We start from the raw sequence: 72,089 nt of genomic DNA on the forward strand, positions 1-72,089 counted from the left end.
ACTTACGATGATTAGTAAGCCTAAATTTATGTTTAGAGTTTAGAACCTAATAAATATTCATCCAAGAACAAGATCAGAGAAGTATATGTCTATAACAACTCGAATCCCAACAATAAAAGTAAAAACAAGGATAAACACCGATAAGTATTTATAAAAGAAATTTTATATAATGTCATGATCAATACATATACATACAAGACAAATAAATTACATACAATATCTCCAACAAAAGTGTTGATCCCACTCCCAATCATCAAGATGCATCATCCATTGTTGATTTCCTAAGCCTAATCTAACCTAAGAATGTTGGTAATGGAATTGGGAAGAAAAATCCCCAAAACCATACCCTAAAATGCGTTGAAATGAGAAATATAAAGGCAAAAAAAGGACTGGCTAAGCCTGCTGAGCGGGCTAAGCGGGACCGTGTTAAGCAAGCTCACCGGGCTAAGCCCGCTTGCGAACCCAACTCTTATTTTTCCAATAAAAAGTGGTAGCATGCTGCAACTTGGGCTTAGAGGTCTCAAACATTATTTTATTTCAAAATTACAATTTTGAAGCCGTGTCTTCGACGCTTTATTGCTCAAGGCTCCAATATGCACCAACACATATAAAATGAATGAAAAATGATCGAACGGTACATAAATGAATCAAAAACTCAAGTTATACAGAATATGTACAGATATAACGAAAATATATGCATTCACGCACAAGATGAGGAAAAAGAGTCGATAAGTTCCGCAAAACTATATATAAAAATAACTACAATTCTACACTTAGCAGTCATCCGCTTTCTCTTTTGAATCTGGTTGCATTCGTATTCCTTTTCGTTTATGTTTTCACTATCGTTTTTACATTTCTATTTTAACTATAAATCTGTATATTTTCTTCCAGCTCAGGATATCTGAATCCTATGTAGGGTATGGGAAAAATGTTGTTTTGTGAGAGTTTCTGATTTGAAAAGAATGAAATCTGCAAGGACAAAGTAGCAATCATCATAAATTTAGATCCTGGTCTTGACGGTGAATGATTTTGTCGATGATTCTAGCGCGGCCGGAACTAAAATGATATTTGGTTCAAGGTTTTCAGTAAGTATATTTTTTATTTTTTTTCTATGTTTTCCTTTCTAATATTTTACTCTTCTCCTTATGATTATTTGTTTTTTATTAGATTTAAGTGCATTTCATATGTGGTTTATTCCATCTCTAGAAATTAGAGAGGAGAAGCATCTCAATGTTAATGCAAGAAAAACAAATGTGAATGGAGACGCTTTAGGAAAATGAGACTTGCTCCTCTTTATCTCCGGTAATTGAAATTGCTATTATAATGAAACGTAAAATTGCAATTTGATACTCTTTGTATGAATTAGGGTTTTTCTGTTTATTTGTGACTGTAGTTTGGATATTTCATTGTTGTGTTTGTTGACATTAGATATTAAAGGGATTCAATTTCTGAAGGCTTATTATATTTTTTAACTTTCTGTAGTTTTTAACAACGAGAGAATTTGTGGAGCCACTGTCGTGTTTAATTGCAAAATATTATATTTATGTTTTTTATAAATTGATGAAGATGAAAAGTACAATCACAAACTTTCATCTGGGCTTTATATTCTTCAGGTAGGTTTATTTTACTAACTAACCGCTTCAAAAAATAGTATTGTCTTTTTGCATATTTGATCATCACGATGATACCTTTTGTTTTTATGAATGTTCAGACAAAGAGCTGCAAACAAAACTCATGGTGATGGTTCAAAGAAGCACTGGGTTCATGTCCGTGCTGTGAAAGCTTTTCCTGTTTCTAAGGCCAAAGAAAGTCTAATAACAGAGGTAGGAGATTAAGGATATCTCTTGACCAAACCATTACATACATGGGAAATACAAGGTCAACATTTAGAAACTACTTACCATGTATTTAATTTGTGATTCAGGTTTGTTGTAATTGTTAATCATAAAATTTAGTGATAAATAACTGTTACCCCTTGCCATTAGGGCGAGTTTTGGTTTTGCCCATCCCCCCCCCCCCCCCCCCCCCTTATAAAACACAGATTCTGTTTTGGGCGGCTGACTAGGCGTGGGAATCTCTTGTTTGGCTGGATTTCTTTATAGAATATTAATTCTAAAAAATGGTCTCAATAGGGATTGAACCCAAGACCCTTAGTACAGCCAACAATACCAAACCACTACACCAACACATTTCATTTGTTTTAATTGTACTCCTTTAATTATTTATTATATATTAACGTTTTTTTTATATTAACACATTGCAAGAAATTTTATTAACGTTTTATAATTAACCATTAGTTTTTTTTATTAACACCTTGCAAGAAATCATGCAGTTTTTTTTTATATTAACACCAACACAGTTCATAAATTTTATTAACGTTTTAATAAATTATATAATATATTTTATAATTTTAAACTAACTAACATTTTATTTATAAACTAATATTTTTGATATTGCATTTTTTAAACATATTATATTTTTATAACGTTATATACTAATTTTATTTAATATACTGGACATATAAATTTTTTATTAACGTTTTAACATTTTATAAATATTAATGTTTTAACATTTTACAAATACTAATATTTATAAATATTAACGTTTATTGTATAAATTATAACGTTTTACAAATTAATATATTATATTAACAAATATTTTTTATAAATTAATGTTTTTTATAATGTAACTTTAATATTAACCTTTTTTATAATGTAAATTTAGAGCTACAATATAATATAATAGTTGGAAAACAAACATATAATATATACTAAAAATATATAATGTACATTAACTATAAGAATAATTATAGTTAATTTTATTTAATATACATTAATGTTATTTATAATACTGTATATTAAAGTTTTCTTATATTTTTTTATAATATTAATTTTACTTAATATACAGTATTCAAAATAATTTGGAAAAATATTATTACAGAACTTAAAATAATTTTGGAATAAACGTTAAATAATGTTGGAGTTTAGAAACAATTAAAACGTTAAAAATATAATATTATTTCAGTTCGGGTAATAAAATATAAAAGAGAAAATGGTGTAGTGGTAGTACCTATTGCTTGTAATATGGAGGATGTGGGTTCGATACCCACCTTTGACAAATTTTGAAAAATCCAACTTCTAATTTTAATAAAATGGCAATGTGGCATTTTAAATCACAATTAAATAAATAAAAAATATTAAAAATGCCACATGGATGTCATGTCACCAGATTCTCTATGCACAGTCATCCAAACAAAGGATAAGGGGTTCCAAGAATGGAATCTGTGTTTTATAAGGAGGGAATCTAACAAAAAAAACTAATATGGGGAAAATGGGGGGAACAATTATTTATCCCTAAAATTTATATTCAAATATTACAAAGAGAAAGAATATATGAACATGCTTAAATTATAAAATGAAAGTGATAATATTTATGAATAATTATTATTTTCATGTAAAGCACATTATAGTGATTTTAGATGTTTTATTATAGGGAAATTGAACTTTTGAATACATGAAGCTAACTATAAAGTTCAAGTCTTGGAGAGAAACTGAAGGTACTTTTTTAGATTTTGAGAATGTTCTAAAATCACTTCATGTCATGGACACATGCGCGGCGCACCGGCTATGTAGAGTACTCGAACTCTTTTATGTGCAGTTGAATCCTATATTGCACAATGCAACATAATGTAGGACCGCTGAATCTAAATGCAGTTGCTCTTGAATTTAAATTTAATTGTCTTGATATCTATTGCACGGTGCAATTTCTATAAAGGTTCAAAATCAATAACACTGTGGAAAAATAATATATAGTATTGATATACCATATACCATATTTAATATAGGAACTTTGATGGACATGGTCTGGATCCTTCGCATCGCTAAAGCGCATGCGAACAAGAAAGGTGAAGAATTCTTATTCTTTAACCACAACTAGTTAGAATGTAAAACTAACAATAGAGTTTGTGATGATTTCAATTAACTAATTTTTGCATAACCAAGTTATGAATCAATCCATATCAGAGCTGCATAAAAGGACAAAGGAATTGAAGGAACAAAATAGCAAGTTATCTAAGGTAGAAGCTAAATTCCTACATTCCTATGTCTGAGGTAGAAGCTACATTTTTACATCTATTATTTTTGTGGTTATAAAAAAGAGAAAGAGAAAATCGCGAATGAACAACAACGTAGATGCATTTAAACCGTCATAGAGCAATGTTCATCATCCCTCAACTTAGGTAGTCAATTTGTGAAAAACCTAGACTCATGTAGTCAATTTGTGTTAAAACCTATATAAAGACCTTATCTAGTGATCCATGACTGATTATGTATCTTGTAATATTGCTTAGATGAAATGAAAAACCTAGATTCATGTAGTCAATTTATGTTAAAACCAAAATAAAGACCTTAGTGATTCGTGATTGATTATGTATCTTGTAATATTGCTTAGTTTAAATGAAAAATATTTCTATACTCGACACATTGTGTAATGATTGAGGGAAACACTAACCATTTGAGTGATACATAGTGAAATCATGATTCTAATGAATAATTGACCGTTGGTCATAACATGTTTTAAAATTATAATTTAGTAAAACAGGTTTTTCATATTCATGTTATAATTTATGCATGTTTATAATGTTGATTATGAACTTGCATTTGAAGAAAATCATGTCATACTTCAAACCTCTTTCAAAAACTTCTTGATTAAGTCTTAAGACCTCACAGGAACTATGTATATTGAAACTTTCTTAATTATCAGTATTAATTTTGTTTAAGGGTAAACAAAAAGATGAGATAGGGAGAGTCAATATGTTCTAAAAATACGTAAAATACATAAGCACTTATTAACTTATTTTGCAAGCAATTAATGAAAAATCCAAAACTTTTAAGTAGAACCCGAGAAAACGCAAGTATGAACTTTTTAATTGTGTATTCATTAAGTACATCTAAAAAGAACCAAGTAAACACAAAAACCAGTTAAAAAGCACCAAAGATCGCTAGTCCAAGAAAAATGTCTCATTAATCAAGAAAATGCAGCAAAAGAATACTTCATAGCCAAAAAACTTCAAAGCTAAGCAATAAAACTAGCTTAGTGCAATGTCAAAATTGCTAAGCAAGGTATGGTGATTCACGAATTCAAGGCTAAGCTACTTCATGGGCAAGGAAGTGTTTGCTTGTTAAGCGAGTTTGGGCAGCGCACTAAGCATGATAGGCAGAAAAGAAAACTTGCAATGAGCTTGTATTTCTTAGTTGAGAAGAAATTAGGTGAGCTAAGTGAGCTATAAGCCTCGCTTAGCAAGAATGGAATATCAGGACCTATAAATAGGAGTGCTAGTTAGTGAATTAAAGAGAACTTGGTGGAAAATTTGGTAGATAATAAGAAAAATTCATTGTATACTAAAAACACAACAAAATAGGAAAAGCGAGAAAGTTTGAGGGTGGAAGCACTTTTCGAGGAATCATCACGAATATTATTCAACTTATTTCTTCTAGGTCTTAATTGGAAAGCTACGACGAGTAAGCGTAACTACTATCTCTTATGTTTAGGTTAGATGTAGTCTTCCTAATACTCATGTATCGATCATGATCAATGCACTTTATGTCATTTTTTATGCTTTAATATTGATGAATTCTTTGTTTGTAATGCTTATTTTTTATTGACTATCTAAAACATGTTTTCATGGTTTAACTCAATATTCTTAACGTACTTGTCATTAATAGATCCATCTATTAGATTTGTTAAACTCTGGACATAGGTTTAGGTCTAGTATATATTTGAGTTACCAGAGCTTAATGCTATCATATTGGTTAATAGGCCGAGAGATTGTCTACTAAGCAATATAACTAATGTCACATTGTTGACTAAGACATGATCTATGATGAATAGGGATGGATGGTAATATTAATAGTTGGTTAGAATTGCATATTACTGATTAATGATAATACATAAGGATAGGTCAATGAAATATAACCCTAACAAGTTTTCTCAACTGTTAACACCAACATTTAATTTACTTTCTGTCATTTTACTTTTTGTTATTTTAGAAATTTCAAATAAACAACATTTGATACAACATCCTTAAAATTATTGGAACTACTGAACGGTCTTTAAATCACAATTAATCTTATGGAGACGATAAAACACTTGCGCTTCTGTGCTGGCCATACTGGGTATATGAAAATCTTATTTGGCATTTGTGATGGAGGAGACCCTTTTCCGTTCATGAAGGACCAATAGTCGTCAATATTCTTTTTGTCTGAAGGTTTCACTCTTTTCAAGGATAGAGATAATTGGAGCTGGAATCATGGAAAAGATGATTTTCTTATGGCATCTCCTTATAAAGCTCAAATAAATCTTGATAATTCTTTCACCTTGTCTCATGCCAAAAAATATGACCCTTTCCCTCATCTAAGTTTGTTTGATTCCACCTAAGGTGATAGTTTTTTGGCAACTCTTACAAGATAGATTCCTTTCTAGAGAGAATTTGTTTATACGGAGGGTGTGATCAAGTCGTTTTCTCATCTATTTGTCACTTGTGAGATAGCTTTGATTATGTAGTAAAAGATCTTTAACTGATTAGCGTGGCAGGTGGTTCTCTTTGAGTTCTTAGGCTATTTTTTATTTTCTCATTACTAGAAAAATTGGTTTTAGTGGTCGAATTATAGACCGAAATAGCTTAAAATTGGTCACTAAAACATTTTGCGGCCGATTTAGCGACCATTAATTTTCGGTTGAAAAAGTATTTGTCACTAAGCTTTTGCGACGAATTTTGTGACCAAAATTTAGAGACTGGATTGGTGATTGAATTTAGTGACCGATTTTAGTGTTCTTTTTCGTAAAATAAAATTAAAAGATGTGATACCTAGGAATCAAACTCGTGACGTCCGCATAATTTAATAAAACTTTGTCACTATACCACTTAACATCTATTATTATATTTTAGATTTAAACATATATACATATATTTTTATATAAATATATTATTTTTTAAAACAATAAAAAAAATGAAATTTTTAGTAAAAATTAAAAATTAAAAAAGAATTAAAATCTTTATAAAAAATAGGAGAAAATAGTAATTTAATAAAGAGGATTAAAAATAGAAAAAGAAAATAAAAAAATATTAGTGACCGAAATTTCGGTCTCTAATATTTATATATAAATTAAATTGTATATAAATATATTTTTTGTGACTGAATAGACGGTCACATAATTTTGGTCTCTAAATCGGTGGCTGATTTATTTTAGTGACTGATTTAGGGACCTCTTAAAATTGGCTTATGAATATCAAATTTCGGTAGTTAATTCGGTCACTACAGTGAACAAAATTTTCCGATCACTAAAAGCGATTTTTCTAGTAGTGTCTATTTAAGTGGTAAGCCGAAGGCTATAGGGTTTTACTATGATTTGACCGATGTTGTTTGGACTATTTAGAGTGTTCATAATGACATTATTTTTTTTTCTAGCTTGGAAATAATTTTTCTATAGATAGTGGGTCCGCTAGCTTGAGTTTTAGCCCACACATTTTAAGGGATGATGTCTTTAGCCTAACACAAAAATTGTTAGCACTTAACTAGATTTGAACTCATGATCTTGAGAGGAGCACATTCTCAAGACCCAAGTCTCCACCACTAGACCAACCTTTAGGGGTTATTTTTGGATTGTTGTATTTACTCTTATTCATTAGTTTCTATTTCATTTTTTTGAGTTTTAGTTTGGTACATTTTGTGCCATTCGAATATCTTTTTATACTTTGTTGGATTACTTATCTCACTCCTATTATTAATAACTAATTTACCATTAAAAATAATAATCTACAATATAAGAAAATTCTATGCTATGAAAAATATCAATATGCCTTGTGCTTTAATAGAATGTCACATGGATTACTTAAGCTATCTTCATTTCTTTTTTGGTTTTGAATTATTATTATAACTAGTAACAAACCCGTGCGTTCGCACGGGTTCTGGTATGGTACGCGCATTCATTTTACATATATAATTTTGTATTTAAAAGATATATTTTAAAAAAAAATAGTTAGGGTTTATATTTCATAAAAAATTATATAAAATTTAGTAATAGTAAGAAAAATGTACTATTAGAAATATATATTATATAAAAGTACATACTTTAAAAGCAGATATTATAAAAGTTTACATATTTTTTAAGAGTAAATATGGAGTCAAATAACGCATTATTGATTATGATGAAAAGGTTAGAACTGTGCATACCAGATATTATGGCACAGTTGTATAAGTGATTAGTATTAGATGAATTTTAAGCCAAATAGTAACATTAAAGAGTAAAAATTGATAAAAAGCGGAAGCATATTAAAAATGACCGAACATTACTATTACCATAAAAATAAATGTTAAAAAGAAAAAAATGTTAAAAAGTGGATGTATATTATAAATATAAATATGTTATTATGATAAGATAAATATAAAGATGGAGATGAAGATGAAGGAAAAAAAGTAAAAATTATTAAAAAGTGGAAGTATATTATAAATGAATACAATTTTATAATAAGAATAGTGCTCATTGTGAACAACTATTAGCATAACCATAAAATTATTCAATTAATATATTAGTAAAGGTGTTAAGAAACTAAAAAAGAAAATTTGTAAATAGACATTAACTACTATTAGCATAACCATAAAATATATTCAATTAATATATTAATAAAGGTGTTAAGTAACTGAAAAATAAAATTTGTAAATATACATTTAACGTAAAATGGAATCTACAATATAAATAAATAAAAATTTGAAATTAAATTTGAGTAATGGAAAGACGTTATATATCTACAAAATTAAATCAATTTGGGAAACCTAAACTTTACTAATTGGAAAACGGGAATATTTAGTGGGAAGAGAAATACTAATCGCGTTGCGTCTCTCTCTCTTGAATTGTAAACATGCAACATTATTATAATATTTTATACTGCATAGATATGACTACACCTGCAAAACCTTTTAAATTACTCTTCATAAATTTCAAATTCAAATAATATTCCTTTACTTCTAATTAATTAATATATCTTTCTATCTTTTATTTTTAGTTTCAAATATTATTTTCGTTTTTATATTCATAAGATTTCTCTTTAATTTTTCGGATACTCTTTTCGGATGCATTTTTAGTCCCTGTAAATATGCGACCTTGCATTTTTAGTCCCTATAAAATTTTCCTTCAATGAATGGTCCTTCTAAAATTTTTATGCATGCGATTTCAGTCCCTGCTATTTTTTTAAATTTTAAAAACTGTTTAATTACCCTTTAATTTTTAAATTTTTGAATAATTTTTTTTATATATGTTTAGAATACTGTAAAATATTTATTTACCAAGTTTTAGAATTTTTTAAAACGAGAAGAGTTAAATATAAATTTTTCAAATTTCAAAAAATAATGATAAAAGTAATGAAAATCTCAACTTAGAAATTAAATTTTGAGTTTTTTTTTCCTGGAACTTTTTAAAACATTATGAACATGTCTGCAAAATAATCATTCTAAAATACATATTGGTTTGACAGTAGGTACTAAAACTAGGTACATAATAATTTTATAAGGACCATTCACTGAAGAAAATTTTTATAAGGACTAAAAATGCAGGGTCGCATATTTATAGGAACTAAAAACGTATTTAACCCTACATTTTTTTGAGCTTCTATTATTCACATATTTTATAACAAAATTATATTTTGTATTAAAAAATCTTATTGATCTAAATGTTTTTATGGGTACCAGACATTTTTCTATACATTTAATTATTATTTTTTCACGGATACCAGACATTTTCCTATACATTCAATTATTATTTTTTCACGAGTACCATATGGTTTTCTAAACATTCAATTATTATTTTTTCACAGATACGAGATTTTTTTATATATTCAATTATTATCTTTTTACAGGTACAAGATATTTTTCTATACATTCAATTATTATTTTTTTACGGGTACCAAACATTTTTCTATTAGAAAATATATATCTGAAACAAATGCGCGTCTCATACCAGAACCCGTGTACGCACGGGTTTGTTACTAGTTGTGGATAAAACTACTAAAGATTTGTCCTCTCCTATTTTATCTCTCATTTAAAAAGAAAAAATTAACCTCTTAATTAGTTGTTCATTAATGATTGTTACACTAATTTATCATTTCATCAATTGAACTAGATTAAGTCGAAAATTTATTAAATAAAATATGTGGGCAAGTATCACTAGTACAAATAATACAATATAATTTTAAAATTTACACCCGATTTACTAAAAACGGGTGTAATTGACAATTTTTGGTGGCAATTTTGTAAATAGTATGTCACTTTTGTATTATCTGGTTATAATATACACCCTTTTTCTTAAAAACGGGTTTAAATTAAAAAATTTATTATAATAAAATTTCAATTACTCCTTTTAAACTAAAAAACGGGTGTAATTTTATATAAACAAAAAAAATTGTTTAATTTTATAACTTAAAATATATAATCTATGTGGCAATATTAATGGGTCTAAACATAATCTATGTGGCAATATTAATGGGTCTAAATATAATCTATGTGGCAATACCTAACCCATTTATTAAAATATACAAAACCAAAATAGTTTTTCATCGCATGCATACCTAACCCATTTTCAATCACTTCTGAACTTCATCGTGCATGCCGAACCCATTTTTCAATCAATTCGAACTTCATCGCTTTCATCGCATCGCGTTGCTTCTGTGATTTCGCGTTGCTTCTGTGTATCGCGTTGCTTCTGTGAATCCTTTCTCACTCGCTCAACTTCGCGTTGCTTCTGTGATTTCGCGTTGCTTCTGTGACGACTGAAAAGGGCTTCGCTCTCTTCTTCGCCTCTATTCGCTCTCTTCTTCTCACTGAAACTGAGAGGAAACCATTTCACAGTGACGACATTGGTAAGGAAGAATTAGGGTTTATACTATTGCTTGATTTTGTTTGAAATGAATTTTGTTTGTGTGAACTTGTTTTTCTTTTTCTGTGACATTGCTTGATTAGATAGTTCTTCAGACTTTAGATAGTTTTTCTGTGACATTGCTTTGTTCATTCAATATTGAGCATGTCAAATAGGTTCTATTGGCTTTTATGACTAGGAAAACTATAATGTTTTGACATTGCTTTGTTTTCTGTGAAATAACTTGTGTCTATGAAGCTCTAGGGACTTACAATCTTAACTTTTCTGATTTTCCCAGTTGACGACGTGCCTTGAGGCAAGCCTTACATACATTTGGTGTTCGAAGAGCTATTCCATCTACCAAAATGAAGTAACACTACCGATCTACTTTTATATTTGTTTGCTTTTCTTATTTGGGTTTACTAGTTGCTTGGTGTTCGATTCGATACTAAACTGAACTCGGTCGATATGAATTCATAATGTGTATGTATTTTGGACATGAATCTCAAATTGAGTTATGATACACTATATTTTGGTTCATGGTATGGATTGTGAACTATTTTGAGGTTTGCATGTGATTTATCTTTGCTTAAAATTGTGATTTCATTCAAACTAAGCAGCTTTGGGTGAATTTTGTGCCTAAAACACTTTTTCCAGCTTATGAGGAGGACTCATTTGAATAATCATGTTTTAACTTTTACAACTTCTTGTTCATGACTCATGAGTTGTATTGTATGTGCATATTTTGATTAGAGAGACATGACTTATAAGTTAGTTGTAAATAACATTGATGTGACTTTGTATATCATAGTGATCCTCATGACAATTTTGATTTTGGACATGTTTTAGCAAGGTTTGCATAGCAGTGGCATCTCTTTTATAAATTTTGATATGGTTAATGTATCTTTTGAAATAGATATTTTGATTCATGATTTGAATCTTTGGTTTGATAACTATGTTTTGTTCATCTATGCATTGGTGGTGTATTATTAGGTTCTAAAAGTCTATCCATTTCCAGCAACAGTTACAGCATTTCAATTGGGCTTTGCTTCACTGGTGATTAATTTGATCTGGATTTTGAATCTTCATCCAAGACCAAACATTAGAAGATCACAGGTAATTTTGATTTTCCTAACACCTTGTTCCTCCAATATCTGCTACATTACAATCTAAACCGAATATGGATTGTGGTTTCACAATTTCAATCTAAACCGAATATGCAGTTATGATGGCACAACTTCAATCTAAACCAAATATGTAGTAATTTTTTTTACCAAATGCTTGAGGCTCTCAAACAAGATGTGCAAACTGATTGAAGATGCTCTTGAATAGTGGCAAATGCAGAAACAACTGAATGTCACAGCTGCACAGTATACTGATACTACACAATTCTCTATCAGTCCTCCACAAACTCGCAGTGAGAGTTCTAGGAGCTGCTGTGCTGTGCACAGTTTGTTTAGCTCTAAGATCTGAAAAATGAGTTTGGGCAGTGGTTTAATTAGTTTATCAGCAACTTGCTCTTGGAAAGGCACTCAAGTGACAACCAGTGACTTGTTCAGCACTTTTAACTTACAAAAAGATGTCCAATTACATGTTCGGTTCTTGGGATATTAAGTATTGAAACCTGCAAGTCTCGTAAAAGAGACTGAACCCAAAAAATTTCAGAGGCAGCAAGTATGTACTGTCCTTAGGGGGATTAGGTATTGAAACCTGCAACTCTCATAAAAGAGACTGAACCAAAAAAGACATGAAAATATAGATTCAATAGTCATATCTGTTATGCACCCATAGGAGGGATCACATTTACTCTGCGGAAAAAGTTGATTAAGATTTCTGTTATGACATGTATGCTCCAGCTCGAGGAGTGTTAGGCAATGTTACTATTCCTTAGCTGTAAAGCATCCCTAATTCATGCTAACTAGGATTAGAATCAAATAATATGAGCAACTAAATTTGTCTTTAGAGGTATCTCTCATGTTCTCTCCGATTCCCGAATAATAATATGAACAACTAAAATGATTCTAATTGTAGAGCTGCCAGTAGTTGTGCATTCTGACAATGAAATTTTGCAGGGTACTTTGAGGGATCTATCTACTTCTAGGAGAAACCACGAACATCACACTCTTCCGTCATCCGAGCAGGTATGCTGTCATTCACTAGATTGGGTATTGTATAATTGTGTTTTTAGGAGTACAGCAGTCACATTTTTATTGACTACAATGAGTTAATTTTTGCTCTTAGCGGGTAGTAAATGCATCCTTTTACCTCTTATATACAACACTTGTTATTGTTATTACTTACAGCTATTAATATTTTGAGTCAATGTGTGTTAAAATGGGTGGTTCCTATTTATGACTGTAGCTATCCCTCCGACAGGGATACGTAACGGAAAACGCCGACTTTGTCAATTAGTTTAATGTAACCATAGCTATCATTCAAATGAATGTAACATATCACTAACCCAAAAAGAACTCTGATTTTACATATCACTAACTCAAAAAGAACTCTGATTTATTAGTCCACTATGGATAAGTGTTCTTTAGTTAAGCCAGGACAGGGAGCTCATCTTGTTATTTCATGAAATTCCTTATCCATAGTGAATAACTTATATTCAAATGAGGTAACAGAGATAGGACATGAGCTAACTAAAGAACTCTTGTGAAATCTGCCTCTTGTGTATTTCACAAGAGTTTCTAATTATTAGTCCACTATGGATAAGATAGAACTAGAAGTAAGTTTTAAATCTGCCTCTTGTGAATGGTAAGAAAGTGGGGCAGTAGGATAGGTAAGAGTTTAAGGGGGTTACGTGAAATGTACTCTATATGAGCTCCCCCCCTCTCTCTCTCTCTATCTATCTATCTATCTATCTCTCTCTCTATCTATCTATCTCTCTCTCTCTCACACTATTCTTTCTCTTCTATTCATAGCTATGGATTGTAGTTGGATGCAAAAAAACCGCTCAAGTGAAGAGTATAAAAAAGGAGTGTTAGAGTTTTTGACATTTGCCGAAACTAATCTTCCCAAAAGTAATGGACGATTTCATTGTCCTTGTGCTAAGTGTGTGAATATTGCACCTTTAAATGCTAACATCGTATGGGATCATCTTATAGTCAATGGGATTTGTCAAAATTATACGAAGTGGATATGGCACGGTGAATTGTCTGATGCGCCAATGGCCTACCTGAGAGAAGAGTTTGATATAGAGGCGAGTGATTATCTAGAAGAAATGATTCGTGATATTGGACAAGACTCTTTTCAACGAGCACACGTACACGATACTCTTTGCAATGACAACAAAGTTCCTTTGTATCCAGATTGTAAAAACTTCACACGATTATCGGCCGTGCTGAGATTATTCAATTTGAAGGCAATTAATAGTTGGACCGATAAAAGCTTCACACAATTGCTTGAGTTGTGGAAGGAAATGCTTCCAGATGAAAACACGTTGCCGGACCGGGTGTATGATGCAAAAAAGATATTATGTCCTATGGGTATGGAGTATAAGAAAATACATGCATGCCCCAATGATTGCATATTGTACTGGAAAGATAATGAAGAGAAAGAAAAGTGTCCCAAGTGTATGACATCACGATATAAAAAGAAAGGTGATGATGAAAGTTGTGATGTAACCACAAAGGGTCCTCCAGCAAAGGTGTTATGGTACCTTCCAATTATTCCGAGGTTTAAGCGATTGTTTGCGAATTTAAATGATGCGAAGAATATTAGATGGCATGCAGAAGAGAGGAATTGTGATGGAAAAATTCGGCATCCGGCCGATTCTTTGCAATGGAAGAAGGTTGATACCTTAATTCCTGACTTCGGCAATGAACCAAGAAACCTTAGGCTTGGACTTTCTACAGATGGAATGAATCCATATGGCAGTTTAAGTAGTAATCATACTTCATGGCCTGTTCTATTGATTATTTACAACTTATCTCCTTGGTTGTGCATGAAGAGGAAACACATTATGTTATCTATGATGATTTCGGGACCGAAACAACCTGGAAATGACATAGATGTCTATCTAAGTCCCTTAATTGATGACTTAAGAAAGTTGTGGGATGAAGGAATTTATGTGTTTGATAGTTTTTCAAATGAAACTTTCAAATTGCGTGCCATGTTATTTTGCACCATCAATGACTTTCCAGCTTATGGTAACTTGTCTGATTACAAAGTTAAGGGGCATAAAGCATGCCCTATATGTGAAAAAGATACTTGCTACCATCAGTTGGAGAAGGGAAAGAAGACTGTTTATCTTGGACATCGAAGATTTCTTAAACGTAACCACCCATATCGAAGATTAAAAAAGGCTTTTAATGGATATCAAGAGTATAAGGTTGCCCCGAAGGCCTTAACTGGAGAAGAAGTCTATCACCGGGTGAGGAACATAAGTGTTAGTTTTGGAAAAAAACAAAAAAAGTTACAAATAGTAATATATGGAAGAAGAGGTCTGTATTCTTTGACCTTCCATATTGGTCTAGTCTTGATGTAAGACATTGTATTGATGTAATGCACGTGGAGAAAAATGTGTGTGATAGTGTAATTGGAACACTTCTCAACATTCAAGGTAAGACAAAGGATGGTTTAAACTCTCGTTTAGATATGGTTAATATGAAAATAAGAGAAGAGTTAGCTCCAGAACCAAGAGGTACCAAAATGTATTTACCACCGGCATGCCATACATTGTCAAAAGAAGAGAAAATAAGATTTTGTGAGTGTCTACAAGGTGTGAAAGTGCCCAATGGCTACTCCTCAAATGTCAAAAGTCTGGTGTCAATACAAGATCTCAAACTAATTGGCTTGAAATCTCATGATTGTCACATTTTGATGCAACAACTACTACCTGTGGCTATTCGTGGCATCTTACCCAAAAATGTCCGACATGCCATAACTAGATTGTGCTTTTTCTTTAATGATATATGCAACAAAGTGATTGACCCTGATAAATTGGATGAGATGGAAAATGAGTCTATTGTTATTTTGTGTCAGTTGGAGATGTTTTTTCCTCCTTCATTTTTTGACATCATGGTTCACTTAATAGTCCATCTAGTTAGAGAGATTAAAGTGTGTGGCCCTGTTTATTTAAGATGGATGTATCCTTTTGAACGGTACATGAAGATATTGAAAAGCTATGTGAAGAATCATTATCGTCCGGAGGCATCTATTGTTGAAAGGTACATCACAGAAGAAGCCATTGAGTTTTGTACAGAGTATTTGTCACATGCAAAACCTGTAGGATTACCTAAGTCTCGTCACGACGGAAGATGTGATGGTAAGGGTACACATCTAAAGGTTAAGCATATGGGTGAAGGGGAAGTTTTTAAAGCACATTTGTATATATTAAATAACACTGATGAGGTTCAACCATACTTGAGTACACATAAAACCATTGTCAAAGCCAAAAACCCTCGAATGTCAGAAAAATGGGTGTTGAAAGAGCATAACAATACATTCTCAAAATGGTTTAAAACCAAGATTATGAATGACAATAATGCTTCGGATACATTAAAGTTTTTAGCTTATGAGCCTAGCTTTAATGTCTTATGTTGGGGTGGATACGATATAAATAAATTTTCTTTTTCTACAAAATCGCAGGATGATAAGAGTACCATGCAAAATAGTGGGGTAATGATAATGGCTTCCTCAATGCACTTCTCTAGTTCAAAGGATAAAAATCCCATCTTGGCATCCATAGCCTATTTTGGTGTTATAGAAGAGATATGGGAGCTAAATTATGTGAAGTTTAAAGTTCCTATTTTCAAATGTAAGTGGGTTAATAGTAACAATGGCGTACAAACTGATGAATTAGGATTTACATTGGTGGACTTGGATAAGGTAGGATATAAGGAAGAACCTTTCATCATGGCAGCTCAAGCAATCCAAGTGTTTTATGTAAAGGATCCCTCAAACAATAGGTGGTCTGTTGTCCTCCAAAGAAACACAAATGATGATTCAACTCTAGACGTTGATCACAATACTTCTTTTTCAACACGAAGGCCTTCTTTTAATGATGAAAATGAAGTTGATGATGTTTATGCCACTCGTAATGATCATCAAGAAGGGGTTTTAGAATAAAACAGTGAAGATTACTTTGTTCTTGTGCTGTAGCTGAGTTGTACTCTGAAAATTACAGTATATATATAGCTCAGTTTTGATCTGAAAATTACAGTATATATATAGCTGAGTTATTGTTATAATTGAAAATTACAGTATATATATAGCTCAGTTTTGATGCCAATGTCAATAATCTTGTTCAGTTTTGTTGAAGATATTGCTGATTTTGATCTTGTTGATATAAATGCACTACAATATACTCTTGCAGCTTTTTTGTTGTTGTTGTTGTTAAACTGAGCTGCTGTACTGTATAGAAAATTGAGTGATTCATAAGGTTTTACATATAGGAATGCTTTAGTTACATATAGGAATTCTGTAACGATTTGAATGTGAGAGTCAGTATTCAAATGCTTCCAATTTGTTGGTTTTCTATAAGGATTTATGTTGAGTTAATGAAAAATGCCCTGTTGATATTCAAATACATAGCTGCTGTACTGTAAATGCAGAGTTATGAGAATCTGTTTTGACATTTTCTTTCTTTCTTGAATCTGTTTTTCTATCTAAACAGGCATTATGGTTAAACCATCCCGCTCTTCTCCAAGAATAAAGAAGACTCAAGGTATGACAGGCCATACAAAGATCTTTGTGATATTCAATATATATATATATATGTGTGTTTAATTTCCTTGTGCTTTTTTGTTGTTGTTGTTGTTAAACTGAGCTGCTGTACTGTATAGAAAATTGAGTGATTCATAAGGTTTTACATATAGGAATGCTTTAGTTACATATAGGAATTCTGTAACGATTTGAATGTGAGAGTCAGTATTCAAATGCTTCCAATTTGTATTCCAATTTGTTGGTTTTCTATAAGGATTTATGCTGAGTTAATGAAAAATGACCTGTTGATATTCAAATACATAGCTGATGTACTTTAAATGCAGAGTTATGAGAATCTGTTTTGACATTTTCTTTCTTTCTTGAATCTGTTTTTCTATCCACACAGACATCGTGGCTAAACCATCCCGCTCTTCTCCAAGAATAAAGAAGACTCAAGGTGTGACGTCATTGCTACGTTTCGTTGCCAAACTTCGTGATGGTGAGAAATATGCAATTGATTTTGATCGGGATACTTTCCAACCTATTGGTCAGTATGCTGCGAAGTTCAAGAGTTATTTGTCATTCGTTGCACGTAGCAAGGTTAATATAAATGAAGAGAAATGGAAAAACCTACCCGAAAACTTGAAGATAGCAATATGGAATGATATCACGGTATGTAATTGTAATTAATTCTTAATAATTTATTATCTATAATTGTTTCAATTACTAACACTTCTAATGCTTTGTAGGATAAGTTCACTTGCCCCCCCGATGATGAAGATAATAAGAAATTTAAGAAGCATTGGTTTGTATATATGGGGGAACGGATGAAGCAATTTAAGACATTGCTATCTAATGTTTATATATTTGGGGAAGGTGATAAAGATGGCAATACAATGCCATTTGAAAAGTATAAGTTCATCGACCCAGCAGATTGGGAGTCGTTTGTCCAAAATCGAAAAACAAAAGAATTCCAAGTTAGTTAAATTTATAGATTTTTTTTATGTTATCTAAATTAATTTGCTTGTTGACACTTAATTTAATGTGATTTATTTGTAATAGGAGAAAAGGCAAAAAGGAAAGGTTCATGCATCAAAGAAACTCCATCCTCATATTTTGTCTCGGGGTGGTTATGAGAAGCTTAAGGAAAAGATAATGGAAGAGAGGAGTAAAAAAATCATTGAAGAAGCCAATGGTGATGAAAATTTAATGAATGATCCTCCAAAACTAGAACGACATGAGGTGTGGTTGATGGCTCGGCAGAGGCCATCTGGAGATTTTACATCCGAGGCAACAAATTTAGTAGCTTCCATGGTTGTAAGTATTAAAAAGTTCTTTCTAAATTTCAATTTCAAGTATTAAAAAGTTCTTTCTAAATTTCAATTTCATTTATAACTTAATATTCATTTTATATCATGTGTATGGATTTTGACATTTTAGGGTGATTTAGTGGAAAAGAGTACGCAAGGCGATATTCAATTTGAAGAACGAGAAGACATATTAACTATTGCACTTGGGTCAAGTGAACGTCCCGGTCGGATCCGCACTGCTCCTAGGGGTGTGGGCTTTAAGAAGTACTTTGGAAAAAGTTCAAACTCCAACTTAAAAGCTGTCACACAAGATGACCTCCAAGCCTTAGTGCAAAAGCTAAATGATGATTATCAAGATAGATTACAGAAAGAGCTCCAAAAACAAAGAATAGAGCTCCAAAAACACATGAAAATTGAGATGGATGATGAGAGAGCTAAGCTCCAAAAAGAAATGAAACTCCTTCAAGAGATGCAATTAGAACTCCGCCCTAAGAGTACTAAAGAGGTACCTCGTGTTTTCTGCGTTTTATCTTAAGTGCTTCAGACTTTTAGTGAAATTTTTCTACTCAGTTTTTTGGTCCTTTGCATGTGTGTTTGTTAGTTGTGTGTGCATTAAAATCTGTGAGATCTGTGAGTATGAGTTGTTAATCTGTGAGTATGGTATTTCTTTGTGGTATATCTCATATTCTCAGTGTGTTAAATAGTATATCCATGGTTAGGTCTTTGGGATAATGTACAGTATGAAGGTGTTTCTGGGCTGTGAATTGATTCATGATACTTTATCTTGAATTGATTCATGATGTTGAAATTTGAACGGACTATCTGAGTTCTGAGATGTAAAAATGTAGCAAATAAGTGATTATCTAACTAGAAAAATCTGAGTTCTGAGATGTATTATTGTAGCAAATAAGTGATTATCTAACTAGAAAATTCACAGTTGAACCTTTTATTGGTAGCAGTAGTTTCAGAAGTATTATTGAACTAGTTGGTAACACGGTGGGAACTTCTAGTATTAATTAAGTGAGTATTAGTGACATGGCAGTACAAGGTTGAGATTGTTAACTGTTTCCTGATTATATGGAGTTGATGTTGATTGAGGGGTATTTTAAGAATTGAGAAACTAGTTTGAGTAGCTTCCTATATGAGCCTAGTTCTGTGGCAGATTTGAGGTACTGTCCCTATCTGCAATTCCTTCATTAATCATCAATAATATACAATCTCTTGATCATTTATGTTTTTTTTTTGTCATGGTCTCTGCACACTGTAGAATTAGATTGTGATACAGATTCTCATTCATTCATTCAAAAACCTGATGAATGATGCAGATATAGATGGCATCTTAATTAGGACTTGTGTGGTTGATACATGAATAAATAAATGCATGTGTACTGTCATTACCAACTATGCTCATCCAAGTTTCGGCACATTAATCTTTTTATTCTTCATTCATAAATAATGCTTAGGTCTGATCTTTGATTGAAGTATCCATGGTTGCCACTGCTAGTGTTCCATATTACAATTTCTCTGTTTATTTTTCATGCAAATTTATATGATTCTGAGTTTGAGCCAGCTAGGGGCACTAAACGCTATTGTTCATGGCAATAGTTTCAGTGTTCTTTATCATTGCTGACTTGAAAATGTTAAGAGCAGGTGTCTTAGTTAAAAATACACACACACAGATTTATTTCATTTAGTTTAAGGAAATTTATTTGGAGTAATTAAGTAACTAAATATTATCTTAGTAACAGTATAGTAACCAAGTATGTTACTATACTTGGTTAGTTGTGTGCTTAACATTGTGTGCTCTTGCTCTAAACTACTGCTTCTTATTATAAATCTCTTCTGAAACAGGAAGGTGAAGCTGAATGCAAGGCCGAAGAAGAGATAAAAAACAGCACTGTTTCTGAAGATTACCTTAAAAAGATTGAAGATTTCAAGGAAGTTTCCATATCACTAGACTTGGTTCATGAAACAAGTGAATTATCAGTTTATATTGATAGGCGAGACCTTGATGAATTAATTTCTGGTGTTAAATGGATCTCCACATCTATCTTGTCTCTATGGTGCTCATAAGTATCGTATTCTATTTTTAATCATTTTTTTCTATGTATCATTTATAAATTAACATTTGTTTCAACATTTCAGATATCTACATGGCATTTGTATCTCTAAGAATGTCAGTGAACTATTTGGATTTCTTGATCCAAATAGGACACTAATTACCACTAGAGATCCCAATGCTATTAAATCTTACATACAAGATAGGTTGGATGGCGAGTCAAAAAAATGTTACTTAGGACCATTGTTAAATAAGTAAGTACATGTTTCCTTCAAGGTTTTGTGATTTTTTTAATGTTATTTTTTGTAATATTTGAATTTTAATGATTCTAACACTTGTTTTGAAACTACAGCAATCACTGGCAATTGTATGTTATTTGTAATATCTTTTGGTTTTGTTCATTAAACACAAAACCCAAGAAACGTATTAAGAACATACTTGAGGGGTAAGAAACATATAAATCAAGAGACATTATTTATACTTCATTTTTGTATCGTTTAACTTTATATTTATAAGTTATTTATGCTGCAATTTCTTTTATCAGAGCTGTAACAGGATATCAGTTATTAAGAGGTTTTGAGAATAAAAAGCCTAATTGGAAGATTGTCAAGGTAATTGCTTGATATTGTTGATATTATGAGAATGAATTCGTAATGATATGCTTCATTATAATTATATTTCAGTATTAATATGCTTTGTATCTTATATGTAGACACATCATCAAAACAATGGATGGGCATGTGGATATTATGTAATGAAGAACATGTTTGATATTGTTGATACTTCCATTGTTGAAAGATTCGATGAGGTAGTATAATTTAAAATATTTTCGTCTTGCATGTATTTATTGAAAAACATGTAAATTATTGTTTTGATATTGTTAATTTATTATATGTTGAACTTGTAGATATTTACAGACACGTCACCATATGAAAAAGAGACAATCGACCATATTCGGCAACTTTGGGCTCAAGTATTTTTGCAAATGGTTGAAAATCAAAAGGTTGAGGATCAAAAGGTTGAGGAGCAAAATCTACCGGATCAAATGCAAATGGTTGAAGAGGATAAGGAGATAGAAATGTTGCCAAAACAAAAGCCAAAGAAGAAGAAGAAAACTTATATATGAAGAAAGTGTTATGACTTAGTTAAAATATAATTTTTATGTACTTGAAATATTATGACTATATATGATTTTGTATACTTTTTGGTTAATATTAAAAATATTTTGACTTAGTTAAAATATGATTTTTATAAGTATGATTTTATAGTATTTGCAATATTATGACTGAAAAATAAAATATAATTAAATGGTGTTTATGAAATAGGGTGTAAATAGATATAATTGCTCATTCATAAATGGCGTATTTACACCCGATTTTTACCAAAATAGGGGGTAATTAAAACACAATTAAGCCGAATTACACCCGATTTTTATTAAAATAGGGTGTACTTAAAACATAATTAAGCCCAATTACACCCGATTTTTATTAAAATAGGGGGTAATTAAAACATGATTAAGCCCAATTACACCCGATTTTTATTAAAATAGGGTGTGATTAAAACGTAATTAAGCCCATTTACGCCCTATTTTTATTAAAATAGGGTGTAATTAAAACGTAATTACGCCCATTTACACCCGATTTTTATTAAAACAGGGTGTAATTAAAAACGTAATTACGCCCAATTACACCCGATTTTTATTAAAAAAGGGTGTAATTAAAAACGTAATTACGCCCAATTACACCCGATTTTTGTTAAACATAACGGGTGTAAATTCGTTAGACATTTCTCACCCTGTGGATATACACCCGATTTTTATTAAAAATAATGGGTGTAAATTTAATAAAAAACGGGTGTAAATTAACATTTTTGTACTAGTGTATCCTCCAAAGCTTGTTATTGGTGGGAAATTGTATCACTTTAACAGATTGCTAACATTGCATTCAACCTTTTCCCATTGTTATTGGATAAGTCTTTGTCCTATGACTAAGACTGCATGAATATTTTTATTATAATCACAATAGTGAACTACATGATTATCATCACTTAAACGAATGACTCCGAAGAAAACAAATTAACATGTATATAAATATTTATATAATAAATTTTAGGAAATATATGAATAGGAAATTGTGGTCAAATTCTTGGCACGTAGATTCATACTAATATACAAAATGTATACATGAATTATATGAACACAAAAATGAACAAAAGTACACTACACACCAACCATATATCTGTAATTGCCTTATTTGGGATGAAGATTGTGTCTTTATGTGAGTGTAGTGTGTCCATGACCATGTATGTAGCTTTATGACGGTCACCTAATATATAATTACATGTTAGGTTTTGGTTTAGATGATTAGAGCAAAATGGTAACATAATAAAAACCCTAAAAAAGCTTCACGAGTCTTATAGTGTGTTTTAGGAAGATTAAATATATGGTTGACCTACATAGAAAGCTCAGTTGAGATGATCCAATAACAATAAGATTTCCCCCATAACATGATTTGATGAGATTAGTGGAAGAAATTATACGTATGATCAAAATCAATGAGTGTGAGCCAACTGTGAGGTGATAACAATAAGCCATTATCCAATTGTTAGTTAGTTTGATTGATTAATGTCTTAAAAGTAATAGATATGCATGGTCCATTATTAAATATTATTTTTACAAAAATTATTTGTACCTTATAATTTTGATATGGAAAATAATCAAAATATCCAAAACAAAAAATATTTAAATTTAAATTTATTTTAATATACTTAAATATGATTTTTTAAGTCGTCAATTTATAAATATCAATAATTTATTTAGATTAATATATAAATATAAATAAATGATGCCGCCAGAGATTAAAATATAAACCAATAATTTATATTTATATAAGTCAAGTATCATATATCAGTTGAGTTACTTTACCTTATTAAATATAATTTTGTTTAAGTGACAAGTCATAAATCTCTTCGTCCTAAATAAGTATCATCCAAAATAATATAGTCTGAAGATCAATGTTATGAAGACTCTGAAGATCAAGGTTTTAAAGTTCTGAAGACAAGGTTCCGAAGACTCTTATTCAAATTCCGATCCTTCTAAACATGATTCATCAACACGCATTCTGAAGCCTCTGAAGATTAGAAGATAAGATCAAAAAGATTTTATGTGAGGAAATAATACACAATACAAGATCAAGTATTTCTTCCACTATACTAATTTTATGAATGAAGGACGGTACTATTGTACCATTTTGTCTTACACCATTTCAACCTGTTATGCAAGCATTAGCTAGAATTTGGTATTTCTTTTATGCCCTCCAACATATCTTTCCCTTCCTATATAAGGAAGCCCTTGGAAGAATGCATAAAAAGCTTTTGCTGAAAAAATTAATATGAACTTTTGAATGTGAATATTCCATTATCGTGAGAAAAGAAACACGCCAAGAAATAAACTTTTGTTCGTACACTTGCTCTCAATAATTTTTGTGTTAATCTTTGTATTTCATTTGTGTAATCAAATTTTTAAGAAGAAACTGTGTAACACACTTTGTATCTCAACTTTTGAGTTGCATTTGTTTCTTGAGAGGCTAGGGTATAGTCAGAATTCTCAAGAAGACATTGGCAGTAGGTCTTTGTGGTTGTAATCAGTTTGGTTATAGTGGATTGAGTCCTTCTAAGAAGGCGAAATCACCTTGGCGGATGAATTGGAGTAGCTTCGTTAACAGTGAACCAGAATAAAAATATTATGTTCATTATTTTTATTCTTAGTTCCTTTTTGTTTGTTGTCTTGGGTCACAAAAAGTTTTCAACCTCGAAACTTAATTCAAACCCCCATTTCTTGTTTTTCCTTAAACTTCAACCACTTGCTTGAGTCTTCTGGGAGATGAGGCTTGAGATATATTTAACCTGGATGTCGTCATTAGAGTATATCAAAGATGGTCATTAAATCCTAATTCTTCTCCTTTATTCGCAGGAAGAGCTTGAACAAACTATCTTGTGCAACTTTGACCGTTTGAAATACTTGCTTTCTTTGATTTAAGTTGCATCTTCACAAGTTTTCATAAAAGATGAGTTGTCATCATCGAAACAATGATAGACATGTCTTGCTTAGCTTTGATCACTTCTTGATTGAACCTGCAATCACATAGTTCCACAAAAATGACATGCCAAGTCTAAAAAAAATGGATCAACATTAACCTCTATTAGTATGCTCTTAGAAAATTAACCTATGTCAATTGAAAACCCCTAAAAATAGCCTTAATAGTTCAATATTCTCAGTTGATGGGTCAACCAAGATAAGGGTATCATTATCCATATACTAAAGATGTGATACCACCACATTATAGGACATTACTCTAAGCAAGGAAAGGAAAGGATCTAGATGGTCATTTTGTTTCAAACCCCTTTGAATACTAGTTTCTTGAGTTAAAAAATCATTAACCAACGCCACAAGGTTTCCATTAAACACAGAAGCTCTCACCCAAGATCTTCACTTATCAATAAAAGCATATAATCTAGAAACTCATAGCTAAATGAAACACACTCTTTCTCAAAACTGCCTTAAAAATAATGCATGACTTTCTAGGTCTCTTTGTCAAGTCAATCAACTCATTCATAACCACCGTAACACACCATCAACCAAAACTCTTCCTTTGAAGAATGTCGATTGGTTTGTGAAAATAAGTTTATCCATTACCAACTCTAATTTAGTTCGAACACTTTGCCCCCAAATTATATAAAGATCCAACCAGAAAAATATATCTAAAATTACTCAACTAAGAAGGGGACTTACCATTAGGGATCAAAAAATCCAAACTTTTACTGGATTAAGTACATTTATTTAAGTAATATAATACATTTATTGGATAAAAGTTTTAAAAGTCACACTTTTTTAAATGTAAACTAAGAGCATCCACATCCATTATACTCACTTGAGTTCTTTAAATGTGTCCCACTCAATTTTTTATGTTATATGTCATTTATAATTCATTTAAACAACTCAGCTACATTTTTCAAATATTCATGTAACTCATCAAAAACTTTAAAATTGGTCCCACAAAATCATGTAATATACCTCATTTTAATATTATATAATTAAATATAGCACATAATGAATGGAAAGAAGGAAAAGAAACGCTCCTGCAGTAAAAAACGAGCCCAAACTAAAGAACCCATTTTTCACTTAATTATCCATTTGTTTCTGACACAGTGTTTTAGTAAACCGTGTGGAAACGTTAAAAAGCTACCGATATTTATGCTCTAACTAATTCATACTCCATCTCACTCGGTTTTTCTTAGGCTCATTGTCTTCATTAGACCCTGATATTTTCTATCTTGACTTTGGCCAACCATTCAATCAATAAATACATTTGTTTAATATGAGACATTTTTAGTAATTTTATATTTAACCATAATTAATTTTATAAAATAACTTAAGAATGAATGAAATTGAATGAAATTGGATTGATCAAGTCAGTTGATGTAATTAAAGTATTCCAATGTAGGAAATAGTCTGCACTCGTAATGGGACATCGAACTAATCAAAATTTGGTATTTGGTTATTGAAAAAACTGGCAACCTATCAGATTTGAGACCCATTAAGTATTATTAACATTTTCTTTCCATAATATGCACTATTGGAAACTTCATATTACACTTATTTATTAGGACATTGTGCCAATGTTCTTCTACATAGGTCAAATTTTTAATCTATCTTTTCTCGTATAAATTATTATGCTGAACTTAGATTAGCAATAACCTAATTAGCATAATAAAACATCTCATAGAGTCTGAAAACAAACCTTAGACCTACATGAAAAGTACTCTTTACATGAAATTTTGCAACTAACATGATAAGTATGCACTTTTCATAAAATGGAAAACAAAACAAATTTTGTATATGCATTCTCAACCATTCAATATTAGATGTCACATTAATTTAATTAATTAATGCTTACATATATTTTGAAAAAGCAAAGTGTGATTAAGACTTACTAACAATATTTCCGTATTGACTTAAGAGTCTAAATCATGATTTATTGTCTTAATTCATAACTCCCTCACCCTGTCTATATATGTCTCCTCTCTTTTTATTTAGTCTTGGCATTACTTATGTACTGTAGTATGTTTGGAAACATAAGATTCAGTGCACTTTATTGAACCAAATTAAAAGTTAGTTTTTTTTTTTTATGGAAAATACGATTCATTACTAAGAAGAAGAGAACAACAAAGAGGAATGATCCTCCACTACTGGGCATGCTCCCAGCCAAGTTTTTGATCCTACTGATTTTGCTAATTGAGCTAGATCATGGGCAACAGAATTAAACTTCCTAGGAATAAACAGAACATCAGCATTTGTAAAGAACTTTAATAAGTTACGGCAATCATCAGCTACCACACCCAAACCAACATCTTTGGTGACTGCATTGACACAGTCCACCATTGCTTTCGCGTCTGACTGAAAGAGCACATTGCGAAGGTTTAGCTTAATGGCTGTTTCCATGCTCCATCGTAGAGCCATGCATTCTGCTAACCCAGGGCTGGTGCTGAAAGCTTCCTTCTTGCATAGAGACAGCAGCGGCATTTCCTCCTTGTCTAAAATCACACAACCAAAGGTCACCAAGCCATTGTCATCTAAGCCAGCATCTACCTTTACAGTGTGAAAGTCAGCTTCTGATCTCCTTTGGTTGTCCATGTTAACAAGACTCTTGTCCTTAGACCAAGTCTGGTTGTGTTGATTGAGCTCCATGACAGCATCCCAAGCGTCCATAGCCACTTTAACAGGGTCCTCATCCTTCTGTTGATAGAGCTTGAGATTGCGCGCTTTCCATATTTGATGGAGAAGGTAACACGACACCTGCACAAAGAACACGTTTCTATTTGACAGCAATTCCACCAACCAAGCATTAATGTCAACCTCTCCATTGCAGTGGTAGCCTGTAACAGAAGCAAAGAAAGCCCGTCGAGTAAAGTCACATTGAGTGAACAAATGGTTAGCCGATTCGATTCCCTGTTGACACAATCCACAAGTTTCTTCAAGAATCACCCCTCTATGCCTCAATTTCGCTTTGGTAGGAAGAATGTTGTTAGCAAGCCTCCACAAAAAGTGTTTAATTCTGGTATGAATTGGAGCATTCCAGATCTTCTTCCAAAGCTCCTGGGAAGGTGTAGCAGAAGGCCCAGGTGCTTTCGCCGCCTTATCCTGCATGCACAAATGGTATGCTGTTTTCACAGAATATTCTCCCGATTTTTCGTAGTGCCATACTTGTAAGTCTTCAACACGCCTTCTTGAAAGGGGAATTCCCAGTATATGTTTTGCATCGCCTGCCTCAAAAGTATCTTCCACCAAATCAGTCCGCCATATGCTCAGCTCATGATCAATAAAATGGCTCACTCTAACTTCTGGCCCTGAATTCATCATCTGTCCTACTACTTTAAAACCCGTTATCGTAGGAATCAAGTTGTCTTTCTTAGCCACCACCTTGTCTCCATTACCAATACACCACCTTGTGCCACTTAATACTAATTCTCGCGATGACAGAATGCTTCTCCAAGCGTAGCTAGGATTAAATCCTAATTTGCTATCTTGGATGGATCGGTTGGGGTAGTACCTGCTCTTGAAAACTCTTTCAAAAAGGGATCCCTCCTCCTTCATTAATCTCCAGAAATGCTTGCCCAGTAAGCTTTTATTGAACTCGCTGAATCCTCTGAAACCCAGCCCACCAGCTTTCTTTGTTATAGCCATTCTCTCCCATCGCATCCAATGAATTTTACGCTCACCCTCCTTACTTCCCCACCAGAATTTTGACACTATGCTCTCAATCTCGTGACAAACAGCTTCCGGCATTTTGTAGCACCCCATGATGTAGTTTGGGATTGCTTGAGCTACAGCTTTAATGAGGACCTCTTTTCCCGCTTTAGATAAGACTTTTTCCTTCCACCCTTTGACTTTTTTCTGCACTCTATCCACCACTAACTTGAATATATCTTTCTTTGATCTGCCAAAAATAAGCGGTATCCCCAAATACTTCGTATGTCTCTGAACCGTGTTGACTTTCATCATGTTTTGTATGTTGGCTTTATCTGCATTGCTGACATTAGAGCTGAAGGAAGCCTCTGATTTTTCAAAATTAACAATCTGGCCCGAGGCTGTCTGGTATTGATGCAGGATGTCCAGAAGTTTCCTAGCCTCATTGGAATTGGCTCTGGCAAATAGGAGGCTGTCATCTGCAAAGAAAAGGTGAGATATCACCGGAGCACTTCTAGCAACCTTCACTCCATGGATCTGCTTGTCCGCCACTCCTTTCTTGAGCAAACCTGAAAAGACATTAGCACACAGTATGAATAAGTATGGGGAGAGAGGATCTCCTTGTCGGAGACCTCTTCCCGGAATAAAACTCATGGTGGGTTGACCATTGAGGAGGATCTTATAGGACACTGTGGAAACACAATTGGCAATCAGCTTCACGAACTTTTCAGGGAAACCCATTGAGGACAAAACTTTGAAAATAAAATCCCATTCCACTCGATCATACGCCTTAGACATGTCGAGCTTAAGGGCCATGAAACCACGCTTCCCTTTCTTTTTCTTCTTCATCCAGTGGAAGCACTCTAAAGCCACAAGAGCATTGTCGGTAATGAGACGACCTTTAACAAAAGCACTTTGTTCCTCATCGATAATGTCAGGGAGGAAAGACTTAATCCTATTGGCAATAGTTTTTGTAATGATTTTCATGAGAACATTGCAGAGGCTTATTGGTCGGTAATCTTTCGGGCTTTTTGGGTGTTTACACTTGGGGATAAGGGCAATGAAGGTGTTGTTAATGGAGCTGGGATCCATATTGTTATTAAGGACTTCCAAGGCTAAATGGGTGATTTCCGGCCCTACAATATTCCAATACTTTTGGTAGAAAAGAGAAGGGAGGCCATCCGGTCCCGGAGCTTTGAGTGGATGCATTTGAAAGAGTGCTTCCTTGACTTCCTCCCCCGTGAACGTATCCTCGCAGTGTGCTATATGCTCTGGCCTTAATCTATCTTTCACCACCTCCAGAACGTCTTCTTCAATCAGCGGACAAGAAGTTTCAAAAAGTTCAGAGAAGTATGATACAAGGATTCGTTCACAATGGAATTTTCCTCTCCACAACTTCCCATTTTCATCTGTCATCCTGTAGATCTTGTTCGTTCTTCGCCTTTGCTCCGCCTTCCCATGAAAGAATTTCGTGTTCTTGTCACCATGGTTGAGCCAAACCGCCCGACTCCGCTGTCGCCACATCACTTCCTCTGTGTGAAGGAGTTTGTTTCTTTTCTGAACAAGAGCTCTGTTCTCATTAATGGAATCCCGGCTGCTGTCCCACCTTGCTTCCTCGCTAAGCATATCTTCTATTCGTTTCAGCTCCCTTCTAATATTCCCAATTCTGAACTCTTGGAAAGCATCATTCAGCTGCTGCATTGCTTGGATCTTGCCGAAGCCTATGTTTCTTGGATTGTGCCACAGTCTACGCACCATATCTTCGCATCTAGAGTCTCGGCTCCACACCTCTTCAAATCTAAAAAGATGTCTCCTTTTCTTCTTGCTACCTTTGTCATCATCTTCTACAGAATGCTCAGAGCCGCATGGTCTGAACCAAACCTCGACAAGTGAGTGACAGTGATGGGCCCAAAACTAGTTAGGAACTCAGGGGAAACTAAGCATCTGTCCAGCCTACATTGGATGTTCTCACTTCCTTCTCTACCATTCGTCCAAGTGAAAGGATGCCCAGTGAAACCAGCGTCTCGCAATCCGGTTGAATCCAGCGTTGTTCTACCAATCTCCATTTGATTAAAAGACCTACTGTTGCCTCCCTGTTTCTCATGAACGTACAGAGTATCATTAAGATCTCCACAAACCATAATTTTTTCACATCCTCTCCTAACTAACTCCCGAATCAGCTCCCAGGTTCTAACTTTATAATGTTCCTCCGGATGGCCATACACTCCACAAAAAGACCAGTCTTGATTGTCGCAATCCTCGTGAATCACCCCTTCAAAATGATTCCTTGAGTAAGACCTGGTAGTCAAATTTATTCCTTCCTTCCATAAAATTAGAAGTCCCCCAGCCCTTTCCTTTCCAAATCCGTGACAATCCACACCTAAGCTACAAGACAGTTTGCTTTTGAGGCGGATTTCTTGAGTTTCGCTATCTTTCAGACGGGTTTCCATAACAAAGACCACATCAGGGTTCTCAACATTGATGAGCCTAATCAAGGCTCGAACTGCACGGGGGCTCCCCAAACCCCTGCAGTTCCAGCTTAGGATTTTCATTGTTGTAGGCGGTGTTGGCCATCCAACACCACCTCTGGTATTTTTGGAATATCAGTTGTGATCTCGCCTTGACTTTTAAATTTCTTCTCACCACTACCCCTTTCCTCCAAGTTACCTTCCACAATCATCACTTCGACCAGTTGCCGTTTGCCCATTTCAAGTGCCATTTGTTTCTTTGTTGCCTTGGCTCCCACCTTCCTGTTTGGTTGTCTTCTTGTCCATTTCTTTTTCTTTGTAGGGGAAGACGTATGGTTGGCTTTCTTCGCTATATCTTTGTTTGAAATACCAACTGCTCCGAGCGATTCAGCCACTGCTTCAATCTCTAGTCCTGTGCTTCTATTTTCTTGTTCCTTCTCCCTTCCTGTTATGGTTTTTCTCCCCGACACTTGACCTGATTTATTTTGCTCCATCTCGCCTTCTTCCCCTTCCTCCCCTTCCTTCAGTTTACTCTTGTTATCACATCTGCTGTGGCTGGATGAAATGCTGAAGAGGCTTTTACTGCAAGAGCTAGAGTTGGATTCCTTTCTCTTTTGCTCTTCCACTGCTTTAGGTAACGGAGAAGCACGTAACCAGGCACCATAGGATAGTTCTTTTTCTTCCAGGTCTTCATATCCTTCTTCCCCCAAATTTTCTATCTCTTCACAATCCTTGATTTGGTGGCCCAATCTTCCACAGACAAAACAAAAGGTAGGGAGCCTTTCGTATTTGAAGTAGACTCGAAGATTTTTTTCCTTGAATCTTATCACCGTACCACGCTTGAGGGGCTGTTTGAGGTCTATTTTTGCCTTCACTCTGAGGAAGCGACCATTTCTATGGGCTTCGCGCTGATCCATTTCCACATATTCCCCTAAAATGTTACCCATCTTCTTTGCTATTGTCTCAGATCGTAACATAAGTGGGAGTTCGTATATGCGAACCCAGAATTCTCCGTAGTGCATTTTGAGATCGGAAGGTTGTTCCTCTCCTGTGACCCTGTCTAAGACGAGGAGGTACCTGTCAAAGCTCCAAGGTCCATTGCGCAAAACGTTTTCCAGGTCCCTCTTCGTGCTAAATCTGAACAGGAATAAATTGGTGCTCAGCTCTTGTGTTTCAATGGGGTTCCTAAGCTTCCATGCTCCAGTCATTGTAGAGACGAAAGCTTTGGAGTTGAATCTATTTTCCGTCCACAGCTTTCCTGCCAGTGTTCGTTCGAATATGTCACCGCCATGCTCCTCCTCAACATCGACTGTGACTCCTTCTTCTTCCTCCTTGGACAATGGAATGTCTTTCCACCTTTCCATCATAGGCTGTAAGTTCAGGTCGAGACAAAGGGTTGGATGCCGTAGAATTTGTTGTTGTGGAAACGAGCGACAGCCAGTTAGACTGGGTAGAGCGACGGATGCGCCGTCGGGGAAACCCTAGATAAAAAGGGGAAAAGGAACCCTAAAGGAAGGGAAAAAGGCACGAGAAGTTTCTAGTGAGAAGGTAGAGCTTCTCTCTCTAGAAACACGTTAAAAGTTAGTTACTTTAAGAAATAGAAAAGTTTTTTTTTTTTGCAAATAATTATAAACATGCACTTGATTCTAATGTGGCAAAAGCGCTTATATAAATTTAAATCATCAAAATAAGAAAATTTAATTGATATATGATCGCAATAAATATTATACTCCCTCCGTCTCACAATAGGTGTTATCTTTTTTCTATTTTTATTTGTCTCAAATTATTTGTCCATTTAAAATACCAATGTGATATTTATTACTCCCTCCGTCTCACAATAGGTGTTCTCTTTGACATTTTCACACTTTTTAAGAAAATGATTAATTATGTTAATTCCAATGATTAAATAAGTCTCTTTTACTAAAATAACCTTATTAATAGTAATAGGTAGTGGAATACTTAAATGAATTAAAATACAATAAATAAGGGTAAGTTAATGGAAAGAAATAATAGATGTCACATTGGTATTCTAAATGGACAAATAATTTGAGACAAATAAAAATAGGAAATAAGACATCTATTGTGAGACGGATGGAGTATTTTTTTTCACTAACTTACCCTTATTTATTGTATTTTAATTTATTTAAGTACTCCACTACCTATTATTAATAAGGTCATTTCATTAAAAGAGACTTATTTTTTAATTGAAATTAACATAATTAATCATTTTGTTAAAAAGTGTAAAAATCTCAAAGAGAACATCTATTATGAGACGGGAGAGTAACTGTTAAATCAAAATTTCTCGTTTAATGATAAATAAGTGAAATGTTAAGTATTTGAATTCAAAATGCTATAATCATATGTATTTTACAGTTATCAAATTCAATTGAACTTGTTATTTCAACGTATTCTAAAGTATTATATATAATTGATTGTGATTTGGCGCCAATATAAAATTATTTACATAAATAGTATATTACAATTAAATTATTTAATTTGTGAAAAATTATTTTAAAAAATGTTGATTGTAAAAAAAATTGTGAAATATATTTTTGTTTTAAAAGTGAAATTAAGGTAACTAATGATTCTGAAAAGAATGATATTTTTTTTCATAGTTTTAATATTGTTTGGTTGTTAAATGTTTGCAAGGGCGCCCACCAACCATTAGGCTAACTCCTCCTGTTATTTACTTATATATTTTAGTATTTCAATTAAAATTTTTATCAAATAAATTTTTGAAAATGTATTTTATAATTATAATGAAAGTGTAATTTAAAGTGTATATTTTCATCAAATAAATTATAATTCTTGAAAATATAATTATAATGAAAGTGAAATCTTAAATTAAATATTTTTATCAACGTTTTAATATGTTTAATATTATTAATTTATTATTTAAAGAGTGAACATCCATTTTAGTCCCTCACAAATATTCCACGACTCAAATTAGTCCTTCACAATAAAATAGACCCAATTTAATCCCTTATAAAATTTAACCGGATCATATTAGTCTTTCTGTTAATATTTTTTTCAAACCGGTTCTTTTTTAGTTTTAAATCGTGACTGGACTGCCACGTTGAATTTTATTTATTTTTCATTTTTTAAATACTAAATTGATTTTTATTTTTAATTTCATTTTTAAACAATTATAAATTAATAATATAAAAAAGCCAAATTATTTCTTTTAAGGAGTTGAACTCAGGCTCATATGGTTAATCTTAAACAATTCTAAATTTAAAATAAGAAATACAACATTTGTATCAATATGGCCTCGAACCTAAGTCTCTTCAGATTAAATGACAGTCAATTTAATACAATAGAAATTGATTTGTCTATTTGTAAATGATAGTCATTTTACTAACAATAGAAATTGATTTGTCTAGATGTTATTGATAGTCACTTTACTAACCGTAGAAATTGATTTGTCTAGTTGTAAATGATAATCACTTTATTAACAATAGAAATTGATTTATCTAATTGTAAATGATAGTCACTTTACTAACAATAGAAATTGATTTATCTAATTGTAAATGATAGTCACTTTATTAAAAATAAAAATTGATTTGTCTTGTTGTAAATAATAGTCATTTTAATAACAATAGAAAGTGAAAATCATTTAACTTGAAGGGACTTCGATTTGAGACTTCATAGGTAAAAATTTATGTATAGAATTTGTAATATTAGTAGAAATCATGGAAATTAAATGTTTAAAAATTACTTTATGGGAAATAATTTTGGCTTTTTTGATATTATTCATTGATAACTGTTTAAAAATGAAATTACAAATAAAAAATAATTTAGTATTTAAAAAATTAAAAAATAAAAAAAATTGAACGTGTCAGTCCAGTCACAGTTTAAAAGTATGAAAAAAACCGGTTTAGAAGTAGGAAAAAACGAATTTGAGAAAAATATTAGCAGAAAGACTAATATGATCCGGTTAAATTTTGTAAGGGATTAAGTTGGGTCAATTTTTTTGTGAGGGACTAATTTGACTCGTGTAATATTTGTGAGGGACCAAAATGGGTCTTCACTCTTATTTAAATAATTATAACATTTTAAAATAATGTTCTTAAATAAATAATTATAATTAAAGTAAATTATAACGTTTTAATATGTTTAATATTATTAATTTATTATTTAAATATTTATTTCATATTTAATAAATTATTGATTAAATACTTTTAATTCCACGTATTTAAATAATATTTTCTTCTATAAATACTAAAATATATGATTAAAATGAAAGTGTAATTTAAAAACAGATATTTTCATCAAAAAGTTATTTATTATATGTTAGTTAACAATTTAATTTCAAATAAATATTAAAATATATAATTCAAATGAAAGTGTAATTGAGAAGTATTTATATAATATCATGTAATTGAAAAAATATTTATAAATATTAAAAATTTAATATTTATTTATACATTTATATAATAAATATTAATTAAATGTGAAATTCATATTTATATAATAGATATTTATTAAATAAATATTTTTTCAGAATTTATGTAATAAATATATAGTAATTATAGTATTAAATAAATATGTTTTCAAAAATTATATATTAAAAATATATTAGTAATTTAACATCAATATACTGTAACAATTTAATAATTAATAATCTAAAAAATACTGTAACAATTTAATAATTTAACATAATAATTATACTTTTTAGAAAAAATACTGTAGCTATTATCTCATTAATATTTCTTTATATTAACATTATTTTTAAATAGTAATTTAAATATTAAAGTTATTTAAATATTAATTTTTTTAAATATAAACAGTATTTAATATTTTTAAATATTTATGTTAGAATAGTTTAAATATTAACATTAAAATATTTTTTTAATAATTAAATAAATATATTGTATTAGAAAACATATATTAAACAATTTATATAGTAAATATATATGTAATTAATATTTGGTAAATTGTTTTTCAGCAGTAACTATTATATTTTTACAAAGGCAATTATTCAACAAAAACCAAATTTATTTCTTTATATCATTTATTAAATTATAACCACTTCTTTTTATTGTAGATTATTTTTTAACCACTTACTTAATAACTTACTACTCTGTTAATTTTTTTTTTTTAGGGTAATGCTCACTTTGTTATTACAATTTTTATTTATTTTAAATATTATATATATATATATATATATATATATATATATATATATATATATATATATATATATATATATATATATATATATATATATATATATATATATATAGGGGCGGTTCTTCCGTACGGTCAGGCTGGGCATATGCCCGGGCTCGATCCAGCCTAAATTTTTTTTTGGCTGTCATGTTATTATAAAAAAACAAATAAAATTTAAAAAAAATAAAAGAAAAGAGAGTGAAACAAAGAAGGGAATAGAGAAAGAGGAAAAGGAAACGCAATAGCCCCGTCGCCTCCGTTTTCATCCATTTCGCTTCAGACTGCACAAGAAAATCATGTTCATATAGGTACGATTTTGTTTTTTTTCTTCCATTTTTTTCTATTTACTGTTGCGGTGTTGCGGTTTGAAAGAGAGAGATATGATGACCATCCATGTTTACAGAGAGAGAACAAATAAGAACACACCTCCTCCACTCATTCAATTGTATTGTCTTATTATAAAATTTTAAAATATGACATTTCAAGGATAAGGTTTTAGACATAGAATAATATTTTTTTTTTTAAATAGTCATATAATCATAAAGTTTCTTCTTGAAGATGTCATTTTATTTAATGTATATTTTTGTATATGATATTTTATTGTGTAGTGAATTTTCATTATGGTATAAATTAGATTTTTTTTTACACGGTTTGTACAAAAAAAAAAATACACCATACACACAAACTATAATTTTATAACTACTTTATCTTTTGTTTAGAGATGAGGAGATTTTTAGTTGACAGAGAAAATATCGAGAATGTGAATGTCGTGCAATCGGAAGCTGAATTAGAACCACCGCCTAATAATGTGGTTAATAAATTTAATTCAAAAGAGATTGTGCGTGATTCAGATCGTAAGAAACAAATTAATGATTATGCTCCAGATATTCAAGACCAAGTAAGGAGGGCATATATATTGTTGACAAAATGACGAGTCTCTTTTATTTTGATTGATGACTATTTATATATTATATACAATTTGAATTTGCGGTCTTTAAAATTTTGCCCAGGCTTTATAATTTTTCTGGCTCCGCCACTGTATATATATATATATATATATATATATATATATATATATATATATATATATATATATATATATATATATATAATAACATATACAACTCTCTCATAATATCTGGTATGCACAATTCTTCTTTGGGATAGTGCTTTGTTTTACTCGATATTTACTTAATAATATCAATTTTTTTGTTTTACTAATTTATATATATTAAATATCCTATAATATCAATTATAAATCTGAAATAAATGTGCAATCCATACCGGAACATGTGCGAACGCACGGGTTTATTATTAGTTATTTAACACTCCATGGAACCAATTTTTTAAGCTTTGAAATTTAAAAATTAACACCAATCGTTAGTTGGTTCAGTGGTGATTGGCGCTGAACTTGGTAGGGAGAACCATGGTTCGATCCCCCGCAACTGCGATCGGGAGGGGGCTGGAACCACTTGATGCCAGAACTGACCCCCGAACCGGACTAAACCGGTGGTGATATATACCAAAAAAAAAAAAAAAAAAAAATTTAAAAATTAACAACCAAACAATAAAATAATAATAAAAAATACAACGTGAAATTAAAATAAGTAAAAAATAATAAAAATGTCACTGAGCCAAACACTTAATTAAAAATAATAATAAAAAATTAAAAAAAAAATTATCAAATCAATACTTCTAATGATTGAATTTTTTGAGGGGCAAAATATGAGAATCTTCATATGTTTGGGGGCTAATCCAAAATTTTTTTTAATGGATTTTTCAAACCTTGCCCATATTACAGGGATAAAATTGCTATTATCCCTACTTTATATAAATAACTTTTTATTAAATATACTTAATTTCAAGATATTATTTCATCAAGTTAAATAAAAAATAGAGAAAGATATATTATAAATTTTATCTGTATTTGAATCTGTTAAAAAAACTATTCTTTATTGAAATTAAAGTGATTTTAAATTTTTTGATACTCTAAAACTTAGTTGGGTACTGTTATTCTTTTAAATAAAATTTATATAAAATCTAAAATTATATTTAAAATAAAGTAATCAAAAAGTAGTATATTTAATAATTAAAAAATTGAAAGTACCAAATTGTTCACCTAAAATGATATAGATATCTGTTTGATTAAAGCGATCAAAATCAAGCTAAACCACTAATTTCAATTAAGAGCTTGATATGATTTGTCTGCCACGTAAAATGCACTTTATTCTTTTTTGAAAACTTTGTGCCATGTAAGGTTTGATGAGATGGATGCAACATTTTAATAAGGCTTCTTTTTAACAATATCACTTTAATGACATTATTAATCTAAATAAAAATTTAAATTCTAAACCTGTAAATATATTAAAAATTAATTTATATTTTAAATAAAATTTAAAAAGTTAACTATATTAATTTATATTTTTTCGAATTGATCGAATTTTTATTTAATTAATATTTTTTTGGATCGATCGATTAAATTTTAAACCTGTAAATATATTAAAAATTAATTTATATTTTTTCGAGTCGATCAAATTTTTATTTAATTAATAGTTTTTAATTTAAAAGTAATACTTTATTTGACTAATCTTTAAAGAAAATGACATTAGAATAATTAATTAACATGAGTTGTAGTTTTACGTCAAATTAATTCAAATCAATAGTTGGGGACTTGGTGTCTTTTTGCTTATTGCTTTATGTAACTATCACTAATAGAAGGACCATTATTGGTCAAATTGTGTTTATGTTTAAATGTAGCTAGGTGTAAACCATGAGAGCTAGTTTCTTAACTTGTCATTATTCAATCAATAATCTCATGTTAATTAAATATCAAGTGCTAGATTAGAAAATGACATACGTTAACATATCCTTTGAGGTGCTTATAACCATTCATTTTAGAAAAAATGATTCAAGAATTTATAATTGTTGACGATCCTAATCAAAAAATTAGTGTGAAATTTGTACTTTTAGTTTAAGAACAAAATTAATTTTTCCAAAAATAAAAGATGATAATTGATTGAATATATAATCATGATCGGTCTAACAAAATTAAATATTTAAAAATAAAATTATAATCGCTAAAAATACAATGAAGGTGAGAGTCTCCTCGTGAGGGTTGCTAGAGACTCAGAAAATGTTGTTTATGTAGAATTAGTGAATCTCATTCCTCAATTCTATGATTGAAACATTTATGGACAAATCCTTAAACTTTGACTAGAAATGCAAGAGCGACTTCACTCTTTTCATGACAAAAAACGTGGAGATAGTGGAAGACTTGTCCTTCCTCATAATGGGGAGACAGTTTTTCTCCTTTTTAAAAACCCCACATCTAGTTACATGCTTGATCACCATACCCGCTAAGCAGTTACACTACAAGAAAAAAGATATATAGCTGCGGTTTTGAGAGTAGGTTGCGGCAGTTAGAATTGCCACAAAACTGACATTGTGACAATTTGTCAATAGTCATAAAACTTAGTGTCATGAGCATTGCTTGTGACAATTTCAAAAACTGTCATGCAATTGTCGTTAGTTGATATACGATGGTTGTAACTGTCGTTAAATGTTATGTACATTTTAAAATAAATTTGTAATTTGTGAAGATTTTTAAAATAAATTATGAAGGTTTGTAACCTCCACATATTTAGTTCTTAAATAAATAATTTACGTTATCGCTATATTTTCAAAATATATTAAACTTCAAAATTAACTTAATCTTACAACTCAAAAATCTATGAGATAATATATCAAATAATACTGGAGAAAAAATAAAAAAACTACTAATACCTAAAGATTTTCTTACATCCAAGGGGCAAACAATGTTCACTTGCAGTTTTTTTTCTTCATTTCTCATACATCTCCTGTATATATCTCCTCCGCCCGAGCGTATTCAAATAGTGATGGACTCATATTGTATCATAATTCACTGAACTCTAAAAGCTTCGATAATAGATAAGATGGTTGAAGTTATAATTACCCTCATCATATTCAGAATCAAGAGGTAAAATAAGCATTGAAAAGGATAAGTAATAGTAAGACGGTTAGACCAGACAACATATGCATTGAAGTGTGAAAATTCTTAAAGAGAGAGGCGTTGAGTGGCTCACTAAATTATTTAATGAAATTATAAAGTCAACGCAAATGTCACATGAATGAAGGAGAAACACTTTAATCCCAATCTATAACAACAAGGGAGATACACAAAATTATGCAAATTATAAGGGGATTAAACTCATAACTTGTTCTATGAAGTTGTGTGAAAGAATTCTTGAAATGAGACTAAGAAAAGAGTCATTGAGAACCAATTTGATTTTATATTTGGGAGGTCAATCATGGAAGCAATATATCTACTACGAATTATGATAGAGCAATATCAGATGGACAAACAAGACTTGCACTTAAATTTCATTGACTTGGAGAAGGCGTATGATAGAGTTCCTAAAGAGATTTTGTAGAAAGCTCTAGAAAAGAAAGGGGTTAGGATTGGATATATTCGAGATATCTAAAATATGTATGAAGGGGTATCAACTAGTGTGAAGACATAGGGTGGAAAGACGATTGATTTCCCCATTACAATAGGTTTGCATCAAGGTTTCCTTTGAATACTAATTTCTTAATTTGAGAAATCATTCACCAACACCACAAGGTTTCCATTAACCATAACCACTGTACCACACCATCAACCAAAACCCTTCCTTTGAGGGATGTCGATTACCAACCCTAATTTAGTTGCCAACACATTGACCACCACATTATATTAAGATCCAACGAAAAAAATAGGTCTAAACTTACTCAACTAAAAAAGAGACTTAAGATTAGGGATAAAAATATCCAAACTCCTCGCCACATCTCTTAAGGACTCAATTTGGAAAATCAAGAATTCTAAAAATTAGTTTATTTTAAGGACTCAATTTAAAAAATCAAAATCTCTAAAAATTTGTTTATTTCAAGCCTGTAAAACCGATTTGAGAGATTTACAATTCTCCAAAATCACATAAATTTTATATTACTATTAGGTTGTGGTAGGGGTGACATGACAATTATACCCGTTATTTTATAAATACAACTGATTATTTTAAGTAAGAGAAATATTATGTGGACATCATTTTAGGTGTTCAACACCATATATATGTATACGGTATGGATACAATTTCAATATTTTATTAATTTTCTCTCTCTCTCCATGTTTAATCAATATTTATAGAAGATGTTTTTTATAGAGAAATGATATTGATACACCCAAAAATTACACCTACACCGTACATTAATACGGTTTATGTTTTTTTAATATATTTAATAATTTTTTTACACTATTTCAAGATACATACACACATGCCCATGCTTGTATTTGTGATGGTGTAAGACACGGTGTAAGATTTTCAATGTAAGAATAGCATCACTCATTTTTATATGGTATATGAGTTTATTTTTAAGTGTTGAAATAACACCACTCTTTAAATATAGTATATTTATTGGATACAAGTTTTAAAAATTAAATTTTTATTTAATGAAACTATGTTAACTATTAAGTATATTTTCTTATGAATATCACCCAGAAGAATCATTCATACTTGATCTTACTCTTATGCTCATTGTCTTCATTAGACCCTGATACATTTAATAATAATTCTATATTAAACCATAATTAGCAAAAAAAATTATAAAATAATTTAAGAATGAATGGAATGGAATTGGATTGATCAAAGTCGGTGTGTGAGATATTGAATTGAATTTTAGAGGGTCGAAGAGTAGCTTCGGGTTCGACAAAAGTTAGCATGCCGTCAAAGTATGTTCACATGTTGGTGTCGAGGACCTACATACTGTAGTCGAAGTGTGTTCTAGTATGTGGGTGTCGAAATGCTAGGGTTGTTAGTATTTCGAATTGGGCCTGTCTATTATGTTCAATTGTTTAAGTTAGCTTTTACCCAAAGTTAGCTTGTAATTGTATTTGTGAAAAACCATTAGTTTAGTATGTTAGATTTTATTATCAATAGCATACTAGTATCTCATCATTGCATACTATAAATTCTAATTTAGAGTGAGATGGTTATTTGTTATTCTTGTAACACTTGTAATCTTGTTTTAAAGAGAAAGTAAAGAATAATAGTTATAACCAATTCTTGTTGTTCTTCTTGTTTCCCATTGTGTTCCCTATTATACTCTGTTATTTGCATCTGTTGTGAAAAACGATACCAATAACAAAGTATAATAGGGAATTAGGGAACAGAAGAATTGGTTATAACTGCTATTCTTTCACTTTCTCTTAAAACAAGATTACAAGTTTACAAGAATAACAAATAACCTCTCTCACCCTAAATTAGGATTTGCAGCTTAGCAATGATGAGAGACTAGTATGCTATTTATAATAAAACCTAACATACTAACTAATGGGCTTTTTCCACAAGGCCCATTACACAAGTCAACTTAATAAACAAGCTAACTTAACAAATTAGGGTTTAAACACTAAAACCTAATTTAACATGCTAACAACCCTAGCATCTTCGACACAAGCATGTGAACAACCTTCGACTTCATGCTTAACCCTGTCGAACCAAGAAGCTACCCTTCGGCCATACTAGAGTTCGATCCAAAATCTCACAAATCTCCACCTTGGATCTAACTCTACAACATCAAGGGAACAACCTAGCTTTCTTCATGCAGCTTTATCAGCTGCATACAGTGGAAAAACTTGCAACTCGGCAATGTCTTGGTGATCATATCAGCAGCATTGTCTTCAGTCGAAACCTTCAGCACTTGGACTTCTCCACGCTCGATTACTCCTCTGACGAAATGCAGCCTCACATCAATGTGCTTAGTTCGCTCATGATAGGCTGAATTCTTCGACAGGTGTATTGCACTTTGACTATCACATTTAACAGTGATACCTCGACCTTGAAGTTTCAGCTCCTTCGCAAAACCTTCAAGCCACAATGCTTCTTTCACAGCTTCAGTTAATGCAATGTACTCCGCTTCAGTGGTTGATAGAGCAACAACCTTCTGAAGTGTTGCTTTCCAACTAATTGCTGTGCCAAACATAGTGAAAACATATCCAGAAATAGATTTCCTGGAATCCATACAACCTGCATAATCAGAGTCGACATATCCTTCGATTACTGCTTTACCATCTTCACCCAAGGCTCCACCATAAATTAGGACTCTATTCAGAGACCCATTTATGTACCTTAAAATCCACTTCAATGCTTGCCAGTGAGCCTTTCCAGGATTCGCCATGTACCTGCTTACAAGACTTACTGCGTATGCTATGTCGGGTCTAGTACAAACCATAGCATACATCAAAGAACCAACTATATTAGCATATGGGATGCTATTCATATAGGCTCTTTCCACATCAGTACTGGGACACTGATCAATACTCAGCTTGAATTGAGGGTTTGTTGGAGTCACAACTGGCTTCGAATTCGACATACCAAACTTTTCAAGAATCTTCCGTAGATATGCCTCTTGAGATAGACATAACTTCGACTTCTTTCTATCTCTTCGAATGTCAATTCCAAGAATCCTGGAAGCAGCTCCCAGATCCTTCATATCGAACTCCTTATTGAGTTCAGCCTTCACCCTCATCACATCTTCGACACTGTTGCTTGCTATGAGAATATCATCCACATAAAGCAACAAAATAACAAATGAATTACCAGGTCGAAATCTGAAGTAAACACAGTGGTCGAACTGACTTCTAATGAAACTTATGCGTGCCATGAACTTGTCGAATCTCCTATTCCATTGTCGAGGAGATTGTTTCAGCCCATACAAAGATCTCTTTAACTTGCACACATAATCTTCCTTCCCCTTTTCGACATACCCTTCAGGTTGCCTCATCAGGATCGTTTCATCTAGATCACCATACAAGAACGCAGTCTTCACATCCATCTGTTCCAGTTCAAGATCGAACTGTGCCACCATGGCAAGCAACATTCGAATGGACCTATGCTTCACAACAGGAGAAAACACATCATTGAAGTCGACACCTTCTTTCTGAGTGAAACCCCTTGCAACTAACCTTGCCTTGTATCTTTTCGACGTCACTCCTTCAATTCCTTCCTTAACTTTGAAAATCCATTTACAGCTGACTAACCTTGCCCCAACAGGTTTCTTGATCAGTTCCCAAGTATGATTATCATGAAGAGATTTCATCTCATCATCCATGGCCTTCAGCCATTCAGTCTTATTTTGACTCCTCATAACTTCCTTATAGTCTCTAGGTTCTTCGTCTAGAACCTCACTTGCAGAGATTAAGGCATAAGCTATAAGATCTGCATATCCAAGTCTTTGAGGTGGCTTGATGACTCTTCTCGACCTATCTCTCGACAATAGGTAGTCATCGTCAGTTTCCTCAACTTCAGCATCTTCTGCTTCTTCTTCGACTTCATCTGGGATATGCAATTCAGCATTAAAATGCTCCACCTCAACAGGAATCTCTACCTGTTCCAGCTCTTCGTCAGATGTTTCTGTACTTCGACCAACATCATCAGTTTTCTTAAAAGCCATTTTAGCTTCATTAAAAACTACATCTCGACTGGTGATACACCTCCTGTGACCTGGCTCTAGGCACCATAGCCTATAAGCTTTGACTCCTTCAGGGTATCCCATGAACATACATTTCAGAGCTCTAGGTTCGACCTTGTCTTGCCTAATGTGAGCATAGGCTACGCAGCCAAATACTCTCAGTTTGTCGAGATCTGGTGGATGTCCCGACCAAACTTCTTCAGGTGTCTTCATATCTAACGCTGTCGAAGGACATCTGTTTATCAGATATGTTGCTGTCGAAACAGCCTCAGCCCAGAACACCTTTGTTAACCCCGCACTAGTCAACATGCATCTGACTCTCTCCAAAATAGTTCGATTAAACCTTTCAGCCAAACCATTTTGCTGTGGAGTACCTGCAGTAGTTCTATGCCTTGCAATACCAGAGGCAGCACAAAAACTGTCGAATGCCTCATTGCAAAATTCAAGGCCATTGTCGGTTCTCAACCTCTTGACCTTTCTGCCAATCTGATTTTCAACCAGAGTCTTCCAACTTTTGAAATTCTCAAAAGTTTCATCCTTAGTCTTCTGGATGAATACCCATAATTTTCTGGAATAATCATCTACTATGGATAGAAAATACCTTGCTCCTGAATGTGATGGACACCTTGCAGGCCCCCAAAGATCAGCATGGATGTAATCAAGGGATCCATGTGTTCTTTGTTTGCCTTTGTTGAACTTCACTCTGCAAGATTTTCCAAGTACACAGGGTTCACAAAACTTCAGCTTTTCGACTTTGTCTCCACCAAGCAGATTTTGTTTCCCTAATTCGACCAGACCCCTTTCACTGACATGGCCCAATCTCATGTGCCAGATTTCTGTTTTCGACAAAGGTTTCGTGGATGCAACATTTGTCGAACCACTTACAACTTCAGCCTCAAGGGTATACAAGACTTGTTTCTTCACGCCTCTCAAGACTTCCTTCGAACCCTTCATGACTCTTAGGATACTTTTCTCTCCTTGGAAAAAATATCCTTTCTTGTCGAATTCACCAAGAGAAAGCAGATTTCTCTTCAAATCAGGAACATACCTGACTTCAGTCAACAACCTTATTGACTCATCATGGAGCTTGAATCTCACAGATCCAACACCTTCAATCTTGCAAGCCTTGTTGTTTCCCAGCAATACTGATCCACCATCTTGATCACATAATTCCTCGAACAAGTCTTTGTTTGGAGTCATGTGTCAGGTGCAACCTGAATCCATAATCCACTCCTTCTTAGAGTCACTGCTTGAAACTACAAGAACATCAGATGATTCAAAATCATCTTGAACAATGGCTGCATTGCCATTATCCTTACCTCCATGATCTTTCAGGCGTTCAGGGCACACCTTTCTTGTGTGACCCTCCTTCTTACAATGATAGCATCGAATGCCAGATGCTTCGCCACTGTAAGACTTCGACTGGCTTTTGCCTTTCTTCTTGTCGAACTTACCATCCTTTCGTAAGAGTTTTCCTTTAACGGCCAAACCTTCGCCAACAGTCGAAGGTTTATGCTCCTTTCGTTCATTCAAGTCCTTAGAGTACAAGGCTGATTGAACTTCTTCAAACGTCAGGGACTCCCTTCCATACAAGAGAGTTTCTTTGAAGTGAGCATGTGATCTAGGCAAAGAACACAATAGTAACAGCGCTTGATCTTCATCATCGATCTTCACATCAATATTTTCAAGATCAAGAATCAGCTTGTTGAACATATCCAACTGCTCAGCCAATACTTTGTCTTCAATCATCTTGAATGAATACAAAGCTTGCTTCAGGTAGAGTCGATTTACCAGCGATTTGGTCATATACAAACTTTCAAGTTTCACCCATAACCCTGATGCCGTCGTCTCCTTTGATACCTGTCGGAGAACCTTATCACCAAGGCTCAACAAAATTGCGCTGTGTGCTTTCTCGATCATAGTCGTCTTCTCTGCTGCCGTTAATGCAGCATTCATGGCTGCCTCTCCCTTCAACGCTTCCAAACAACCCTGCTGAACCAGTAGGGCTTTCATCTTCAAGCGCCACAGACCGAAATCATTCACTCCGGTGAACTTTTCAATCTCATACTTTGTTGACGGCATCTTCTCCACGCTCACCGCACCAATTTGTTGTGAAAAACGATACCAATAACAAAGTATAATAGGGAATTAGGGAACAGAAGAATTGGTTATAACTGCTATTCTTTCACTTTCTCTTAAAACAAGATTACAAGTTTACAAGAATAACAAATAACCTCTCTCACCCTAAATTAGGATTTGCAGCTTAGCAATGATGAGAGACTAGTATGCTATTTATAATAAAACCTAACATACTAACTAATGGGCTTTTTCCACAAGGCCCATTACACAAGTCAACTTAATAAACAAGCTAACTTAACAAATTAGGGTTTAAACACTAAAACCTAATTTAACATGCTAACAACCCTAGCATCTTCGACACAAGCATGTGAACAACCTTCGACTTCATGCTTAACCCTGTCGAACCAAGAAGCTACCCTTCGGCCATACTAGAGTTCGATCCAAAATCTCACAGCATCCTTTTCACAACAAATTGGTGCGGTGAGCGTGAAGAAGACGCCTCCAACAAAGTATGAGATTGAAAAGTTCATTGGAGTGAACGATTTCGGTCTATGGCACTTGAAGATGAAAGCCCTAATGGACCAACAGGGTTGTTTGGAAGCATTGAAGGGAGCGACAACTATGGATATTGTGTTAACAGAAAAAGAAAACCGGCCATGATAGAGAAAGCCCACAGTGCAATTTTGTTGAGCCTTGGTGATAAGGTTCTTCAACATATATCAAAGGAGACGACGACATCAGAGTTATGGGTGAAACTTGAAAGTTTGTACACGACCAAATCGCTGATAAATCGACTCTACCTGAAACAAGATTTGTATTCGACGGAGTGGCGTTGAAAAGATACAAGGTAAGGTTGGTCGCAAAGGGTTTCACTCAGAAAGAAGGTCCCGACCTTAATGATGTGTTTTCTTCTCTCGTGAAGTATAGGTCCATTCGAATGTTGCTTGCCATGGTGGCATTGTTTGATCTTGAACTAGAACAAATGGATATGAAGATTGTGTTCTTGTATGGTGATCTAGATGAAACAATCCTGATGAGGCAACCTGAAGGCTATGTCAAAAAGGGGAATGAAGATTATGTGTGAAATCTAAAAATATCGTTATATGGACTAAAATAATCTCCTCGACAATGGAATAGGAGATTCAACAAGTTCTTGGCACGCATAAGTTTCGTTAGAAGCCAGTTCGACCATTGTGTTTACTTCCGATTTCAACCTGGTAATTCATTTATTATTTTGTTGCTTTATGTGGATGATATTCTCATAGCAAGCAACAATGTCGAAGATGTGATGAGGGTGGAGGCTAAACTCAATAAGGAGTTTATAAGAAGGATCTGGGAGTTGCATCCAAGATTTTTGGGATTGACATTCGAAGAAATAGAAAGCAGTCAAAATTATGCTTATCTCAAGAGACATACCTATGAAAGATTCTCGAAAATTTTGGTATGTCGAATTTGAAGCCTGTGGTGACTCTGACAAACCCTCAATTTAAGCTGGGTATAGATCAGTGTCCCAGTACTGATGTCGAAAGAGCTTATATGAATAACATTCCATATGCTAATATAGTAGGTTTTTTGATGTATGCTATGTTTTGTACTAGACCCGACATATCATATGCAGTAAGTCCTTGTAAGTAGGTACATGGAAAATCCTGGAAAGCAACACCTCAAAAGATTGTTGCTTTATCAGGTTGTATGGATTCCAGAAAATCTATTTCTGGATATGTTTTTATTATGTTTGGCACAACAATTAGTTGGAAAGCAACACTTCAAAAGATTGTTGCTTTATCAACGACTGACGCGGAGTATATTGCCCTAACTGAAGTTATGAAAGAAGCATTGTGGCTTGAAGGTTTTGCTAAGAAGCTGAAACTTCAAGATCGAGATATCATTATTAAATGTGATAGTCAAAGTGTTATACACCTGTCAAAGAACTCAACATATCATGAGCGAACCAAACATATCGATGTGAGGTTGCATTTCGTCAGAGGAGTAATCGAGCATGGAGAGTCAAAGTACTAAAGGTTTCCACATATCACAATGTTGCTGATATGATCACCAAGATATTGCCGAGTTGCAATTTTTTCCACTGTATGCAGTTGATAAAGCTGCATGACGAATAGTAGCTTCGGGTTCGATAGAGGTTAGCATAACGTCGAAGTATGTTCACATGTTGGTGTTGAAGACATACATACTGTAGTCGAAGTGTGTTATAGTATGTGAGTGTCGAAATGCTAGGGTTATTAGTATTTTGAATTAGACCTGTCTGATATGTCCAATTGTTTAAGTTAGCTTGTAATGGATATTTGTGAAAAAATTCATTAATTTAATATGTTAGGTTTTATTATAAATAACATACTAGTCTCTCATCATTACATACTGCAAAATTTAATTTAGAGTGAGAGAGTTATTTGTTATTTTTGTAACACTTATAATATTGTTTTAAAAAGAAAGTAAAAAATAGCAACTATAACCAACCCGTGTCGTTCTTCTTATTTCTCATTGTGTTCTCTATTATATTCTGTTTTTAATATACTTTTTACAACAATGTAATTATTCAAAGTATTCCGATGTAGAGAATAGTCTGTGTGCACTCGTAATGGACCATTGAACTAATCAAAGTTTTGTGTCTTTTTTATTTTAAAAAAGGCAACCTATCAAATTTGAGAACCAATAAATATTATTAGCATTTTCTTTTCGTAAAATGCACGATTGGAAACTTCATATTACATTTATTTATTAGGACACTGTGCCAATGTTCTTCTACATAGGTCAAGTTTTTAATCTTTCTTTTTTCGTACAAATTATTATGCTGAACCTAGATTAGCAATAACCTAATTGGCACAATAAAACAACTCAGAGAGTCTGAAAACAAACCTTAAACCTACATGAAAAGTACTCTTTACATGAAATTTTGCAACTAATATGATAAGTTGCACTTTTCATTAAATGGAAAACAAAACAAATTTCTTGCACTTAAAGACTTAAGCAAAAGTATTAATTTTTTGAATTATATTTTGAAAAGGCAAAGTGTGATTAAGACTAACTAACAATATTTCGATATTGACTTAAGAGTCTAAATCACGATTTGTTGTCTTAATTCATAACTCTCTCACCCTGTCTATATATGTCTCCTTTCTTTTTATTTAGTCTTGCCATTACTTATGTAGTATGTTTGAAAACATAAGATTCAGTGCACTTTATTGAACCAAATTAAAAGTTAATTACTTTAAGAAATAGAAAAGAAAAGTTGCGCGCAGAGTATACTCCGGTTTATATAAAAAAAAAAGAAAAGTTTTTTTGTAAATAATAATAAACATGCGCTTGATTCTACTGTGGCAAAAGTGATTTTTTTAAATATTTTTTTAATTTAAATCATTAAAATAAAAATATTTAATATATATATATACAGGAGTAAGTGTACTAAAATGTCTTTTTCTTTTACAAGAAAATCAAAATACTACCGTTAGTGTTTACTTTACATAAATAATATTCTATTGAATTTACTTAATTTCAAGATATTATTTCATCAAGTTAAATAAAAAATAGAGAAAGATATATTATAAATTTTATCTGTATTTGAATCTATTAGAAAACTATTCTTTATTAAAATTAAAGTGATTTTAAATTTTTGATACTCTAAAACTTAGTTGGGTATTGAAAATCTTTTAAATAAAATTTATATGAAATTTTAAATTATATTTAAAATAAAGTAATCAAAAAGTAGTCTATTTAATAATTAAAAAATTGAGAGTACCAAATTGTTGACCTAAAATGATATAGATATCTGTTTGATTATAGCGATCAAAATCAAGTTAAACCACTCATTTCAATTAAGAGGTTGATATGATTTGTCTGCCACGTAAAATACACTTTATTCTTTTTTGAGAACTTTGTGCCATGTAAGGTTTGAAGAGATGGATGCAACATTTTAATAAAGCTTCTTTCTAGTAATTAACAATATCACTTTAATGACATTTATTAATCTAAATAACAATTTAAATTTTAAATGTAAAACTATTAAAAAACTAAATTATATTTTAAACGACATTACAAAATTGACCTATACTCAATTTATATTTTGGGTCATGCTAACGAGTGCCTCAAGGGCACTGGTTAAAGATTCTAAATATAAAATATATTTTTTAATTAAATCAATTATTTAAACTTGCACTGTATTGAATACAAGTGTTTTTAAGAAAAATATATCTTTTATTTCTTAAAATAGTCAATTATTTTAATTTTCACTACATTTAATAAAAGTATTTAATAAATAAAATATACCATTTTAAATTTTTAACGAGTACCCTTGAGACATTCTTTAGCATTACCCTTATATTTTTTTTAGAGGAGTCAAAACAAGATATCCGAGTTCGGTATTTTTTTTTTTACTTGGATTAAAGAGTCTAGTTTATAAATATTTTATAATTTGGTTATATAATACGATTTCTTAGATCAATCGAATTTTTATTTAATTAATAATTTTTTTATTTAAAAGTAATATTTCATTTTACTAATCTTTGAAGAAAATGACATTTGAATAATTAATTAACATGAGTTGTAGTTTTACGTCAAACTAATTCAAATCGTCTTTTGCTTATTGCTTTATGTAACAATCGCTAATTACAATTAGAATGTTAAATCAATAAAAGGACCATTATTGGTCTAATTGTGTTTATGTATTAATGTAGCTAGTTAAGCCATGAGAGCTAGTTTCTTAACTTGTCATTATTCAATCAATAATGTCATCTTAATTAACTATCATTATAATCATTCCATGCAACTAGTATATATATTAATTAATGCATGTCCTTTTTAGTAAAATGACATACCTTAACATATTCTTTGAAATTTCGTAGGTAAATTTGCGACAAATTTAAATTCGCAGATATTTTGTCTCAAATTAAAAAAAAAAAAATTTTAGTAAATTTTTGAAGCATTATAAAAATAAAATTGTAATTAAAATATTTGAATTTATACAAGACAAATTCATAGAATATGTTACTATAAAAATTACTACAAAGTTATTAGTATTCGAAAATTAAAAATATAGTAATAATATACACTATTTTATCATTCTATATAAAATTACTTTTTTTAAAAATGTCGAATATTATTCTATATTTTTTAAAAAAATTCATTTTCGAAAGTCTTATTCTCTTTTCCCCTCTAAATTCTCAAATAAAAAAAGTTATTAAGGAAAATATAAAAGTTAATGATTTTGAAATAAGCATGATCTTACAGAGAACATTATGACAAAAACTAATCAGTGAAACTGACTCCACTTTGTGAAATAAAACTTGATTGTTATTGTAGTAGTAATAAATAATTTTTTTTGATAAATACATTAAATAATCTGACAACATAGAAATTAATTTTTTTTAAAAAGAATTAATTTTTTAGTTGAAATAGTTTATTAATGCTATATTTAAAATGATAGAAGGATATGTGTTAGTTTGTTGTAACTTGTAAGATAAGCTTTCTAATCCAAATTAAGCCTTAACTATCAAATGCCTTCATTCTCCTTTGCTTTTCAATAACTATAACTAATTATCATACTACTTAAAAAAATTATCACAAAACAAGATGCATGCATGCTAGTTGCAACTTGCTATAATCGAGTGACTAATTTGACTAATCTATGAGAAAATGACATTTGAATATATTAATTAGATGAGCTGTAGTTTCACATCAAATTAATTCAAATCAATTGTTGGGGTCTTCTTTTTATTGGTCTATGTAACTATCACTAATTACAATTAGAATGTTAACATCTACAAAGCAAATGAACCATTATTGGTCTAATTGTGTTCGTGTCAAGTGCTAAATTAGAAAATGACATACATTAACATATCCTTTGAGGTGCTTATGAGTTATGACCATTCATCATTCTATGCGACTAGTATATATTAAGCAAGAAAATTTCTTCACCCACCTCCTAACCTTCTTGCTCACCCCTGGTGAATTTACAATATTGCCCCTTGTTTCGGAAGTTCATTTCCGAAACGGTACTTTTTTTTTTGAAAAAAGGTGTTTTCGGAAATGAACTTCCGAAAACGTGTTTTTTTTAATATAAAATATTGGTTTCGGAGATGCATCTCCGAAATAAAGTTACATTATCAAAAAATGTGGTGTTTCGGAAGTTCATCTCCGAACGCACCCCCATGATGGAATTCGGAAATGAACCTCCGAATTTATGTCTGGACAGAAGAAAAATGAAAAACAACAACGATTCGCTTTATTTAATCGGGTGAAGATTACAACGATAATATTACTGAAAATTAAAGTTACATATTGTTGAACACGGGTAGGTGGGGATGAGTCAACATTTTGATAACGTCGTCCGCCGATCTTTGAAGTTTGGCGTCCAACTCAATCGGGCCTTTCGAAGAAAATCGGTCGAACGTTGGCCACATAACCGCTAAATCTTCGTCGTTCTTGATCTCAAAAGGTGTGAACTTAATGCCTCCCTCGTCGTTAAGCGATGGCGAGCGGTACTCGAGCTTGACAACCTTTCGATTCTCGGGACAGCGCAAAAGCGTGTTGAGCGACGGTATCAATTCCGCAAACGGCGTGTCGCGCGAGAAGCGAAATTGGAACGGCATCGGGTAGCCGGTTTCAAAGTAGACGAATGCTAGGTGGGGGTAGGTTTGTGTCATTTGTGTTTTGTGGTGTGAAGAGGATGAAGAAGAGTGTGTAGTATTTATAGACTTATTTGTAAAATGTTGCCGAACATCGACCGCATTGATCATGGGAGTAGCGTCAATAACCGGATCGTTATTAACGTTGACAATTTCCGGATTTAATACTCCATCGTCTTGCACAATGTTGTCCGGATGCACCATACCTAACAAATGCAAAAATTAGCAAAATTGGCCAAAACTGTTTTTTTTTTAACTGCCAGGGCATATTTCGGAAGTTCATTTCCGAAATTTATTAGGTGATATATTTCGGAAATGAACTTCCGAACCATATCAGTTTTCAGCATAAATTTGTTGAATCAATGTAGTGAAATAGGGGATGAAATGAGAGATGTTTACCTGAAATTGTAGCTTTCTATGCTCCCTTTAACGTGATCAACGGTTTGAAACTTGATTTTAGGGCGAAAAATTGATGGAGATTGATTGGGTTTTAGAGAGGGTTTTGAGAAGTTTTGGAGAAAATGATGAAATAGTGAAGGAGGGAAATTTGTATATGCAGAAATATTTTCGGAAATGAACTTTCGAAAATATTCACGGTTTTGAATTTTTTATGACTTCGGAGATGCATCTCCGAAAATACCAAAAAAGTGGTGTTTTCGGAGATGCATTTCCGAAGTAAAAAAAAAATCAAAAAAAAAAAACTCCAAAAGTTCATTTCCGAAGCAGGGGCAGTTTTGGGTTTTCGCTGGGGGTGACCCCCCATAGGGAGGTGGGTAAAGAAATTTTCTTAAGTAATGATGTCTTTCTTCAAACAGAAAAGCAAGATTAGAAAATCTTCTAAAGTAATATTCCCTCCATGGTATTTTTTTTAATTATAATAATTAATTGTATTGATTTCAATGATAAAATGAATGTTATTTATTAAAATAATTTTATTAATAATAGACATGGAGTATTTACATGATTTAAAATACAATAAATAAGAATAAGTTAGTGGAAAAAAATAATAAATAATATATTCATATTCTAAAGAAACAAATAATTTAAGACAAATAAAAATAAAAAAAGGACACAGATGGAGTATCTTATAAAATAAATCGAAAAATAAAATAAAAATGAAAATCGAATTTCATAATTATAATTTAAATCAAAATCCAAAAAAAAAAGTGAATCTTCTAAAGTAAAATATTATTAATTATGACTTTATAAAAAAAATTATTTCTCCTTAAACAACACAAATCTATTAACATTCTTAAAATCTATTTTTTTTATAATTTTATTTACATTAATACAAATTCAATATAAATAAATAAATATCATATTTTGACAACACAATCTTTCAATTAATTAATAATTAAAAGAATTAATACACCACAATTTTTTTTTAATTACTCAATTTGTTTTGGTATTTTTGGTTATATGAGATGCATTATATTGTTTTTAAAAGTAGGTTTAAAGATTTGTTTCAAATTTTAGCTCGATATATTTTTTAATATAATGGTTTTGATTGATAATTTATATTTTCAAATGAGCAAAATTTTTTAAAAATAATTATACATATAAAATCAATGTTGAATAAATTTCAATCTTATAACTTTTATTTAAAAAGATTAATTTAGAATGTCTCATATATAAAAAGAATGGATCCAACGAGATGAATCAACTTGCTATATCAAGTTGTGAAGCAAATAGTTGAACCGAACGAGATGAATCCAACGAGTTGAATCAAGTTGTTCATGAACTTTTAGCGAGTTAAGTTTGAGCTGAAAAATAAGTCAGTGACAAACTCAAACTGATATTTGAGTCGAATCATTTCTTAGCGAGTCGAATCGAGCTGAGACGAGCTCGACTCAACTCATTTCCAGCCCTAACCATCGTCAACACGATATCATCCAGAAACATATCTGTCATCACTACAAAAATTATCAACTTCAAAAATTCTTTCTATATCTATTCTTCTTCAGTCACCATCACCAAAATACCACAATAAATACCATTACGAATAATAAAGGAGACAAAAAAACTTCTAAAACTGTGTATGAATTTTGTATGTTGAAGCTCAAAAACTTCATATAGAAATATTGGCATATAAGCTGGGTATCAGATTTAACACAAGAAGGGAACAAAATTTCATACCTCAAAGTTCCTTTAATGTACCTTTTGTGATTAAAATCACTCTAGAGAAGATTCTGAAGGAAACATAGAGTGATTTTCTTGAAATGACTCACACTTTTCTTATCTCCAGTCCACTTCTCAAAAGAAACAATTTCCTTTAGCTTCTTCGTTGGACATCTGTTGAGCACATATGTTGTAGTGGCAACAACTTCTCCCCGCAAGGTGTGAGAGAGCTTCTTCTCTTTCAGCATGCTCCGTGTGATATCAAGAAAAGTTATATTTCTTCTTCCAGCAAGACCATTATATTGAGGAGTGTATGGATGAGTCACCTCATGCTAAATTCTATTCTCCTCACAGAACTTCTTGAACTTTGTAGAGTTTTACTCACCTCCACCTTCAATTACGAGAACTTTCAACTTCTGACCACTCTGTTTTTCAGCCTTCACCTTGAACTTCTAAAACTTAAGAAACAATGCATGCTTAAACTTGATGAGTGCTACCCATGTCATTCTTGTTAACTTATCCACAAACGACACAAAATACTTGTTTCCTCAATGTGAAGGTACTCCAAATGGTACACATACATCAGAATGCATTACTCTCAAAACATGCTTTGCTCTTGGGTCCAGTTCTGATGCAAATAGAAATTTAGGTTTCTTTCCTTTCATGCATATCTCACATGACTTCTCAGGCTTCACAATATTAGGAATACCATGTACTAGCTTCTTAGAACTCATATTCCCTAAGCTTCTAAAGTTCAGATGCCCCGATCTCGTATGTCATAACTCGTTGTCACCTTCAGCACCTTCTTCACCTTCTTCACTAGACATTTAGTTTTAGTTGTCGCTACATTCACTTTGAATGTTTTATTTCTTCCCTGCTCATATTGCATAATCAGCTTCAGATCAAAATCATACAACTTTAAGAGATTGTTCTTCATAGTTACTGAGAAACCTTTCTCAATAAGATGACATACACTAATTAGATTTCTCTTCATGTCAGGAACATACTAAACATCCTTGATCAGAACACTTTTATCATTCTTCACTTTGACTTTGATATTTCCATACCTTCAGCATTAAGGTATTTATCATCAGCACATCTAATATTTGTCCTCTTTCGAGAGTTAAAATCAATCAGCCAGTTTTTTTCAATTAAGTGATTTGAGCAACCAGTGTCCATATACCACAAGTCTACCGAATATCCACCATCAGATTCAAAAGCGATCAATAGCACAGGTTCATCATCAGAATCTCCTCTGGCTATGTTTGCTTCTTCTGGTTTCCTTTCCTTGTTTGACCAACAATCCTTAGCAAAATAGCCAAACTTGTTATAGTTGTAACACTAAACCTTTCTCTTGTCAAGCTTTTTATTTCCCTTCTGATGTTTCTTCTCATCAGAGTTGGAGGCTTCTCACTTCTGAGAACCACCACCATGTCTCTTCTTGGCTTCAGACCAAGATTGCTTATGACTCTTCTTACTAGAAGACGCCTTCAGAGCCTGCTCTATCTCTCTTTCAAAGGTTCTCTCAATTAGACACAACTCTTATGCCTCTAGACTACTTTGCAACTCTTCAATTCTCATGGTGCTGAGGTTCTTATAATTTAATCAAATATAGGAGTAAGAGAACTCAGTACCTTTTTTAATAATAACTTGTTCAGTGAGTGTTTTTCCACAAGCCTTCATCTCATTTGTGATCAAAATCACTCTAGAGATGTAATCAGGTACCTTCTCATTGTTCTTCATGTTGAGATTTTAATATTGCTTACGTAGAGACTGAAGCTTCACCGTCTTCATTGATGCATCGTCGTAGTAGAACAGTGCCAATATTGTCCCATGTCGCCTTCTTCGTTGTTGAATCAACGATTTTCTCAAACGCATTCAGATCCACACACTCATGAATGTAGAACAACACATTTTAATCTTTCTTCCTCAGATCTCTTTGTGTGTTTTTATGCGCCTTCGACGCATCTTATGCAACCAGAACGTAATCATCGATGATGAGATCAAGAACGTCTTGAGCACCGAACAACACATGCATCTGAATCATCTACTGATTCCAATTCTTTCCATCAAACACTAGAAGCTTTGTATTCAAGCTATTTGTGTCATTCATCTTTGTTCTTGTGCACTGAAACTCACTTAGATCTCATCAAACACTCGTGTTTCCCAATCCCGCAAAATTAAAAAATGAAATTCTGTTACGATTTCAATCGTGAATTCAACAGGAATTCAAGAAATGAAATCAATCACACATGCCTCACGTACACTTTTGTTTCCTTGTGAATCAAACCAAAGCTCTAGATACCAATTTTTGGTGCACATGGTTGAAGATGAAGATGGAAAAAGAGAGAAAAATGTAACAAACTCTCAATGGTGAAAATTTTAGTTATGAAAATATGTTACGCCAAGATGTTTAAATACACCAATAAAACATGCTACGTAGTCACAGTTAAAGAAGCTAAAACAAAGCTAAACTGTCACATAGACATGACAAACTTTTACTAAAACTCAGAAGCTAACAAAAACTTCTGAACAACAACTACTAACTAATGCAGAGCTTCTGACTAACAGTCTCAAAAGCTACTGCTTCTTATTAACAGCGTCCTTTAATTCATATTCAGCTAATTAAAATCTACAACACCAATTTTATCTCTCAAATGAATTAAGTGTTTAGTCTTGATAACTTTAGTCAACACATCTGCAAGTTACTTCTAAGTACCACAGTGCTGACAAATGCAGAGCTTCTTACTAGCAGCCTCAGACTCTGCCTGAGACTCTACTGCTTCTTCTTATTAACCACAACTTTTGAATAAGAAAAAAATCATGGTCGTTAGGGGAATTTGGAAGAAAATATTAAATTGACAAATACAAGAAATGGTCGTTATGTGTCCCGAATACAAGAAATGGACGAAAAAAATAAACGACATCAAACACACAAATATAGTGATAATAAATATATAAAATTGTTTGTTTAAACGAGAAAGACTTTTATACATTATATGTGTCCAAGCATATACAAAATAACAATTTAAATAGAACTAGTACTAAGTATTAAAAGAGGAAAACTAACTTAACACTATCTATAGTTCCTATAGTTGACCCTTTTAACAAAAGAGACAACCGACAACGAAAACCCAACAAAAGCTACATGACAATAATTGTCACCACTTCCCACCATACTTTCACCATCTTTTTTATACAAAACAAAAAATCATCAATTTGAAGACTCTTCTCCACTGTACAACATGATGAATCACTCTCTTTCACAAGCCTGCATCAAACGGCACACCACTTCCAGATATCCATGACTCACCTGCCAAGAAATTACCAACTGAATATTTAACTGCTTCAGATGGATTTGTAATTACATGAAAACCAGACCAATTTACTCTCCCATCTGTATTGGCACCATCACCAACATTCATATATTCACCATAATAAAGTGTACTCAAAGCAAAGCCACCATTCCATGGAGCCCAACCTTGAGAGTTTATAACACCATCTATGTTGCTTTTCATGACCACAGTTCTTGAATACTAGGTCTACCAAGATAACTTTTCACTGAATTCTGATATGGTTTCAAATCACCTGCGGCGGTTATACGGCATTTATGGATCACTATTCCGGTGTTCTCGTTTGGATCTGTTCTTCCCTGTGCCGTTACAGAGTTCTGTTGGTTGCTCATCGGTTTTCTAATTAAGATGTTGCAGTTTTGAAGAACGGTAACGGCGTTGCCGAAGATGAAATCGACAGTTCCGTAGATGTTACAATCACGGTAGAATTGACGGTTGGCGTAGACGTAGAGAGTGTCCTGATATCCTTTGAAGGAACAGCGGTAGAAAACGGAGTAATCGGCGCCGGAACGGAGAGCCACCGCTTGATGCTTTTGTGGTCCGGCAGTATTCTCGAAGGTCATATCTTTTGCTATGAAACCATCTCCCATAACCGCTGCAGTAATTATTCATTTTTTAAGAGTTAGAACTTTAGATTGATTAAATTTATATATTCAATATTTATATTCATGTGATTAAGAAAGTAAGGATAAAAAGACATATAGAATACAAGTCTTTATCTGTTATTGTTGATTAATATCCAATTTGTACATAAATAAGTAACGCATGTCCCTATCTTAAGAAATGGGTCCAAAGTATAGTGATTTAGTTTTAAATCCAAAAAGTGTTTTTATATTACTGTTTCATTCATTATATGCATGTAGAAAACTACTCAAATATTCTTACACATAATATTTAGAATCTAGTGATTGAAGATTAAAGAAACTTACCAAAAGTAGCTGAACGGAAAGTTGTAGAGCCATCTTGAACGTTATGATTACCCGTAACAATTGTGGAATCCATTCCATCTCCAAATATCATTATGTTCTTCACTGTCTTCTTTATATCAATGTTCTCTTTATATACACCTGCTTTCACATGAATCACAACTCTTCCTTTTCCACTTCCCTTAGCAGCAGCTACACCTTCTGATATTGTCTTATAGTTTCCACTTCCATCTTGTGCCACCACAATATCAGCACTCGGTGTTGTCTGCAGAAGCTTTCTATCTGAACCTGAAAGCCAATGTGGAAATTTATCTGATAACAACCTTCTTCCTCCATTTTGTTTAGTATTTGACGACGAGGAGGAAGATAATGAAGACGGGGTCGAAGAAGCTAGAGTGTTGCTAATGGACAGGGTATTGCTAAGCAGTTTAGTAAAGTTGGTTAACATGGAAGGGAAGTAGTTTAAGTGAGAAGGAAGGTTGAAATCAATGAAACCATTTTGACAAGTTTGGTGATTGGTAATGGAAGCACTTTGCCATGTTAATTTGTCATTTAAATTGTTTGAGTTTATGGAGCGATTAAGTTGATAAATTGTATCCTCATAAAGCTCTACACAATCTTCCCATGCTGACTTGGCTCTATTGTCTTTGAAATTATTCAAATCCATGGTTGACACAAGTTGGTATGCTTCAATAGCTTGGTCCATGGTAACCTTAATGGCAATATCATGGAATGAAGAAGAATGTATGGTTGATAGTGTATTAGTGGTTCCAATGTAATGGTTACAGACATGAGGGTATGGTGTTTGATTGCATGATAATTCTTTGGCATGCACAAACAAGAAAGAGAAAAGGAGAAAGTATGCAATGAAACAATTGAATAAGAGTTTATCCATATGATTAGAAAATGGAGTTTGCATGGTATGAAAATGTTATGTATAGGAATGGAAGAGAGGATTTGGTTATGAATGAAAATAAAGTGCAAAGGAATGGTGATATATATAGGCAAACAGATTTGGCTTGCTTTGTAGGCCATAAAGGTATACAGATTTGTGGTTGTATAAGCTTAGGATAAAGAAATACATATTATGAAAGGTTTTATTTACTTACATTTCTCAAAGGTCTTGGACTTGGTCGTGCTCTTTAATGGTCACATATCAAAATTAATGTTTAATATGAGAAAATGTTACCACAATCAATATATTTTCATCAAGTGTAGAGGTTTATATATAGTAATCTTATATTTACTAAATTAATAAATAAAATTTTAAAAAAAATTGATTATTTCGTTCAAAAAAGATAACGACGTAGTTTGTTGCACTACAACGCGCAAGGCTTTTAAAAGCGCTTTTTTTGGCCTTTAACAGCGCTTTAAAGCGCTGCCAAAGCCAGCGCTGGCATAGGCTACGAAAGCGCTTTTAAAAGCGCTCTGGTAGGCCCCCCTATAAGAGCGCTTTTTTGGAAAAAGCGCTCTTGTAGGCCCCCCTTTAAGAGCGCTTTTCAGGAAAAAGCGCTCTGGTAGGCACCCCTATAAGAGCGCTTTTTCAAAAGCGCTTTCGTATGTTGCGTTTTTTTTTTTATGCTTTTTATTATTTCTAAACCTGCACTTTTGGCAGCAATATTTTAGAACCTGTAATTTACTATTTTTTGGCAGTATTTTTTCATGAACCTATAATTTATCATTTCAAATCGATATATACCATTATAATCGATATCGATTATATACAAAAAAGTATTATATTATATACCATTAATGTAAATCAAAATACATATATACATATTTCTAAACCAAAACAACTAAACCAATTCACATATTTCTAAACCAAAACAACTAAATGGGAAACAACTTCCGAGTTCTTATGCAACCAATGTACGCTTCCTGTATTATCTGGAGCTATGTTGTATTGATGCTTTAGTGGAGAACCAGTAGTCACCTGAGCTATGTTGTATTATGTCACAGAATATGAATCAAATAACTGTACCCCGAACGATCCTTCCACAGAAGACTTCGGGGTACATTACTTGATTCTTATTCTGTGGAACATAATCGGCAGGGGCACATTGTGTTCTATCCTTTACCAGTCCATCCACTGTTTGAAGCTCAACCTACAATAGAAAAACGTGATTATTTACACAACATTCACATTCTCAATATTTTCTCTATCAACCAAAAATTTCCTCATCTCCGAACAAAAGACAAAATAGTTAATAAAAATAGTGCTATACCAGAACAGAAACCAATTTATAAGAAATCAATTAACAACCACATGCACATAAAAATAGTTTTTGATAAAAGAACAAGTCAATTGAGCCAACAACCAAAAACCCTAAAAAAAATTCTGTTCATCATCTTCGAAAAACCTCTCCAGAAACTGTAAATACATTGTTCATATTCATCCAACAACAATCACAATACACAGCCGCAAACACTAACCAAAACCCTAATTGTTCATCTTTCTCATACACGCAAACCATTCATCAGAAACAAAACCATTCACAAATCATCATCAAACATAACCAGACAAACATTCATCAAACCCAAACATTTGTTCATCACTTTCCTAATCAAACAAACCCTTCAGAAATTTGAGAGAGGAAGAGAGAATAAGAAATAAACTCAGAAAGGTCTCACCCGGTTTTGGTTTGTAGATTCAGAATCGAAACCGAACTCAGCAACAACACGAACCTCAACTCACCATAAACTCGTGTGTTTTGGATCTGAAAGGAAGAAGAACGGCGGAGGTTGCTAGGGTTTCGGAGAGAGGACGGCGGAGCAACGAAGGAAGAAGAAAGATCTGAAACAAAACGCGTGTGTTTGTAAAATATATAATTTTTTAAATGGGCTACCAGAGCGCTTTTCAAAAGCGTTTTAATAACACCCCCTACCAGAGCGCTTTTATCCCAAAAGCGCTTTCGTAGCACCCACCCTATAAGAGCGCTTTTAAAAGCGCTTTCATAACCCCCCTACCAGAGCGCTTTTTAAAAGCGCTCTCATACCCCCCCCCCCCTACCAGAGCGCTTTTTAAAAGCGCTCTCATAACTCCCCCTACCAGAGCGCTTTTTTTGCATCATTTTTCCTTGTTTATTAATTTTGTTTTTAGCGAGCCCTACGAGAGCGCTTTTGCTAAAAGCGCTTTAGTAGCTGCGCTGCTACAGCTTAAATTTGGCGTAATGTTGTCAGTTTATCTTTTATTTATATATAAATTTTCGGGTTAATACCACTTTAGTCTTTATCCTACTATAATATATTTTTTTAATTTCCCTCTAAGCGAACAAATTAAACACTGAATATGTGGGTTAAATCAAAAAAACAAAAAATTATGAGGGTAACTTATGCACTTGAGGACAAAAGATATAGATTTAACATTTTAATGGATGATTAAAAAAAAATTTTTTTGCAGGGTAAAGTAAATTTCGCTTATATTACAAATAGTATTGTATATTTAATCCAAAATCTTTTATATATGACAATAATAATTGTCAACGGTGAAATATTTAAATTCAATAGCACTCAAATAAAATAGTAAGAACTTCTTATGATTTAACAAGAAATTTCAAATTTAAATTCAACTCATATTTATATTAAATCTTTTGAGAGATTTTATTGCCTATTATAATACTCACTCACATAGTACAGTTCAATTAGCTTTTTACAAATATTATTTTAATTGAGTTAAATAAGAGGTAAGGAAAATGAATCTTATCATGTTCATATATTGATTTGTCACTCAAACAAAATCATATTTAAATATTTTTCTCTAAATTTATAAATTTTCATTGTTGTTGTGTTTTGGATATCCGTACCTATCAAAATTGTAAGGTATAAATAATTTTCGATAAAAATACTGGAGTTGTAGTATTTAATAATGGACCCTGCATATATGGATGGCTCTTTCCACTTAACATTGTCACTACCTTTAAGACATTAATCAGTCAACTAAATAACAATGGGATAATGGCTTAATGTTATCAGTGCACGGTTGGCTCCCACTAGTTGATTTAGATCGTAAGTATAATTTCTTCCACTAATCTTCTTCCATAAAATTGACAATATTTAATTTCTTTCTAATCATATTATGATGATTATCATGTTGTTATAGAATCTTTTCAATCGAGCTTTCTAACTTCCTAATTAACCCAAATGTTAAAAAATATAGGAAATTTCTTTATCCACCCATGTCTTTTTGGTCACCTCTGGCGAAAAATCCAAAATACCCCTAATTTTGGAAATGCATTTCCGAAACGCCATTTTTTTTTCAAAATTTGTCTTATTTCGGAAATGCACTTCCGAAAACACGAAAAAAAAATGTGTTTTGGGAGATTCATTTCCAAAAACACCCTTTTTTGGGAGAGGGGTGTCTTCGGAGATGCATATCCGAAATATCCCAAGACCAAATTGGTCTTGGAATGTTTCGGATATACAAAGAATTCAATAATTATTAAAAAATTAAAATCAAGGCAAGGTGAATCAATACAATTAATAGGTATAAAATCAAGGTGAATCAATAAAATGAAGGGGAATCAATAAAATCAAGGTGAATCAAAATTTCCTAAACAATTTTAAAGTTAAAAATTATTTTACTAACTTATATAAATTAAAAACATTTTAATTTCATAGTAAATTTTGAATTATATAAAATTAAATATAAAATTTATTCATTAAATAAAATTAAGACAAACTCTTTTTTTAATTTTTTTAAACTAAAGGAAAAATTCTAATTCATTTTTAATTATGAAAAATAAATTTTTTTATCATAATTCATTATGAAAAATAATTTTTTTATCATTATTATTATTATTATTATTATTATTATTATTATTATTATTATTATTAGTCTTACTTGATCTCTTTCAATATTATTATTAACCGTAGAAACATGAATTGAAATTATTCATAACTGCATTTTAATAATTGAAATTATTTTAAATTTTTTGTAATTGAAATTATTTTAATTTTTTTAATTAAAATTATTTTAAATTTTAAAATATGAATCAGAATAGAAATATATAATAATTATTATTTATAACTCATAAATCATATCAAAATATATAATTATTATTATTCATTACTCATAAATTCTATCAAATTTATGATACGTGAATTAATTAATATCCCAAAATTTGTAATTTTTGGGATTTTTAAATTCTTTTTGTTTTTTCGGACATACATTTCCGAATTAATCAAAATCCCAGTTTTTGGGATTTTTTCGAAAATGCATTTTCGAAGTCTGAAAAAATCTATAAAAAAATTACTTCGGAGATGCATCTCCGAAGCAGGGGTAAGTTGGGGTTTTCGCTGGGGGTGACCCCATAGAGAGGTGTATAAAGAAATTTTCAAAATATATTAGGGAGAAGATGTATTTAATAAACTTGTATTCTTATTCAAAAATTGTAAGTTTGTTATCATGCTATAGGATCAATTTATTCAAGGAGATTAATTTTATTGTTCATTAATAAAATTTGAAACCGAGACCTCTTGATAGAAATATATTTTTAGAATCTAAATCTTTGCAAACAAGCTAATCTTACGAGGGTTAAAAAATTTAAATAACTTATAATATGAACGAATGAATGAAACACTTGTGCGGATTTTTTTTAGTTTAGGCAGCATCTTCCGTTCTTTAATTTTTTTTTAGTGAAGTTATATTTTAGTTCCTCACAAAAATTGTAGAGATCAGATTAATCTTTAAAAATTAAAAAGTCTCTATTAAATCTCTTACAAAATTTAATCGAGCTATGTTAGTCCCTTTATTAATAATTTTTTCAAATCGATTTTTTTTAGTTTTGAACCATCAGTTGGACCATCAGTGAAGACCCATTTTAGTCTCTCACAAAAAAGGGAAAGTCCAAATTAGTCACTGAGAAAAAATCTATATTTAATCCTTACAAAATTTAACTGAGTCATGTTAGTCCCTTTTTTAATATTTTTTTCAAACGATTTTTTAGTATTTTTAAACTATGACTAGACTTGACAAGATAGATCTACTCTCAGAAATTGAGTACGGGTCGTGGTATCGCGAAGATTTATCTATAATCCCTTCCTAAATAATTTCAATTCAACAGTCGTAAATAGTAGTACAGTCACAATTTAAAAAAAAATGATTTGAAAAAAATACTAAAAGAGGGACTAACATGGCTTGATTAAATTTTGTAAGAGATTAAATATAGACTTTTTTTCTTATGGACTAATTTAGACTCTTCCTTTTTATGAGGGACTAAAATGAGTCTTTATTAGCAGTCTAGTCACGGTTTAAAAATAAGAAAAAACCCAATTTTAAAACAATGTTATTTGAGGGACTAACATGGCTTGGTTAAATTTTGTAAGGGATTTAATAAGGATTTTTTTTCTCAGGGACTAATCTAACCTCTACAATTTTTGTGAGGGACTAAAATATGGACTTCACTTTTTTATTTCATTTCCTTAGCAATTAGAAGTTACTTTATAATAATAGGAAGATTTGATTTACCTTTTTCTAAATTTATTTGTTATTGAGAGAGTCTTGGCCTAATCTGCTTTTTTTTTAATTTTTTATATATGTTTTTTTCTAATATATATTTTAAAATTAATGTTTAATGTGGTCATCTCCTACTAAAAAAATATATTTTTCTAATTAAGCGGAGAATATGTGTTTGTTTGTTTCATTTTTTTAAATTATAATTTTCATAAAGTTAAATATTTTTTGTTTATAAGAAATTTATATAATTTTTATAAAAAAAACCTCAAAAAAATTAAATTAAATCATTTTTGTAAAATTTTATTTTAGGCATTTCATATTTTTTTAATATCAAAATTTTAAAATATTCATATAGTATGAAATCATTTCAAGTAATGTTTTATAAAAATATTTTTGAAATACATCTTTTTTAAAAATTATAATTTTGACTTTATTTTAATCTTTAATTAAGTATATTTATGTCAGTATGTTAAAATTAATCTTTTAATTTATAAAATATAAATTTAAACAAATTTTAATGTTAAAAAAATCCTTTTATAATATTTTAAAATAAATTCATATTTTAAAACAATTTACTTTAAAGGTACTGGTAGCCAACTTAAACTCATGGGTATCAAAGAATTTATCAAATATTACATGATATTAAAATTAATCTTTAAATTTATAAAAAAAAAAATTAAACAAATTTTAATATTCAAAAAATGATTTTATAAAAAATCATTCTTAAAAATACAAAAAAAATACTTATTTTAAATATAAAACACACAGCTACATGATTTATAATAATTTTTTTGAAAGAAAAATAGAGGGTATCAAATAATTCAAAAGGAAAACGAAAGACCAAACGATCATGCACTAATTAATTAGGTGCACCATATATGTATGTTAACTATATATTTATGCCCCTAACACACCATAAGACTCGTGAAACTTTTAGGGTTATAATTATGATACAATTTTGCTCTTTTCATTTAAACCAAAACCTAACAAGTAATTATATATTAGGATTTAGGTGACCGTCACAAAGCTACATGGTCATGGACACACTACACTCACATACAGACAGAATCTTCATCCCAAATTAGGCAATTACAGATATATGGTTGGTGTGTGTAATGTACATGTTCTTATTCATGGATACATTTGTTCTTATCAACCTTTTTAGTTCACACGTAATTTACAAAGATATTGGCCACAATTTCCTACTCATATACCTCCTAAAACTTGTTATACAAATATTTATATACATGTTTAATTTGTTTTGCTTCTGAATCATTCGTTTAACTCATAATAATCATATACTTCATTAGTAAGATTATAATAAAAATATTCAAACAGTCTTAGTCAAAGGATAAAGACTTCTCTAATAACAATGGGAAAAGGTTGAATGCAATGTTATGAACCTGATACACTTTCCCACCAATAATAAACTTTGGAGGAACCTTACCCACGCATTTTATTTCAAAAAGTTTGTTGTGATCAAATTCAATTAATGAAATAAAAAATTAGTTTAAGCAATCATTATCGAACAAAATATATATATATATATATATATATATATATATATATATATATATATATATATATATATATATATATATATATATATATATATATATATATATATATATATATATATATATATAAAAGGGTGTTCACTGGCCAGTTTGATTTGATTTAGAGAGAATTCAATACTCAAATCGATTAAAAATATGTGGATTACATTTGCAAATTTTTGCGATAAGTCCGAATCGAACCGAGAAACAACGGGTTGATTTGAATTAGATGGATCAGGTAGGTAAAAAGATATAAAATATTTGAAAAATTAATTTTTCATAACAATATAAAAATATAGTATTCATAGTGTTCAATTGTAAATATTAGACTAGCAATTTTTTCGTATTAGATTCAAAAATATCTAACCTAAAGAGTTTTAAATATATAATTAGTTGCTTGAGTTAATATGATAATTAATGTGTTTCATAGCTTTATGCACAGTTATCACAATTCACTAATAATTTTCTAATAACAAATTAAAATAACACAATTTGTCCATATACGATATTTCACTTTTTTCTTGTTGAAATTGAATGTTTGGTATTAATTTTCATGATAATTAATTATGGTTGGTTTGAGTTGTGTTTGCGGGTAGAAAATTAAAATCTGATGCACGAACCAATTAACATTGGATTTCATTGGTTTGGTTCGGTTATTGCCTGAACTAAAAAAATATCCAACCCAAACACTATGGTTTGGTTTGGATTCCAATTTGGTTCGAATTTACCCGAACCAATGAATACCCCTATATATCTATATGGGTAGGTTAAAGGTTAAATAATTCTTCTCAAATCTACTCAATTTGACCTAAAGTATAAAACTCAAGTTGCATGAAAGTAAGGTATATTATTTGATCTTCACTTTTCAGTAATATACTCAGGTTGACTCCATTTTAGCGTTGGAGTGCTAACCTTGTAGGTCAACCCCGCACCATCATGTAGGAGATTGGAGTTGCTGGTTCAAGAGCATCACCTCACCAAATGTATTCACTTTTGATTACTAAATAGAACAGTAGTATACACTATGACAAATAATACATTTCATGACAAAAATTTTATCACCAATAACTGATGTATATGTTTTGGCAGTGATGCCATCATTTTTTTTTAAATATACACTACCTACACCCTCAATTATTTTTAAAATTGAGGTAATATAACTACAAGGAAGTTTGCTTTGAATCACAGTTACTACATTTTATATTTTATTTTTATTTTTAATTGGTTTAGGGTCAAATGGTATTTTTTTTCTCTTTTCCCTTTTTTATTTTTTTTATTTTTATTTTTATTTTCCTCGGTTATTTTGGTCAGCCGAGAGGTAATATCTCTTACATCAATATTTTTAAATATTTTTTATTTTTTATAATATTTTTAATTATTAATTAAGCTTTTACCTCATTTTTTTAAGAAAACCAACGTGAAAATTATTTTAAATGAATTCCTGGGTTATGGCGCTATATGGGTTTTTCTGTTATTCTTTAATTGATATATTCCCTTGGTTTTTACTAAAAACCGACGTGAAAGCTATTTTAAATTAATTTCTAAGTTATGCCGCTATATGGGGCTTTTCTATTTTTAAATTTTTTAATTGATATATTTCTTCGATATTTCCTAAAAACCGTCGTGTTTATTCTTTTGCAGGAATACTTCATAGAACTAGACTCTAACTTTTCTACCTATCAACAAACACTCTAACTTCATCGTCATTCTCTTAAAAGAAACCTAGGCGGTTTTCATAAATTGTTCAACATCAACTCGAACATCAACTCTTTTCAACGTTAACTCTTCAACATCAACTCGAACTTCATCTTATTTTCAAAACGCATTGAAGCTTTGTCATCACGGTTGAAGGTGAGAAAAACACAAGAAGGGGTTGAATTGTATCAACTTTTTCTCCTTTTTCTCTTTAAATCTCTTACCAGATTCTAGTCACAAGGACAAAATCTGAGTCAAAGTCTGGTAGTGATAGCAGTCGAATAATGTGGATCACAAGTAAATAAGAAAGCAAGAAAACACACAAGCAATTATTTTGTTTCCTCCTGTAAATCAGGAGTAGCCCAGTCCCCTTGCACTTCCAAGAGATTTCCACTATAACTGAATTTGATTAAAAGTTGCTCAAGCACACAAGCAATATACTTCCAATGCACAAACACACAAGTAAGGGACTTCAATGCTCAAGCACACAAAAAAAAATACGTGTGATTGCTCAAGCACACAAGCAAGAGACTTCAATGCTTAAGCACACAAGCAAGAGATTTCCAAATGCTTAAGCACACAAGCAAGAGACTTCTAAATGCTCAAGCATCCAAGCAAAAGATTTCCTACAATCTATCTAGCAGATAAATTATAGTGATAGGCTGATAAGTACACTTGATATACAATCAAAAGTGTAAAAAGAATACAACACAAAAAACTCTAAGACTTAAGAACTTCTAAGAATTTACAATTAATAAGAAGTTCTAAGTTTACTTGTGCTATTTGTTTTGATAGAGTAACTTCTATTTTTCTTGTCAAGATGCACTATTGTGTGCATCTCCAAATCTTCAGCTCCTTATATAGAGAATCATGAAATAGTTGTTGGGGAGAACTTCTAGCACAAGAGGGTCTTTGAGAGAAACATTAATAGATTTGTTGCAAATATTCTTGAAATGGTTAGTGCCTTTGAAATTCCATTTGAAACTCCTTTTCTATAAAAGGAATTATAATTTGTAAAATTTCAAGCTTCTGCAACTTTCTGCTAAGTCTTCACATGACCAGTAGAAGAAAAATTGACCTCAGAGTCTGATAGCGACTTGTCAAATATTCCTTGGTTCTTAAGTTTTGATTGACTTCAGGCTCTGGTCCTTAAGAGTCTGAGACTTAGCTTCTGAATCTTTAGAGGTTAACTTGATCTTCAAATTTTACTTGATTAGAGTCTGAAGTCTTCAGGTTCTAATCATTAGGAGATGACTTGGTCAAAAGTTGATTCTTCAGAGTCTGGTCTTCATAATCTGCCTCTTAAGAGCTTCTCTTTGAATGTCTAATGTATTTTCAGAACTGACTTCAAATTACCATATTAATCTTTGTACATTCACACTTGAACACACAATAGTCTACTCAAATTTCTTTAAATACCTTATTATCATCAAAACCTAAGGGATATGGTTTTAACCAATTTTGTTCCAATAATCTCCCCATTTTTTATGATGATAAACCCAAATATTTAAGAACAATGGTTGTTAATTTAATTAACATTCTGACTTTAGGGTTTGAGGTTTGTAAGCCCCCCTGAGTTTGATAATCTTAAGGGTGAGGTTTGTAAGTTTCCCTTAAGTCAAATAGTTTTAAGAGTGAGGTTTGTAACCTTCTCATAATTCCTAGCTAGGTTAATTAAATTTATATATGAAGCATAGTAAACAATCCTTCAAAATTTAAGAAAAAATCATATCAATCAATCAGATTCATATGCTTAAATACTTATCCTTCTCCTCCCTCTTTTGTCATCAACAAAAAGATAAAAATAGAAACAAGAAAAGACAATAAAGAAAATATTTAACCAAAAAAATCAGATTTTGCAATAAAATCATGTTCAAAATAATTGTCAAGACAAAATAAAGGGTTTGCTAAAATCCTAAGGCCTACGGTTTTGCTTCAGAATCTTCAGGATAACTTTCAAGTCAGAACCCATTTCATCTTGTCTTGCAATCACATTCTTCAGCTGATTTTCCATCATATCTTGCTTGATAGCCATGACTTCTTGAGTGCCAACAAAAGAAACCAAGTTAGCTTCTAGTTGCTCTTGTCTCTGACTAGATGAGGCTACAGATTCAGAATAGAGATTTTTCAAATTCTACAGAACTAAGACCATAGATGTTGTGAGAGAATCCCACTTAGCAGTATAAGCCTCAAAGTTAGATGTTGCGAGCTTCGCAACAACGAATTCTTGCATTCTATCAAAGAGAATAGTTATATATTCCTCCACATGGTTCTGAATAAGAGAAATAAGGATTGGATGTATGGATTTTGTCAATGAAAGGAACTGGTATTGTTTTAGTTCCAGATTTAGTCTCTGTTGAAGAAGGATCATGATGAGGTTTGGGTTGTTGTTCAAGTGATGTTTGGTCAGTAAAGGTCTCAGATAGCTCAGGGACAGGATA

The 72,089-nt window shown here is 31.7% G+C and overlaps 2 protein-coding genes and 1 pseudogene across 2 annotated transcripts; 1 reads left to right on the forward strand and 2 right to left on the reverse strand.

The window, feature by feature from the left end:
* The first annotated feature begins 13,834 nt into the window (after positions 1–13,834).
* Positions 13,835–15,397, forward strand: LOC131606067 (uncharacterized). Its single transcript, XM_058878351.1, has one exon. The coding sequence runs from the start codon at positions 13,835–13,837 to the stop codon at positions 15,395–15,397; it is 1,563 nt and encodes a 520-aa protein (XP_058734334.1).
* Positions 15,398–31,217: 15,820 nt separating this feature from the next.
* On the reverse strand, positions 31,218–32,501 carry LOC131606068 (uncharacterized). The gene has a single exon (XM_058878352.1). It carries the CDS (start codon positions 32,499–32,501, stop codon positions 31,218–31,220), a length of 1,284 nt encoding a protein of 427 aa, XP_058734335.1.
* A 26,163-nt stretch (positions 32,502–58,664) lies between these two features.
* On the reverse strand, positions 58,665–60,922 carry LOC131604064 (pectinesterase-like; annotated as a pseudogene).
* Positions 60,923–72,089: the final 11,167 nt, after the last annotated feature.

Source organism: Vicia villosa, linkage group LG5 (genome assembly GCF_029867415.1).
Source record: "Vicia villosa cultivar HV-30 ecotype Madison, WI linkage group LG5, Vvil1.0, whole genome shotgun sequence".
NCBI lineage: Eukaryota > Viridiplantae > Streptophyta > Magnoliopsida > Fabales > Fabaceae > Vicia > Vicia villosa.

What these genes read in the sequence shown, in the direction of transcription:
- LOC131606067 (XM_058878351.1), top strand. Translation starts at nt 13,835, where the DNA reads ATGGATTGTAGTTGGATGCAAAAAAACCGCTCAAGTGAAGAGTATAAA.
- LOC131606068 (XM_058878352.1), bottom strand. Translation starts at nt 32,501, where the DNA reads ATGGAAAGGTGGAAAGACATTCCATTGTCCAAGGAGGAAGAAGAAGGA.